The sequence below is a fragment of the Atractosteus spatula genome (genome assembly GCF_055471065.1).
Source record: "Atractosteus spatula isolate fAtrSpa1 chromosome 26 unlocalized genomic scaffold, fAtrSpa1.hap1 SUPER_26_unloc_1, whole genome shotgun sequence".
Classification (NCBI taxonomy): Eukaryota; Metazoa; Chordata; class Actinopteri; order Semionotiformes; family Lepisosteidae; genus Atractosteus; species Atractosteus spatula.
This window is the reverse complement of record NW_028296644.1, coordinates 918,231-990,319: the sequence shown is the minus strand read 5'-3', so window position 1 is coordinate 990,319 and position 72,089 is coordinate 918,231. Positions and strand designations below refer to the sequence as shown.

At 40.3% G+C, this 72,089-nt stretch overlaps 1 protein-coding gene and 1 non-coding gene across 2 annotated transcripts; both read right to left on the bottom strand.

Annotated features, from left to right (window-relative positions):
• Positions 1-26,402: 26,402 nt before the first annotated feature.
• On the bottom strand, positions 26,403-48,512 carry LOC148810307 (uncharacterized). Its single transcript, XM_088909065.1, has 3 exons — positions 48,488-48,512; positions 41,295-42,401; positions 26,403-26,500 (listed from the first exon to the last, which is right to left on the bottom strand). The coding sequence occupies exons 1-3, from the start codon at positions 48,510-48,512 to the stop codon at positions 26,403-26,405; spliced, it is 1,230 nt and encodes a 409-aa protein (XP_088765191.1).
• On the bottom strand, positions 28,139-28,280 carry LOC148810308 (U4 spliceosomal RNA). Its single transcript, XR_016086750.1, has one exon. It is a non-coding gene; the product is annotated as a U4 spliceosomal RNA (small nuclear RNA).
• Positions 48,513-72,089: the final 23,577 nt, after the last annotated feature.

Here is a 72,089-nt window from a genome sequence, read left to right as displayed (position 1 = left end):
TTTTGGACCCTTACCGTGAAGTTCAGGACTGGTGTGGGCCTTAATTGCGCCCGGAGTTCTGAAGGTCAGAACTGGTTTGGGCCTTAATTGCGCCCGGAGTTCTGAGGCTCAGAATCGGTGTGGGCCTTAATTGCGCCCGGGGTTCTAGAGCAAGTGGTGCATTAAATGCACGTAGTTCAGGACTGGTGTGGGCCTTAATTGCGCCCGAAGTTCTGAAGGTCAGAACTGGTGTGGGCCTTAATTGCGCCCGGAGTTCTGTGGCTCGGGATCGGTGTGGGCCTTAATTGCGCCCGGGGTTCTGGAGCTGAGTGGTGCATTAAATGCACGTATAATCCAGGATTGGTGTGGGCCTTAATTGCGCCCAGGGTCCTGAGATTAGCTACGCCTTGATCGTGCACGGATTGGCGTGGAGTGGTTTTTTGTTTTAAAGGAAACAGGAGTAGAAGAGATATATATGTATGTATGTTTTTGGTGTTTTCCTTGTTTGTGAAATACATATACGCACGCACGCACGACACTAACATAAACACACCTCATAATAAAAGAGCAAAGCATTAAGTAGCAGGATTTAAAGGACGGTGAGACCCGAGAATCGCCCTGATTGAGCTCAGTGTGTAAGTCCACCCCGGGGCAAAAGCAGCGATGCTGCCGTTCTGGGGATGGTGAATTACTGATCAAGAAAGGGGGTTTTCGAGGTCTTGTTTCTTACCTGTGAACAGTGCGGTGTAAGTCCTCTCTAAAGTCTCGGAGAGGCATTTAGATCTGGAGGTAAGAGACGCCCTTAGCTGAATGAGTGCAGTAATGCACAGATTTTTCCAAGTGAAAACATCCCCCTACTGAATGAGCTGTTACCTCACACACGACAAAAGTAAAAGAGACCGAACATGTGTGCTAACTGATGGTTTGAGAAAGTGGTGGAAGGGTCCGTTTATATATCGGAAAAGCGTAAGTTGACGGAAAAGAAGGAGAAAAATATGGGAAAAGCTGAGTTTGTCAGAAGGAGTTTGGGGCGAAGACGCCTGTAAAGAAAGCATATGCGTATTGATTGGCAAAAGCACAAGCATGAAGCTCCCACCCTGGTGCACGGCCGGCACCAGTGGTGGCAGATACATGAAAAAAAAAAAGAAAGAAATTGGGATGGGACTTCTTAAAAGTGTGTTTACGGGGAAAACAAAAACCCGGAAGAAAAGATACTTTACCCGCCTCGAAAGATTATAAACAAAAGCGAAAGAGGCAGTGCAGGAGAATCGGAAACTAAAAGAAGAATTAGTTCCTGGTCGCACTGCACTAGTTAATGTGTTATATCCTGCTCTCCCATAGGGGAACAGACAGGCAGGAAATGAAAATAATTGGGATCAATTCCCACAATGACCATATGGAGACGGGGGGTCTGAGTGGGATGACACCTGGTACGAGTGTGATAGAGACGGAACAGGAACTCCCTTCTTAAACAGAGGGCCTGATGTAGCGGGGGCTGGCGCTGGTGATGACAGCGTCACTCTAACTGTCTCGCACCCCGTCAAGGGGGTCTGCACTCGCACCTACCTTCCCCGATTCCCCCATACTATCAAATCCAAAACCGGAAGATATTGACCGGTGGGGTAAAGTACCGCACCCGAAATTAGGAACGCAGCGAACCTGGAGTGCGCTTCAGGAATTAAAATGATTCATGTAGAAGTGAAACAAGAATACAACACATTGTAGTACGAAGAGAAAAATATATTCTCGATGTGTATGTGTGTTTTATGAATTTGTGTGCCGGCATGTATGTGTGTAACTGTGAGTTTTGGTATACTAAATGACGGTGTGAGTGTGTTTAGCCAGCGGGACTGGCTAGAGACGTAACTAAAGAGACTTGACGAAAATCAACTTAAGGAGATTGGAAAATATAAGAGCGTCTGAAACGTATAAGTACAGTACAGGTGGACGTAAAAGTAGTTAGATAAACAGTTTTTGTATTTTTATACAATTAGTTGCAATAGTGGAAACAATTTGGATTTATTCGAATGCCTCGAAACCAGACATGCTGAAACGCTGTAGGTTTAGAATCGAGACTGGGGAGAATAACGTCTTGTGAGAAGATCTGTTTACCTAACGATTAGATCCTGTAAATCCCTTGTAGCCTCCCTAAGTTTGGATACAAATGTACTGTTAATGGAGTGTTGGTTTCTCTGTTAGGGGATACTGGAGCACTACTGTCATGCTTGTTTCACTCCTCTGTTCAACAGTGTGCTATAGAGTAATGTATATGGGGAGACGGCAGGAAGCCACAGGAGTATTGGGGTAGCAAGTTTTACTTGCTGAGTACCAGATTTTAACATTCACGTGCACTTATCACACGAATGTGGGTGGTTTTATCCCAGATCTATTGGGTTGGAATATTATGCATTACAAAGAATGACTATCCAGAACAGGGTATCACGTGGCTTCAACTGACTGTGATCACTCAGTATGTTGATGGTATTCTGAGTGCTTCCCCTGATGAGGAAACCCACAAGTCTGAGTTGCTTCAGCTTTAGAGTGTCTAATAGAAGCAGTTATGATAAGGCCCTTTTGTGTCTAGCATTGTGAAATTTTAACAGGGCCTGGGTGCAATGTTTTTACGGGGTGCACAACTCTTAACAGATCTGCTTAAGGGGGGAGTGCAGTACAAGGACAAGATTGCCTTGGTTCCAGCAGCAAAAGCCGCCTGTAATAATTTGAAACAAGCTCTCTTACAGGTGCTGAGACTGGGGTTTCCTCAGATGGATCAACCATTCTTTGTATGTAAGTGTGGAAAAAGGGTTCTGGGCAGCTGTGCTGACGCAGGAGCATGGGGGTAGGCACTATTATACCATTAGATGCTGTAGCCAAAAGGTGGGGGACCGTGAAAATTTAAGAAAATATAATACTGTTTACTGATGGGTCCTCTCTGATGCATGAGGGAGAACAGAGATCAGGCTGAGCCGTTACAACAGAATTCGAGGTGCTAACAATCGGAAAAATGCCCCTCCACTGCCTCAGCACAGCAAGCCAGTTAAGAGCACTGATGGAAGATTGTAAAAAGAAAGATGTTAAAGGGTTACTGTATATGTACAGATGCAGCCATTCAAAGTGCGCGTTACAGACACGTACCGCAGGTGACGTCGCTCAGTATGACGCAAGATGACGCGCGGCACCGCAGTACGTGATTGGTTGACCGACAGGGGCACTCGTGGTCCGTTGGTCTGTCGTAGAAAGACTTACAGTAAACGTCTTTGCTGTGCCCGTTGTAGATATTGAATTTTACCACTGAAGGGAAATCTTAGTAGCTGAGCATAAAAAGAATAGGAGCATACTGTAACGCGTGTGAAAGCCATAAACGATATTAATTTTGGAACATAAACATACAGTATATAGCTGGTCTTGGTACTTTAAAGAAAAAAATACACACCAGTATTCCATTTCTCCCTAAACATTGTAAGCTTCGAAGTCTTTAACGTGATACCGGAGTCAACAAGCATACTTTTAGAATTTGATTAAAAGGGAATATAATATGGAATCGCGTATCTCAAGAATTTAATAACGGTATGATTATATCCGTGTACTGCGGCAGGGCTGTGTAGGGCTGTTTCGGCTGCCTGCTCATGTGAGCTGTCTTGTAGCCTACTGGTCTAGGTGCGTGACTACCAACGGGCAGGTTGTGTGTTCAAATCCAGCGGGTGCTGGACCTTCCAGTTTTATTTATTTATTTTTTAATCGCGTAACATAAACATATTACCGTATGCAAACTGTACTGTATACAGTATGTATATATATATTTAATGTCTTAACTGTGCCCGTTTAATTGAATTTAAAAAAATTATTTAACACGAACATTAAGCTGTTTACATCTTCCGCCTGAGAACAGTCACCCGTTGCTACCCAATGGCTGACACCATCTGACACCCCTCTGATTGGAGAAAAAAGACGTGCTGGTTTGCTATACATACTGTACCAGGAAGAGGATTTCTTTCTATTCAAAACGTGTATTTTAAAAGTTTAAGAAGTAAAAACCTTACAGCGTACACAGATTTCTAAACTGATCAGGATCGTTATCTTTGTCTTATGCATAATAATATTCACCGCTCTGTCCAGCAAATTAATAATAAACTTTATTTTATATAGCGTTTTAAACGAATAAGTAATTAGATTGCTCATAAACCTAATCACTTGCTTTTTCTTTTTATTTAGGCTCAGATTTCAACTATAGATCGTATTATTAATAACCATAATAACAACCAACCAACAAAAACAACCATATAAACATAATACCAACCAAAAACATAGATAACAACCACAATACAAAATCAAATATATCAAACCATTTTACTCTCGCAAAGTCCTCCAATTATCATAATCCCGCCCCTTATGCAAAACAAAACCTTCCTCCCATCCCAGTTTATCCTGTTTATCATAAACAAAATCCACCTCAATTTTCAACATAAAGCATTACACAAAATCAATACCTCAACACTCCATACTCAACAACGATAATTCACAAACAGCCAGAACATGTAACTACACATTCCCAAACAGACCTAATTTCCATAGCCCCGCCCCTTATGCAAAACCAACATCCCTCCCCTGTTCTCTCTCTCCCCTGGCGGTTGTAATTGTTTTTATTTTCAAATAAATTTTAGCAAAGTCATGTATTTTAAAAATCTTAGGATTTTTATATTTATGTCTTTATTTAGTGGTTTCATTAGTGACAAAGGCTAAACTTTCTTGGAAAAATGTCTTTTATGTAAACCATGTTTGCTATTAATTCATTCAGGGCTAAAATATGTTCATTGTATTCTAATGAAAGAAGGGTTCCTTTCGCCGTAGTCGGGAGCCTAGTCTTTAACTAGTAAGTACTGTACTTACTGGGTTTTTGAGGGTGGGGGGAGTGTCTTTCGCTGGAAATCTCGCCTCCTACTTTGAAAATACCCGTGAAACCGGTTCAATTCGTCACAGCCAGCACTCCTGCAGAGAGGGGGGTTGTACTTGCAGTGTATGCAGTATACGCGTTATGCTCTTCGTTAATGTCTAAGCCGGAACATATCATTATATCTCATTTTGTATTTCTTAAAAAAAAATCGTTTTCCCAGCCTAACAGTATTGTTTTTAACCTGTAAATTTGCTGGACAGAGAGGTGAACATTATTACACAGAAGACAAAGATAGTGATTTACGTTGCATTGTGTATCGTGCTGCTTTAATACAGTTTTAAATAATTGAAAGTCTAAACAGTATCAGCTTTATTTATGGGTTTTGAATAAAGGTGATTTAAACGCGATTTAAATCAATATAAATGTTTATATTGTAACGCATAGGTGACTATTCATTGTTATTAAAATGACTTAAATTCGATCATGTTGTGATATTTAGAAATATACATTTGTTTGGTGCGAGTGAAGTTTTATTTAATCTCTGAGCCATACTGATTCTTCTGGAAGCCAGTTTCCGCCAGGGAGTAAAAAAAAAACACACTATGGTATTCTCTCCAATGCAGTGCAGTTAAAAACATACCTCTGATGCTGCTCCTAAATGAATATCGTTTATGACCATCAGAAGCTTTATGCTCCTTTTCTTTTTTCCAGTGGATTGAACAGGGAGAGGCATTTCATGATGTACTTTTCACTGATGAAACAACAGTGGCTCTGGAACAGTTTTCAACCATGTCGTTTTATAAAAAGGGGAGATATGTACACGTTACTGAAGCTAAAAGTTTAGCCTTTGTCACTAATGTAACCATTAAATAAAGACATATAGAAATCCCTACGTTACAGACTGTATATGGCTGGTATTGGTAGTTTAAAGAAAAAATACACACCAGTATTCCACTTTCTCCCTAAACATTTTAAGCATCAGAGTCTTACATGTGGTTATTTATTGCATAATTTAATTTTGAAAGCCACTGAGACATCAGGTACTACTGTTGTATTTATGAAAAAGAAACAAAACAAAAAACATACTAACAACTGTGCCATCCTACTCCTTAGTTAATACATTTTATTATTCATAAACAGTTAACATTGTTAGCAAAATATTTTGAATTATATTTAACCCTATTTTTTCTTTAGTTTTGTATTTAACTTATTATATGATAGTCAGACTTAATGTATATTTGAACAATGAAATGAAAATATATTTTTACAAGATTTTACATTAAGCACTTAAAATTAATATGGTTAATAAAAGTAAACTGTAACATGCTGTAACAAGATCGGTTAAACTGCGAAGAAAATGCTTTCAGAGAAAATGTTTCAGGTGTGAAGAACATAGATCTCTAATGCAATTTCAACCAAACCTGTTCCCACACACCCTGCCCCCACTACCATTAGAATATACACAAACATTTTAGCGTTTCATTCTGAGCAGAAGACCCTCACACCTGAAGAGTGCTGGCTGTGACGAATTAAACCGGTTTTACAGGTTTCAATCACAGACCATGTGACATGGGACTCAGTAAACTAACAGCGCCACTGGATTTGATAATACCTAACCAAAATCCGCAATATGGAAACAGAACCTGTGTGATTGTTGATAGATGATGTACTCGTAACATTTTTTCAAGACGAACTACAACATTTAAAAAATGACTTGTATGTACTTGATATCTCTAATCAATCCACGGGTCCCAGCACAAAACGAAAGTAAAATGCATACCGTTTCGCGCTTCTTATTAGTTGCTCAAAAGTAATTTGACCGTATGAAATGCATAATATAAACCTAGAAACATATACGTGAGCAGTACTTAAGCACTGTAGTATCGGTGTTAAGACATACCTCTCAAATACTGTAAATCAAGTTAAAAATATCTCAAGACCGATTCTGGTCGTAATGAAACCATGTTTCGTGTATGTTTTCTTTTTCATCTTGAAATAACTCATTTCTAAATACCTTTTTCACTGTTAACATCTTGCAGCAACTTTGCGAACAAAATATACACTCTGACAGTTCATCCTGCTACCAACATTAAATAAAACAAATCTTAAGATTTCTATATTTATGTCTTTATTTAGTGGTTTCATCAGTGACAAAGGCTAAACTTTCTTGGAAAAATGTATTTTATGTGTTGCAGAAAAAACTGACTTGCTTTAACAAAATATGTTTACAAATCCTTTCACCTGGCATTTTCGTAGTTAGAAATTATGGAACGCTCTGTTAAAAGCAAGGGAGTTTTTATGTCCGTTGCAGTTCTTTTGCAACATGAATATAATTATATCGTTATTAATTTCTTGAGATACGCGATTCCATATTATATTCCCTTTTAATCAAATTCTAAAAGTATGCTTGTTGACTCCGGTATCACGTTAGTTAAAGACTTCGAAGCTTACAATGTTTAGGGAGAAATGGAATACTGGTGTGTATGTTTTCTTTAAAGTACCGAGACCAGCCATATACTGTATGTTTATGTTAAGGTTTCCCTTCAGTGGTAAAATTAGATATGAATATTCAATACTTAAACGGGCACAGTTAAGACATTAAATATACATATACATATTGTATACAGTACAGTTTGCATACGGTAATATGTTTATGTTACGCGATTAAAAAATAAATAAATAAAACTGGAAGGTCCAACACCAGCTGGATTTGAACACACAATCTGCCCGTTGGTAGTCACGCACCTAGACCAGTAGGCTACAAGACAGCTCGCATGAGTAGGCAGGCGAAACAGCCCTACACAGCCCTGCCGCAGTACACGGATATAATCATACCGTTATTAAATTCTTGAGATACGCGATTCCATATTATATTCCCTTTTAATCAAATTCTAAAAGTATGCTTGTTGACTCCGGTATCACGTTAGTTAAAGACTTCGAAGCTTACAATGTTTAGGGAGAAATGGAATACCGGTGTGTATTTTTCCTTGTGATATTTTAAGCTCTAGTTGAATGATAGGTGTCGCATTTTAAATCATTTTCGTAGTTAGAACTTATGAAACGCCCTGTTAAAAGCAAGGAAGTTTTTATGCCCGTTGAAGTAAAACAAAATGCCTGACAAAGTATGGCTTGGACAGATTCCAAGTGCTTGTACAAATGTGCTAAAGAAATTATACTTTGAGTATACAGCTTGTCCAAAGTCATCCATTATTAATACTATTAGTAATATCTTCGGTAAAGGCTTTGATGCATAAATATTTCTGATAAAGGTAGGTTGTGTACTTTTGTCCAACTGAGCAATCTTGCTTTCATAAAATATACCAACATTTTAATGACTGAAGATTAACATGCTGTAATACACTGTTCAAAATTAAAGGCTCAAATGCTGTACATGAGAGGTTAAGCTCCCCCTGGCGGTTTTACAAGGTGACGCCGGATAGTTTCCGGCAGAGCGTCAAATGACGCGCGATTAACCACGTGACACTGCGTGACACCGCGTTATACCGCGACACGCCCACCGGGGTATGCCGCAAAATAACTCACCCATTTTGAATGGCTGCATCTGTATATAATGTATGTATTTGTTGCATGTAGGCCACAATTCTGGATGGCTATGGAGAAATAGGATTCTCTCACAACGGCAGGGACTCCAGTTAAGAATACTGGTCTTGTCTCTGAACTGATTTGTAGTTTTACAGCTGCCGACAGAAGCAGCTTGAGTAAGGTGTAAATAACACAATAAATAAAGAATTCCAGTAACTCAAGGTAACAACCATGCAGATGCAGATGCCAGACGAGCGGCACTGGGAGAGCGGGAGTCTGAGACCCCTGTGAAACCTCTATTGGGGAAAAGGGAGAATTCAGGTTGAGGCCTTCAATAGATGTTTAATAGTGGTTAGAACACATGTGTAAAGGGGTTGTATGATGATGGGATGTGGGCTGGCACATACCCAAGTGTATGACAAAGATGATCCCGTGGTACGGACTGCCCTGCCCCTTGGATACTGATCTAGGGGCATACTACACTGGGAAGGTGTGTCAGGCTGTAATTGCCTCACTAGGGGTAAGTTGGAAGTCACATTGCCCCCATCACCCACAGTCTGAAAGACCAACTAAGGAAATATCAACTGAAGGAACACTGTGGGTAGATGCCCTGTGCGGTTTGCGGGCTGGAGCAAACGGAACTGTGAGACTGAGCCCATTTGAGATCATCACGGGCAGCCAAAGAAACTCCCTGGAGGCCAAGTGTGGCTAACGCACTGATGAATTTACTAACTCTCTATTAAAGTGTTGTAGGTTTGTTAACTGAAGCGGTGCACAGGGCTCGTGAACAGGTGCCGGATGCTTGGGGACCTCCAGTAGAGGGGAGACACGACCGGATGCCTGGCGAGTGGGTGTAGGTGAAGAAGAGATACCCTGCCAGACGCTGCAATCCTGCTGGGAGGGACCATATCAAGTGCCACCAACTACTGACTGTGCCATCTGAGTGACAGGATGAGATCGCTGGATCCGCGCATCGCACTTTCACCGACCCATGGCACCAGAGACTGAGTGAACAGAAAGAAGGATGTTGTTACCATTTCTGTGTCTGATGCTTCCTAAGACCAACAGTGTGCTTGTTAGGCCTGAGGAGCATTACTGGGAATATGGCATCAATACATTCCGGGTGTTGGCATATCTATTCAGCCAAAAAAATTATAATCGGAGTTGGGTCAATATTGCTGTTCCAAGATCCTGACGATAGATCTCCACATGACTGAGGTCTGCGTTTGGGTCCTGGGGTAGGATTTTATGTATTTGTAGGATTAGGATTGTTTTATGTGTATAATTGTAACTATCACTTGTACAAAAACATCAATAACATCTTGTTGTAACCGTGGAACGCACAATGTCATGGTAATGCATGCCCGTACATCTAAAAAGGAAAGATCTGCCCTGACATTGTATGTGTAAAAATAGGCAGTCCTGACGTATGCCATATTTTATAAGCGGGGAATGAAGTAAGAGACAAGATGTTAAAAGGGTTAATAACTTAAGTCAGTTCTGCCTGAAAATTAGACTTCTAAGCAACAGGGGTTTATGGCAGGAAAGTGGGTTAACTGATAAGGATTCCAGATGCGAGCAAGGAACCCCCTGGGGGCATAATCTTAAACTGACCATTTGGCCAAATACCATGACCCCCCCCCCCCCCCCTTACCATAACATCGAATGACGTCTGAAGCAGCAAGCAAGGACTATATAACCTAAAAGTTTGTACCGGCACAGCGAACAATACTTTGGTTTTGTTGTTTCTTGCGGGAAACAAGACTTCGGCTTTATTGTTCCTTGCATGCAATAAACTCATCTGTTTTACTTCATCTCGGGATCAAGAACCTTATTCTTTCTGTTACAACACACCTTTGGGAGCTTGTTCCCTATCAAAAGAAAACATCTTAAATCAGCCTGCATGAATAGTTTCTCTGTAGCTGCACCACAGAGATGAACAGAGAAATGGGGCCTTTTGGGAAGGCTCAGCAACACTTAATTCTGTCTTATTAACAAGCATTGCCGCTACACTACATCAAGCTGCATCTGAAACGGAAACAGGAAGCTTCAGGGTTTCCAGAGTGGTGTACTGATGTCGCGAAACAACAAAGATATATCAGCGAATATTATGAAAAAGAGGGTGTCCGACTGGACCCTGGCAACATTAAAAAGAATCCGGCCAAAAGGCAGCTTTCAAAAATTGCCTTGAGCTGTTTGTGGGGCAAGTATGGGCAAAGAGACAATTTACCACAGACCACCATTGTGAGAAACCCCAATGAATTGTTCAGGTACTTATTTGCGCCTTATCACGAGGTGTCAGCCTGCGAGTTTATCGATGAAAACACAGCCTGTGTTACGTGGAAACACACTAAAGACCACTGTACAGGCCATTCAAACACTAACATTTTCATCACTAGCTTTACAACCACCTATGCCCGCTTGGAGTTATACAAGCTGCTAAATGCTTTGCAAGGCCACTGTCTGTACCACGACACAGATTCTGTTACCTTTGTGAGCCAGGAGGGTGAGTGGAATCCGGAACTGGGTGACTACTTGGGTGAGCTGACCAGCGAAATCAATGCAGGACAACACATCACCGAGTTCGTATCAACAGGGCCCAAGTCGTATGGGTACAAGCTAACCGGTGGGAAAGCCTGTTTAAAGGTGAAAGGTATTACGCTCAATGTGAACAATTGTGAAAAATTTAACTTTGAGAGTCTGCGGGACTTGGTTTTTGACTATGGCGTTAACCCTTATGCTGAGTGCCGGGAACATTTCTATTCAACAGCCGATGATCGTGCGTGTTAAAAAGGATTGGCGCATTGAGACCCACACTTTAAAGAAAACCCAGAAGGTGGTGTACGACAAGCGGGTGCTGCAAGAAAATTTTACATCGTTGCCCTATGGATATTAACACGATGGATGTCCCGTTAAAACACCCTTTTTCATGCATTTTGTCCAGACCCTCGAATTGCGGTAAAAGTTATTTTATAAAACAACTCTTGGAGAACGGCGATACCATTATGACTCGTAAACCCGAAAACATAGTCTGGTGTTACAGCTGCTGGCAACCTCTATACGCTGAGTTGCTTGTGAAATTTCCATACATTCAGTTTATAGAAGGGCTACCAAAGTCGTTTTCCGACAACCAGCTACTGCCACTTGATAGAGTAAATTTGCTTATAGTTGATGATTTGATGGAGTCTGCGTGTGAAAATAATGAAATAGAAAAAGCTTTTACCAAATACGTACATCACCGAAAGCATCATGTATATCATCCAAAATGTGTTTTGTCAAGGCCGGAAAAGTAGAACCATAGTGTTAAATACAAAGTACATGGTGCTGTTTAAAAACCCTAGAGATAAACTACAGATTACAACCCTGTCCCGGCAAATGTACCCCGGTAAAGCTGAATTTTTTTTAGAAGTGTTCGATGACACTACTAAAAAACCTTTCGGTTACTTGTTGGTGGATTTAAATGCCGACACCCTAGATGACTATCACTTGCGAACAGGTCTTTTCCCCCCAGATGTACCCACGGCTTATGTATTTAAAAAATCTAAATGTCGGTGATCTCGCAACCATAGACTCAGTCGAAAAAACACGTTCGGACCGTTGTCATGTCTTCACGCGTTCGGAGAAACCTGACTCTCTTACATTTTCTGGTAAAAGCCACCCCCGATCAGCGGAAAGCTATTCTCTGTGGGCTTCAAATGATCTTGTACAGGCCATAGCTGAAATCGCCTTGAATACCTTGAAAGGGAACATACCGTTATCTGCTCAGCAGTTTGGGACCCTGAAGAGAAGGGGTAAGCTTTTAAAGACTCTGAGTCGAAAGGGTCTTTCTTTTAAAAGAAAGAGACTCTTGGTGAACCAGTCCGGCGGTTTTATTGGGACCCTGTTGAGTATTGCAGTACCATTGATTACAGGGCTTCTACAACATCAATAATAGAGCACGCTGAAAAAATGTACCTGGTACCTCAGAAACAGCTCGATGGACTCCGAGAGTGGTCCGGCATCTAAAGCGATGTAAGAAAAATAACAACACGCCGGTTGGATGATGAAATGAGAGACATTCTTCAGAACTCACATCTGGCCGAATATGAAAAAGTGAAATTGTACAGTCAGGTGTTACAACGGTATTTGACATAAGTGCGCCAGGAGACTTCCGAAAAGGGGACTTTAACTGTTGTACTACCGGAAAATGCACCCGCCGAGCTATCACGCGCGTTACCACAACAGCCGTCATCGAGCGACGCTGACTTTGGGTATATTTTGGACAGCGTGTCTCAGCGGTTCCAGAGAAATGCAGAGATATTGTTAAAGGCTATGGGCCGCAATGAACCGATAATAGCCTGGCATGAAAAAGGAGAATTTGTGTACAAGGGGGCACCCGTTGAGGGCTCTCATGTGATTGATCTTGTCAGGGCTTTCACGCAGCAGCAAGCAGTTGCGGCCGGAAAGAAGCCAAAAGGTTGGGATGTGTTCATGGAGGCTATGGCCGAAATCAATGTACCGGGCACCTTGCTAGCCAACGTTGGTAATCGAGAGCTACTTGAAAAACTCAAGTCTGCCCTGCTGGGGTGTGCTGCGTCTGTCAAAACTTTAAAACATCCAGTAGCGATGTCGACACCCGACCCGGTCTCTAAGATAACCGCAGAAAGGAGACGATCATTAATACCTAGACCCACATGGTTGTCTTTGTAACATTTTTTCTCTCATCTGAGGGTCTGTGTGTTTGTGATAAATGACTTGAAATGTATATTAAAAAGCGTGAGCAATATAGTTATGTTAAAAATGCTTGTAATAAAATGGCTTGGATGTAATGTGTATTAAAAAAAGCTTGAGCAATATAACCACGAATGTATAATAAAAATATTGTATTGATTTTAATTCATATTTTGTGTTCTTTTTTAAATAATAACCACACAGACAATGAAATGGTTCGATTTCATTTTAGACGGTCGATTAACATTTATGAAATGTTTTAAATTGGCGTAAGCACCCACATAATTGAACATTCGTATTTTCAAATGGCTTAAAAGGGTACAGGGGTCTCCGTCTCACACGTCGTCGGTTTCTCAGAAACATTTCAACCATGCGGTCATTCTGGATTGCATTCGTAGAATAAAGTTCTAAAATGTTTCTAAAAGATAAGCCTTTACATCTATGGTATAGAAAAAAGACGCAATGTAGTCCGCAGGTCACTGCAAAACAATCTTGCAATTGTCTGTTGTTGTAAAATATGGAATTAGCATTTCTGTTTAAGAAATCAATAATGTTCTTGGGAAAGAAAAGGCTTTGGGTGAAAATCCATAGGAGTCGAAAAATTCTGCTCCGTCGTCATCGGGTAGGTAAATAGCCAGCCAGTGTTCGCCGGGGTGGTCGTGTGGGTGACTATTAACTATTTAACTCAGAGGGCGCTGCGCCAGTCTCTCGATCAGTAGTGCATCACTGGGGAACACGCCTAGAAAACTGTCTCGGGTGTAGCGGTCTTGGGTTAGAATGTCTTCCAGCTGTTTGATGTTCATCTTTATGTGTAGGTTGTGTGGCCTCCCGCGTTTTTTAGCTGAAGTCGTAAATGACTTGGCGTCTCATATCAAGCTCTATCACGTTGTCAAACAGCGCGTACACAACCATGTTAACTGTAGTGGGTAGTAGTAGCGCGAAGCGTATTTCAGCTCTCAGATTACCCGTTTTGATATGTGAATCACTTATAAGTGTGCACTCGTCATCGGTGCTGAGGTTGAAAGCGAACAATGTGTAACAGTGCACATACTACTCGCGGTCCACGAGAAGTGGTTTGTCTTTAAGACGGTTCCCGGATGTTTCCACCAGATTAAAATATTCATGGACGCAATGTCCATTCTGGAAGTCTGGTTGAAGCGGTTTATTGGGGATTTGTTCAGCGTAGAGAGCCAGAAAGTTAACGTTGTAGTGTTTAAAATGGAAGGGGTTTTGTGTAAAACTGCCGCTGAATGCTCCGTTGTCCACAAACCCCAAAATTACCACTTTGGGTAACTGCGCGAGAAAGAGGTTTTCTTGGCTACACACACGACTCCCTGCAGGCAAACTGAAGACTTTCATCTGTACACGGTCTATAGGGTATTTAGCGTTGGCCGTCAGGAGTGCTTCGGCGTGTCCCAGTCTGACCCCTGGTGACACTTTTCACAAACAAAGATGCCGAGAGTACGCTCAGTTTGTGTTCTCCAGCGTTGTTCATTAAGCAGAAAGCATCTCTGTTGCACGTGAGTTTTATTTTCAGGTCAACGCCATTCAGTAGTAGTTTGTCCTGAAAAAACAGGACTGCATGAATGTGACCCAGGAGCTCCAGTTTTCGGCTTTGCGTCGTGTACGATGCTCTTTTTCGGAACCCCTGATTGGGTCCATCCAAAATTGTGGACTCGTGTTGCCCGGCTGTGTCTTTGTAAAACAGCCCTGTTGAATACTGCGTCTTCAGCGTCTCTCCACTGTAGTTCAGGACAGACTCTATAAAGGCTCTGTAAGGATAACAGTTGTTGCTCTGGCTGATCAACTGGTCTCCTACGGTGATGTCAACCTGGCTGAAGATGGCAGTGATGGGGTAATTCACCAGACTCACACGGGCTGCCGCATCAATGTCCCGACCGTCTGCTTCCGTTATTTTACAGGTCAAATAGAGCAGCGTGTTGTTTAAATCTAAATAATCGTCTCCATTGCCTACGATGTAGAACTCCAGAGGTGCGTTTTTTGTTAGTTCCGTGAGGGGTGGAACTTCTATGTAAAAACTTTTCTCTATGCTTGTTTGGGTAGCGATTTTACACTTCCGACACTCGATTTGAAACCCAACATCCTCGCCAGATGGTTATGCACATGTACAACAATCTTTACCGACTGGCTAATGGGGTTGTATTTAAGATTTACAGTCGTTAACTTGGATTTTTCCACAGCCCATTTAATTTCATGCAAGAGCTGCTCGATGTTGCTGTAGTACCCTCTAGGTAAGGTACATGTCCATATAGTCTTGAGCTCTTCGCTGATGAACAGAAAAACTACGTCTTCATCAAACGCTCTTTGACAATGAAAATTTCATCTGTGAAGGTCTGTTCAGATCCCTTCTCAAACACTACCTTTATTTTGGACACCCACTCGCGTTAACCCACATTAAATGAAAACCTTGACGGTTTTCTCTTAAAGTGTTCGCCTTAGACCGTTCCCCACACATCAAGGGAGTTGTCGGCTGTAACAGAAGCCGGGGTTCGTTTAATAGTCGTGTGGTAACTATGGTTATAAGAGTAAATAAGATCTGATAGGAAGTTGATATATCGAAAGGTGTTTTTTGTGTGTCAGGTACCTCCACATTTTTGTTTTAATAGTTCTGTTAAACCTCTCGACCACGCTAGACTTCAGATCGCTAGCCGTAACGAAATGTTCAATATTCTCACGTTTGAGAAAATTTTGGAAGGTCCTGTTAAGAAATTCTTTACCCTCATCCGTTCGTAGCTTTTTAGGAGCATGCCCCTCTTGAAGTATATTTTGGAAGCCGCCTGTCACGGCCCCTCCAGACTTGGTTTTCAGAGGCACAGCCCAAGCATACTTAGACAACATGTCTATACATGTTAAGATGTAACGGAAACCGTCGTTGAACTCGCAGTGCTCTCTCATGTCCACCAAGTCGGCCTGCCATTGCCAATCCATTTCGGACACCAACGTCCTGTTTCGCTTAAAGCGTACGCGCGCTGGCTTGTGCAGCATATAAGCTGCCTGGCCTGACAACCACTCGGCCACCCGGCTGCAGCTGGTGCCGCTCACACCCCGGGATCTCGCGGCCCTCACCAGACTCCCTACACCGCTGTAACTCCCCGATCTCCTAGGGTTATAATAGAGAACGCTCAGCCCCGCGGAAGCCATGGTCCCATTCCAACCCCAACACACGCTTTCACACACTTATTTATAAATCGAGGGCTGCGGTGGCCGGGGCTTTTGGACCCTGAGGCTCAGGCCCGACCGGCCGGGGGAAGGCGGGACATCCGACCCTTAACTACACACCATTGGCTCCTGAAGGAGCGGGACATGCACCCATAACAACGCACTATTGGCTGGCAAGTGGGCGGGATATCCGCCAACCATGGACTCACAGTGGCTGAAAAAGGGGCCGAAAGGTGTCGCTTTATACTACTGTCCACAAACAGAAATGAAAAAAATAACCCTTTTGTAGATGAAGTGCACAAAAAAGCAGCCCCTGATAGTGTATAACACATCTATACTTTTGCGTAGACACACGTAACATATATATATATACTGTATATATATGAAACAGAAATAGAAACCGAAACAAGAATCACTTACTCACCTGAAGAACCTCTAGCATTTATCAATGGAAATAAAAACTGCTATAATACAATGCATGTTCAAACTCAAACCCTCAGCTGCTGTTCTTGTTTGTTTCGTGACAAATTGCAACTGAGCATCGCATGAGCAGTTACGTACCCTTATCTGTTAGAGAATTTCAAGTAAGGAGTTAGGTCAGAATGGGTAGGCTGCAAAAGAGCAAGTAAAGATGTATTCCAAGATAAAAAAAGGTTATGGCGGATTTCTTTTCAGTATGGACTAAACTTTTACGTGTTCCTTATATGCTATATATGTCTATATTAGCACAAATGTCGTTCTTAAAAACTAACATGAAATTGTCAGGAACATTCAGCTATATAAAAAGAAGAGACAGACAAAGCAATAATTCTATAACGTGACCTACACATTGACGCAATGATCGAACTAAGTGACATGTTGTGATTCAGATCCCCTGCAGTTCATGCTAATTAGAACAGCAGCAATGCTGAGTCCTCACCACCCTACTGAGCACAAATTCAGCTGCTGTCCAGTTCTGCATGTTTTTTCATTGCAATTGAGCTCAGAGCTGGAGATGATCTCCATACAGTACTGTGTAAACGAGCCCGCATTTGCGTGCTAATTTACGAGTTGTGGCAATTGTTTTTCTATAGTTCATTTACATGAAGGCAACCTGTTACCAAAGAGCCTGATAGGTTTAAAAGCTTCACGAGCCAGGCAGGACTCAAACCTACAATCGTCTGATCCGAAGTCAGACACGTTATCCATTACACCGCTGGCCCATGTAACGTAGTTGCACTCCACCACAGTGAGCTCTACACCGCTACTAGTAATACACTTCCCCATCTAAATTTTCAAAGCAAGGACCTAGTGTTTCCTACTATTTTTTATCAGGTTTAAAATATAATCTCCTTAAGAGAAAAAGTGTTGATGTGTTGTGCTGAAATTCCGATTGATTTTGAATTCAAAGAAAAAATGTTTACTTCCAAGACACCGTGAAATTGTCACATCTTGCAGGCAATAGGTTTATTCCATGTTGAAAAGAGAAGAAAGAAAACCGTGGAGCCTTCTTCAGGCCGAAACGTTGTGTTTCCTTTCTTCTCTTTTCAGCATGGAATAGACCTATTACTTGTTCCTTTGCAGCTTACACATGCTGACGAAGCTACCCAGCTGAACATCTTGCAGATCTCTCCTGTAGAAGTAAAGCAGGGCTTGCTGGGTGAGCTTTTGCTCCGGTCAATTAGGTCACGTGTCATGTTAAATCACTTCTTCTAAACACAACATTTGCTGGTGCTAGCTTTCCCCATGAAAAGAGACATTTCCCTTACATGACATATCATTTTATTTCTATCAATAAGTATAGAAATAAAACAAAAAAAAAGTGTCGCCAAAGAATGCACAGGTCTGTCGCCTTGGGGAGGTGTCAAGGGCATTGAGCTCCTTGGTCATGAAAAGTGTCAGATAAAAGGCATTTCTCATCATTTCTCTTGGCGTCAGTGCTGCTATTAAATGGGATGGAGGCAACGGGCTCAGAGAACAGGTTAAGTGCACACCGAATGCAGATGTGTCCAAGTGTCTGTAAAAGGTGGTGCTCCGCTGGCACTGTGCCCTAGTTGCTTAAAGTGCCTGCCTAGCAAACAGGCTATCCTGGGTCTGAATACCAGCAGTGCCTTTCTCCCTGTCTTGCTGTGCCGAATGTATCATTTCAGACAAACACGCAGAACTTGGTTCAGTTTAATGCAAGAATTCATTTCCTTTCTGGAACAATTTGTTTTTGAAGAAATCCATCTAGCTTGTGAAAGATGAAATCCATTTCTTGATTGTCAGTGGAAAAATATTGCCGGCTGCAAGACGCGCAAGTGATTGTTTTCTTTGACCAAAAACCTACAAATGTAGGCAGCACTTCTTTCTGCCATTTTTCCGGAGTGGTTATTGATTGCTCCATCATTTCCCTCATTCTTTCCATCACTAGATTGAAAAAAAAAACAGAAACAGGCCGACAGGACGACAATCAAATTGCAAAAACGAATCAAAGCACTCGATAGATTATTTGAATATACAAGTAGCTACGAGCAACTTTGTCCTGGCTTGCATGAATATCGGAAAATGTTAAAAAGAAAAACATGGTGGCTTTTTCATATTCCTTATTTTCTTTTTAGTTCTTTGGCTCTTCGGTCCATTGTCCTTCTGCCTGGCTCTTGACCTGTGACTGTCTGAACGCACACAGTAGACTTTCAGGATTTGTCCTGAGCCTCTGTGAAAGACCCACCCACCCCCATAAATAAGTGCTCTAGAAACACATGAATGCAAAACTAAACCACAGATTAAAGAGGAGCTCCAACTCAGTGCCATACTAATGTGAACGAAGTAATACTAAGATATGTTCTTATGGATTTGTCTTACCTTGAGATATGTAATTGGATTTCAGGATTAACTTCCACATTCAATGTACTGGTGTTCTTTGCCTGGTCAGTACCTGGATGGGAGACCTCCTGCGAAAAATGAAGCTTGCTGCTTGAAGTGGTGTTAAGAGACTCTTAGGATCTTCCAGAGGTGTCTGTCTAACAGCACTAGTTGCCTTAGAGCTTGCTCAAACATTGCTCAAGAGTATACCTTTCACAAATGCTCAAAGATGAATGATGGGGGTGCATGCTTTAAGGAGCCTTCCAACTGTAGGGACTGATTAGAGACGATCCGTAGCGTGTGTACGTTTCCATATACACCCCGTGTCGCAACGGTAGGACGGAGTCAAATACTGCCTCGACTCGTAACAGCATTATATTAAACAGCAGGACTTGAGGGTTGTCTTGTTTGAATTTTCAACGCATTCGTAAGAGCGGAGGTCAAGGGCCGTTTCTGGATCTACTGTAAAATGCTCTTCAAAGTGCAGTGACTGAAATCCTCATCCACATTTCTCCATTGTTGATTTCTTTCTGTCTAAGAAAGTTCTATTTTCATGTCTGAACGGGGAGACTTTATCATTCCAACTTGAAGCCACCCTTAAGTACTCGGAGGTGTGTCTGTATGCTTGCACATATGGTGAAAAGGTTTCTGAAATGGAGAGCGAACTTGAAAAAACTGCCACCGCCGCTGCTTCACACTCCCTGTTCGATTATAGCAAGAATGCAGCTAACTCCACACTTGCTGTAATTGTGGCCGAATGGTTAAGGCAATGGACTTGACATCCCTTAGTGTCTTCCTGTGCAGGTTCAAAAATTGTTGACTATGGTGTCCTTTGCATGTGGTTGTGTGTGTCTATGAGTGAAAAAGGACCAGTGCTGTTTTGTTTTTGCTGGGACCTTTAACACTGTAAATCGCCTGGACCCGCTGCCTTAGAAATCAATTCTTCAGCGCCCACGAACGACGTTTTTTCAGCTGGACGCAGATAACGATGCTTTTTCTGCAACAACATTTCCAGCTGAATTTTCTTGGCAGCTCCGTACTGAACCTGTTCTCCATGTTCTCCAAAAACACCTCTGTCTGAGAAGCTGAAATATACGCTCTATACCTTGATGTCCCATATTGTCATGTACACTCTCAAGCACCTGGTTTCTCAGACATGCTGTTAAGAGCAACTGAAAACACTCACTATGTCTCGCATCCTCTATCACCCAATACAACAATCCCTCTCTCTGACTCAATTCCACTGTTTCAGTAATACCTGGACTGGTTTTGGCAGACTTCTCCGTTCTTTAAAGCTTGGTTTTCTCTTTCTATCTCAAAACGTTTTAAACACACTCAGCACCGGGTCTTGATTCTGAAACATCAGCAACTCATCCTTACTATAACCAGGGAGAGTGGGAGTATTCCCCTGAACCCCATCATTCCCTGGACATGTTCCTGTGTCAAGAGCTCTAATCTGTCTAACCTTACAACTGGTCAGTCCAGCGGTCACGAGATCTATGTCAAGGACTGTTCCTCTTGACATGCTATTACAAATAGCCACACAAATGCCACTAACTGAGCAACCCATTTATGCTCAGTGTCCCCAAGCCTAGCAGTCTGAAGGTGACACAGTGGGTTATTATAAGTCACAACCATAAACCGGGAACCTAGTAAATAGCCACGAAATTTTTCACCCACTTCCCATTTGAGAGCTAGAAGTTTGAGTTTCATGCTGCTATAATTCTTATGCTGCTTGTCTGCTTGCATAAGAAATCACTTGTTTTCAATCACCTTGATATTGATAGAGGACAGATCCTAGGCCATGACTGATCGCATCTGTTTCTAAAATGAATGGCTTCGTGAAATCAGCAAATCCAAGGACTGGTACACTGGTAAGCTTTTCTTTTAACGTTTCAAATGCACTCTGAATTCCACCATGAGGTAAGCATCTGATTGGCTTTTGATATCCTTCCCACCTTCAAGCAATCATTGACCAAATCATGGAGTGGGCCTACAATCTTGGAAAACCTCTCTATATACCTTCTGTAATAGCCACAGAAACCAAGGAAAGATCTTAGTTCCTTCAAGGTAGAGGGCACAGGCCACTTCTCTACAGCTGAAATCTTATCAGGAACAGTTCCTACCCCCTCAGCCGAAATCTGGTGTCCTAAAAATTTAACTTCCTGTTTCAGGAAATTACATTTTTCCAATTTCACTTTAAGACCCGTTTCATTAAGGCATTTTAAGACCATTTCCAACCTCTCCAGATGTTCCTCAAATGTCTTAGAATCAACATGAAGGTCATCTAAATAAACCAACACAATCTGAAAAATCAAATCATTCATAGTTGCCTGCATTAATCTCTGAAACGTTGTTGGCCCATTAGAGACTCCCATTGGCATTCTAATGTATTAGTCACAGTCTCCTCCTTGCAGAGTTTAGAGGCTTAGATAGAATATAACAATAATGATGGCACAGCCACAATTGCAAAGATGTGCAATGGTGTTTATTACGAGGAACTGTGTTCCCAAAGTCCACACCCAAAAAAAAAAACAAAGTGAAAACCACAAACTAACCAGGAAAAAAGAAAAAGAAAACAACACAAAGCTATAGTACAATAATATATACATTAATTACTATACAAAAAAAATAATAGATTGTTGTAGGCAGATCCTATTGTACCCCCACAATCCACCTTCTCCTATCTCCCCCCTTCTAGGTTAAACTCCTCCTCCTAGAATATTCCACTATAAAGCAAAAAATAATTTTATAAAATAATAATCAGAATTCTAAAATACACATTTCTTCATTAAGTACACAATTTAACAATGAACATATTATCACCAAAAATAAAATATCATACTCCATTTATGTACATAACTGTTATTTAAGAAAATACTACCCCCTTTTAATGGTACCTTCGTTCAAATCAACCCACGCATGCGCAATCCTGAAACAGGCACTACAAAGACACTACTAAGCCAGCCCCTGTTGCCATGCCAAAGTTTGGGTCCTACAGATTTGCGGAAGAAACCATTTTGCCGGTGAGAAATCCTAACAGCTTATTTATTTGAAATACACGAGTTAATCACTGATTTGGTTCATTTCACTTCTAAAACAAAGGAAAACAGGTGTTTGGTTTGAGTTAATGATTAATTTTGATAATACCAGAACAAGCTTACTTTACTCTGTGTGTGCACCCACAGAGCAAGCAAAGCTATCCCGGTAATTCCAGACTAGTTTGTTTATATTGGAAACCAGTGTTATTGCCTTTGTTTAGATAGTGAAATGTTTAGGTATGTGTGTGTATTTGTTCATGTGGATACCTCACGAGTGCCAGGTGATCTGGAAACAGAGTCTCCAGTCACAGAATTCAAATATCCCAAAAGGTGTTGTAAAGGCAGTCTTATGCCAGTCTTGCTCATCTACTGCTACCTGATGGTAACCACTGGCCAGATCAATAGTCGAGAAATATTTTGCACCCTGCAATGCATCAAAACTTTCATCAATGCGAGGTAAAGGGAATGCATCTCTTCTTGTTTTCTGATTTAATTTCCAGTTGTCTAAACACATGCGGATATCACCATCTGCTTTCTTCACTATGACAACAGGAGAAGCATATGAGCTACTACTCTCCTGTATGACCCCTTTTTTCAAGAGCTTCGAGATGAGATGTGCTCCCTAACTTCCCTGTATTGCGTCAGAGGAATACGACGACAGGACTGTGTCACTGGAACATCATCCACTAGATGGATTTCATGCTTAACCTTATCCGTATACCCCAAATCTTCCTCCTCCAGGACAAAGATGCCTACATACCTAGATAGTAATGCATGTAACTCTGCCTGCTGTTCTGCAGAGCCTTCAATATCTAACTGGTCTAACACTGATGTAGCGGCAAGGCTTGTTAATAAGACAGAATTAAGCGTTGGTATGCTGTCCTAAAGGAGGCCCCATCTCATCCTCCATCTCTGTGGTGCAGCCACAGAGAAAGTATTCATGCAGGCTGATTTAGGATGTTTTCTTTTGATAAGGAACAAGCTCCCAGACAGGGATGCACTTAGCTAAGTCTGGCTATCATGATCAATGGTCATCCATTGGCGCCTATCTGTCTAGGGAGTGCCAGATGGACATCTGGACTGCATTCCTAAGTGTCAGGAGTAAGTGACTCATATCTCATCGTGATCAACCAATCAGGGACTGGTAGGGCTGAGTAACCCACGTGGGACTCTGATGCCCATGGAACTTTCAGCCAATCCAGTTCCAGGGCAGGACGGCCCAGGAGCAGAAGGCTCCCAAGGGCAGGACATTCTCGCAGCGCGCCTCCTGACCATCCTGAGACTCAGCCCGGACAACCACGGAACGGCCAGTGTGTCCGAGTGCCAGAACTTTCCTTTGTTCTAAGAGTCGAGAGCGGGGGTTGCCAGAGAGTAACCAGAGGATCCACCCGAGGTTAGCACCAGCAGCAGGCCTCGTGAACAGGTCGGAACTGTGGACAGCTGAATCACTATTCAGAACTAGCTCTTCATCAGGAACGAACCGGTCCTCTTCCTGACTTGCTGGGACCCACAGTCATCTTTTCTCCTGTGCACAAACTGTGCTAGTTAAAGCCAACACTAACTAGCCAGCCAGTGAGCATCTGCAGCGCACCGTCGCAAACCGCACAGCACAGCCAGAGAGCGCGGATTGGACAGCAACAGCCTGCAACTGTTTCTTTGAGCCCGCAGGAGATCTGAATCCCCAGAGATTGGATGAGTATTCAACTTCAATGCATTACAGCTCGAGAATTCAATTGTTATCCCAACCAGTTGATATCAATTTAATTCCTAAGAGTTATGTACTTGTTTTGAGTATCTAATGTAGAAGTTATAACCAAGTTCATTTATGAAACGGTCTTAATGAATGATATACTGAACGTATGTCCTCTTGATACAGTATGTGTAACACTTCGTAACTGACTGAATATATACCTTTTGTATTCTGATAACCCTCTCGATAAGATCTGTTAGTTTTATATGCATATTCTATGTATTAATAAATGTATCCTCGTGTATTAGTACCTGCGTGTGTGCGTTGTTTGAGTTATGTCGCATGGTTGGATTCTAAAGCCATCAAAAGAATCAACTTTGTGATTTACTGCTACAATTAATAATTGTCTCAGTAAATGCCCAAACCCTACAGAACTGGTGCCTTCAGAGAGCCACTACATTTACATTTTGGCTATGGCAACGTTACATATTTGGCGTCCCTGAACGGCTATGAAACATTACACTGACAACACACTGGGAAAACACTGTGCATCTTTCACATCCACTGTCACTTGTTCTACATCAGCAGACACCCGTTGGAACTTCATTTTACAACCTAATGCACTACTGATGCTGTCCACTATTGACAAGACACCCATCCGTATTCCAGGAGGAAGCCACACATCCTCTGCAGAGAGGTTAACTACCTGTAATGGCGAGATATGTTTATGACCCTCTATCAAAGTGGGAACAACAGGGAGGCCTCCTGGCAGTGGTATGTTTAATGGCTCAAGTAACATCTGCATGTTCTTCTCTGATGGTCTTGGACTACCTGTTACCATGAGGGTGGCCACTGACCATGCAGGCACATGAATAGTACCTTTACCAGCTACCCTAACAACAGCCTTCTTCCCCACATTACCTGTCTGAATTTTCTGAAATACCTGTCCCCAATCAGAGTCCAATTTCCCCCCCAACACTGTATCAAATTCAGAATGGACCAACTGTTTACACCAATTTATTATATTCATACCAATTATTCCTGGAACAGACTTCTGATTATTGTGGGGATCCTTTACCACTAAGAACCCACAGTCAGGGATTGTCAAGCTTAATGCTTCCATGTTTAACTCCAAATATCCCAAATATAGAATTTCTAATCCATTGGCTGCAGTTAACCTAAGCCAGCCAGCATTTTTGAACATATCCTCATCCTCCCCACACAAATTCTTTCTGAAAAACTCCTCTGTTACAGTGCTTACTTGACTTCCAGTATCCAACAAACAGGGAGAAACTTCTGCTATCCTTATGTCAAACACTGGACAAACCCCAATAGCACGTTCCATTACTTGATCTCGAGATAGCTTCACTTTGTTTTTCACTTTGCTTGCCCCTCGATTGTCCGACTCACCACAACCAAGGGCTCTCATTTCCCTGCTGACTAGGAGCAGCTGACCCCTCCCCATTTTCAGTCCGCCTCACTGGACAATTTCGTGCTACATGTCCTTCCGTCTGACATTTAAAACATATAGGCTTTCCATCATCTGTGAACTTCATCTGAATGCTTTGTTTACCTCTAACCCCACTAGGCCTCATTCTTTGGACGGCAAGATCTTTTACCGCTTGAGATAGCTCTCTAATGGCTTTCCCTTGCTCTGCTACCATTTTCAGGACATCCTCCACCGTGACTGACTTTGTTTCATTTGCGTTTACCAAAGTACATTGTGCCCCCTCTGCAAACTTATCAGGCCCCTTGCTCGTTGTTTTAGAGGCCTTTACATTCAACGAGCTCTCCTCCATACTCCACATATATGCTTGCTCACGCACTTCTATCAGGGTAGATTCTGGTTTGTCCCTCACATATTTCCGGAGCTCTCTCCTAAGTACAGCATCTTTGAACTGATCTCTAAGCATCTCTCTCTTTGGACACAACCCCAAGAGCTTGTTTCAAGATCACACTCCAAGCTTGAGACAGAGCATGTGAAAAATCACGCTCTCACCCTCCTTTTGCTTTTGGCCATAGAAATCATTCAGCAACTGAGAAGTACTGCGCTTATCTCCAAATGCATCTCTGAGATAGCCAAATATATCACTGAGTTGATCCGTTTCATCTACACCACGCAGGCGAACCTCTTCTAAGGCTGGACCTCTCAGAAGAGACATAACAAAATCAAACTTATCAACGGGTGACTGGTTACGAACACGCAATACCCGCTCAACTTCTTTAATGAAGTTATCAACTGACCTGCCATATTTTTTATAATCACCACTAAATGGAGAAATATGACGTTCCCTAGGGACATAGACATAAGATCTTGAGGATGTATTACTCCAAGCAGCAATATTTGCCATAGCTTCTTCATGCTTCCTATTCAACTCCTTAAGCTGAGTTTGCACATCTGTCTCATTAAGAGTTTCCTCCTCTGAGAGAGAACAGTCATCTGCTTCTCGTGACATTGTATAGTGCACTATTTGCCTGTAGAACTCAAACTCAGTGACTGGCTACAGAAAGTGATAAATAGCATTAAAGTCTCTGCCAACGTGCACTAGAACAGTCCAGAATGCTTGTTCTGCTGGCGATCCTCTCCTGGGTCTCTGATCTGGAAGTCCAGGATGGTCACCTTGGTCCCCTTCCCACACCTCTCTGCACAGACCGGACACCCGCAGTGCAGCTCTTCACCACTACCGTATGTTTTTCTTTATTTTACCTTATACTGCATCCAAAGTTTCATCCAAATGCTCAGCATACCCCACTTCTGGTACCAAAATGTGTAGCCCGGCAAAGAACACACCGTACTACAATGAATTTAAATGGGGATTTTTTTGGGGGGGATCTGCATGAAATCATAAAAATGAGGGATTGTATTATTTTCTGTTACAGAACTTAGATTTGAGGCAGTACAACCTTTAACCCAAAAGCTTCACATAGATATACATGGAGATATACACACACACCAAGTGCTACTAAAATAACAAAGACTAAGAAAAAATACGGTAGTGGCAATTTCGCTAAGGAAAGAAATACTACATTATATTAGAAATACTACTACATTAGTATGATGCCACACTCTTCATTGGTCCTTCATTACATCACAGAAATATAAAAAAAACTACTCTTTGATCTCGCCTAATCCAAGATGCACAGAATATCACAGTCTTCTTTTAACACACTCTGAACAAGTTAAAGAGAATAAGGTCATTCTCAAAGAACAAAACAAATCTTTTCCTCTACAAACAATGGTTAAAGAAATGCAAATATCTAACAAAAATGTATAACCATTCAACGTTGTGAACATTATTCCCGCAAACTCACCCACACAGCACTGAAACCTCATGGGGGTCGGGATCACTTCATCCCTAAACATCCACCAATTTTCTCTAACTAATATGTCACCCTCCACTCATATATCAGCAATATACGTTTCTTTCAAGGATTACCAAACTTCATTTTCGATAGCTACACAATCAACTGAATTCTGAACACTTACCTCTGTATTTACATCACGCGTAGCCACACAACACACACAACTTTACAATGTCTACTCCCACAATTACTGGTGCACTGACGTCACTCATATGTGCATTTCTTAAAACGACAGCTACCAATTTCATTGTCAGATTTCAAATATCCCCTCCATAACCACCTGGTTACATCTGTTACATTGAAGGAGTGCTTCTCGCAGCTTGAAATCGGACCCTTGATAGCTGGAGAAATCAATGAATTCCGCATGCTTTAAAACACGGCTATACACACACAGAGAACAAGCACGACAGTGCTGATGAGTTTTCCCCAGAAGAAACACAGTTCCCTTTTCAAAGCCATTTGATAAAGCCCACCCACTGAAAACTAGCAGATCGTGCAAAGTTATGTTCAACTTTGTAACGAGTGTAAGCACAGGAAGCAGAATCAATTCCTATTTTCAACCTGTCGAGTGAGGTATGCCTTGTGAACGCTGCACTAAATCCCACAATCTCTTTCAAACTTGGACAACGAATGTCTTATGGAGCGCAGCAAGCACAGACGTTTAAAAAGCTCCACTTGTGCCGACGATGCAGCAGAACATTAACGTTTCACAGACAAAAGCCGCACGCCGCTACGGGCAAGATTAAATCAAACCGACTGCACACGATGTTTGCACTGACTCAAAAGTGATGTCGACAGACGCTGTTCCCTGCATAAAGCTCAAAGAGCTAAAGAGCATTTCTGGTGAGAGGAAACAAACACATTTCATCCTGCTATAATGGCACCGTGACAACATGTGTCTTGAAACACCTTGCTCAGTCTCTCACAAGACTGTCAAACATTGCTTTCACCAATTGTATTGCAAATCAGCGGAAGCGAGGTATTGGGAAACGTTTTCAACTAGAAATAATCATGCATCGACTAAACCTCACAGGCTAAGACACTGCCACTGCGCAAAGCTGACGGTTGCCAGGCAACCTCTGGGATCCTGTGGAAATCGTTAGCAATCATCTCATGGCATGCTGTAGCGCTTCATATTTGTTTTCCTCTTATAGCTTAAGGTTTTGAAGAAATTGACGACAGACCAGGTCTCCTTTGGAAACAAAGGGCCTTGTGACAGAACCGTTGCTCATTTTCAGCAGCAGAAATTCAACCCTGATAATACAAGATGCCAGAGTAATGACGAGGGGTGTGCCGCACCCACTACATACACTACAGCTGAAAGGGGGCGGGCACGTACAGTTTACATTCAAGTCACAAGTACTGTTCTCGGATGCTGCATAAACAACTCCTTACATCCTGAAAGCATTGCAGCACGTTTGTGTCCTACTTCCCGTAGCTGCAGGACGACTGACACGACTGGACAAACATAATCTGTGACGTTTAGTGTGACATAGTCTTGCAGGCATTGTGCTGTCTCACTGCAGTACTATACTGCTGTGGTTTATGACTCTCTGGGGAAACAGTCCATCCAGCCATGGAACTCATATGAACGTCGAGCTACAGTAACTATCAATATCATGATTTATTCGTGATAAGTGGAATCAGCACAAGTCCTGGAGACAGCTTCAGATATCGTGAGCATTTGTCACACTAAGGTGAACCCTATGGGCAAGGAATGTTCCTGCCTCGTGCACGACTACGCCACCTAGCAATACAAATGGGGTGCTATGTCCCCTCTACATTACCACAGGTTCTGTTTATCTCCCAGAATCACCAATGCACACACAGACCAGTGGCAAGCATTTGTATTGTATAAGTGCCCTTTTTATTTTCCAACTACATCCACATTCACTATCACCCAAAAACACAATGAAAACAGCATTCGCAGCAGCAAAGGTCCTTCCCAGGGTCATAATGAATGCAAAGGGGCAGCAGTCTTTCTTGTAAAATACAGAAGAGAGGCCACTCAAACGTTTCTACTTTGTACCTACCTAGTCTCTGATGGCCCACATGAAGGAGAGTGGTACCACCAGTTTCCCCAGTCTCTGTTCAGGTAACAATAGAAATCCTCTGCGGGCTGTATTACATTCCCCTCAGTTTGAATCGGCTAGCTGTGCCAGTTTCCTTGTTCCTCGCCTTCAGGTGTTAAAAGTCTCTGTACAGTCCTCTGTTCCAATGCCAATGTCTCCCATGGTCATCAGTTACTGAGCCAGTAGTTCTTTGCCTCCAGGTTTTAGAAGTCTCTGCACAGTACCTCCATGGTCTCGCACTCTGCAGCTTCCCTTGTACTGCCTGTGTCATCTCCAGGGTCCAGTGGGAATCGGGAATTCTTCCCCTTAGCCAATCCCACTCAGGGGGTTTTCCACTGTCCCAGTCAAAATCAGGTTTGCCCAGTATTTTCCCAGGAGGAAGCTTGTGTTGTTTGAGGGGTGTGTGAGTGCCAAGCTAGGTGTTATGGTCCCTTATCACCTGATCACTCTCCAGCTCTCCCTCCTCCTCCCTTGGTCTGGATAAAACTGGCTCAGCTCCAAGTATCGATACCTAATTTCTTCCTGAACGACTTGGGTGTTTCTGTTGTTACTGACTGTTCCTACTAGACTGTATTCATTAGAATAACTGCAGTCGCCACCCTTGAGTGAGAGGAAATCAACATAACCTAATCAATCTCAGCCTGCTACTGCCTCAATGGCCCGCATCCTGCGACACTTGTTTTACTGTAGTTTTAAAACTTGAACAAAGATGTGCCACATACAAACAACGCAATGCTGTATACTTTTAAAGCCACTACAGTATAGCTTGAGGGAAACACATTTATTTGGACTGCATCAAAGCTTAACTCGTTCAGAGCGCCCGACATTACAAACTCAGAGTTAAAAGGAACATGTCAAAATATTTCAAAATAATCACAAGTGAACGAATTGAGAGATGCGATAATAAAAGAGAAATCATAACAATATCTTCGAGTTGTTTTATGCTAATCATGCAATCCAACTGAAAGAAGGACACTTAAATCAACATGAGAAGACTTTGTATATATAAATCAGTTAAAAACAGTTTTTATGCACGAAAAACAGGTGGTTTTTCTTCCGTGCAATCAGCTTAGAGTCTTTGTGTAAGCTGTAAGTTCTGTTTACTTCTTAAACATTTTAAACACTTTAATTTTGAAAACGCAATACGCATTCCGTACAGAAATAAAATCATGTTTTCTACAGGTATTAAGCAGATTAGCAGGTTGCTTACAAAATAGAGCATCGTCCACTAACCGTAAAGACCCTTCTACAGCTTCTATTTTTTAAAAACATTTAGAAAAAATTCATCTTTACAGATACCACAGACTATTTTAGATTGTTTTTTCTGAATGTCACACTTAATTCAATATTTTATTTACATCTAAATAAAAAAGTCAGGCATTAGTATAAACGATTAGTAATCAATAATATTAAAATTTGAAATGTAATAACATTGCACTTCTTCCACATCTTGTGTAAAGATTAATTTACAAGAATGTTTTCAAAGATACGTTAAATGTAACTATCACAAAATAAGTAAAATATAAAGTAAAAAAATGGAGGTAAAAAATAATTTGAAATTAAGACAGGATACACTTTTTTCTGCGTCTCTTCCTACTCTCTCTCACCCATTTTGATTCGGACACAGAGTGATTAAAAATTGGAGGGAATGTTTCGTGCCAGTCAGTGCATTATTATCACATTTCAAATCCTATCGAAACAATCATGACGTTCTCATCCAGTCAAAAGTTTGATGTTTTTTTTATTTTGAAACCATGATCTTGACATGCAGGTGTGAAGTAGAGTTAACAGTTTCAGATTTAAAAGGTTATTAATAATATCTTCCCTGTCACATTAACATTGGAATGTTCGTACAAGTGTACAAAGAGGAGATACACAATGTGTCTCCTCTATAACTCTTCAGTTTACAGAGAAATTCCACCAGAACCTCACAACATTGTCCGATAATACTCTTCTTGTGTCTAATTTTTAGTTAAGCAGGATTTGAGCTACAGACCATAAAAAACAAGATTAACTTTTTTCTGTCTCTTTCTCACCCGCTGGAATTCGGGTGTTAATAAAACGTGATTAAAAAGAAAGTGAAATACAGTAATACATATATGTAGATCCTTAAATTAATATCATTATTAATTTCTTTACGTGATAATATGGATATGTGATTCCATATTATATTTCCTAATAATTAAATTCTGAAAAGTATGAGTTAATGCGATATAGAAGATATTATTTATAATAAATTATCTTGGGCGGTCTGTAAACTGAAAATGTATAGAGGAGACACGTTGTGTATCACCTCTTTTTACACTTGGAAGAACATTCCAATGTTAATGCGACACTTAATATATTATTAATAACATTTTAAATCTGAAGTTCTTAACTCTACTTCACACCTGCATGTCAAGATCATGGTTTCAAAATAAAAAAAACATCAAACCTTAGATTGGATGAGAACGTCAAGATTGTTTCGCAAGGATGTGGAACATGACAATTTGTTACAGTTACCATCAGGAGTAAAATGCCAATTTCCCACTGCATTCTGGGGAATGTTGTTTTGACAAGAAACCTCCATCTATCTCTCTCTCACAGTTCATCATGCATGAATGAGTCAAATTAAAATTAAAACGTGTTAACAAAGAAAGTGGAATACAGTAATACTACTAGCTATATGTCATTTATTAATAACAATGGATAATTTCAAGCTGCTACTACTGTCGTTATTACTGATAATAAATATTATTGACACTATATTGAATTTGTTGGTATTTCTTAATATTCAACGTTCAAAGTTAAGTGAGTTAAGTGATTACCATTTTCCATGAATACTTGCTCTCATTATCGCAGTAAAAGAAACCCATACTTTTAAGAATTTAATTATTTGGGAATATAATATGGAATCACGTATCTAAAGAACTTAATAAAAATATTAATTTAAAGATCTAATTGTACGTATTTCCTAAACATTCTTCCTAAACATTTTTTAAAATCAAAGTCTACGTGGTTATTTTAGAAATGTTTTTACATACTCCTTTCGACTATATTAAGTTTATATTCTTTTTAAAAAGTTATAATGTTTTAACCTTTTCTGTAAATATGCATGTATTCGCAGTAAGCAAAAGCATACTTTTAGAATTTGATTAATATCACAAAACTACTGTGTACTACTGTGATAATTTGAGCTACAGTACATGAAAATAATTATATTATTATTAATTTCTTTAGATAAACGATTCCATATTATATTCCCTATTAATCAAATTCTGCAGGCTTGAATCTAACATGTATCAATTGACAAATGATAGAGATTCGAAGAGAGATAATTCAGACCAGCACTATTTCAAGTTTAATATATACGCAATGTTGTCAGCAATAGTATAAATGTAAGTGTTATGCAATTTCTGTGGCTACATGTGTTGCACTTCATTATTTAAACTCAAGCTTTATTGTCCCCTAGGGGAAATTTGTTTTATGGCAGTCAAACACAACACAACACAATGACAAATACACATCATCAAAAGGGAAGAGAATACAGCAGTGTTACAGGACAGAAGAAACAAAAGACAAGCCAGTTACTTTATATTATTTAAGAATGTAATTGCAGTGGGAATTAAAGATTTCCTGAGTCTGTTGGTTTTACACCTGGGGGCACAGAGGCGTCTCCCAGATGGGAGAAGTGTGAATTCGCAATAGAGGGGGTGACACATACACTCCCGGATTCTTTTGGTTTTCTTAGTCACCCTCTGTCTGTAAAGGACGCTTACATTGATTTGATTATTCCCGATTATTTTGCCACTTATATTCTCTAATTTACCCAGCCTATTACAATTACCGGTACTTATGTTGCCAAACCAACAAGTGAAGCAGTATGTTGAGACACTTTAATGAATGATTTGTAGAAAAGTGTAAGGATAGTTTTATCTACCTTAAAGTATCTGAGTTTTCTAAGAAAGAAGAGTCTCTGTTGACCTTTTTTACAGATAGTGTCACAACATTTGTCCCATTTTAGGTTTTTGTCAATGACCAGTCCCAAGTACTTATAGTCATCGACAATTTCAACAGACTGACCATCAATTGTAGTGGGTTGAGGGGGTGTGGTATTTTTCCTAAAATCAATAACCAGTTCCTTTGTTTTTGAAACCTTTAATTTTAGGGAAAACTTGTTTCACCAGTTAGTAAAATCATTAAGAATGGGCCCATGATGGTATTCTGTGTCCTTAAATAAACTGACCAGGGCTGTGTCATCAGCAAACTTAATGAGATGTCTATCTGTGTGTTTGCTTATGCAATCATAAGTGTACGAAATGTACAGCAGAGGGGACAAGACACAGCCCTGTGGTGATCCAATTGATGTGTAGCAGATGTCACATAAGCACTTCCCCAATTTGACCTGTTCAGACCTGTTAGTCAGGAAGTCTAGCACTCACCTTATCGAGTTCTCATTCAGATTGAAGTACAGATGCAGCCATTCAAAACGAGCGCGGTACGCTGTGGTACAATGCAGTGGGCGTGTCGCATTAAACGCGTCATAACACGTCTTTCGCGTCATACCGCACTTTACCAATGCAAATTAGATTATGTTAATAGTATCCGGAATCACCTTGTAAAAACTCCTGATAGAGCTAATAAAGAAGACATTACTAATAGTATTTATAATGAATGACCTTGGATATACTGTAAACTCAAAGTATTACTCTGGTCCACTGAATCTCCGATTCACCATGCTCTTAAACTATATTAATTTAGGAACATAAACATATTATGTAAACTGTATATTGCTGGCATTGGTATTTTAAGGAAAAAATACACACCAGTATTCCATTTCTCCCTAAACATTTTAAGCATCAAAGTCTTACATGTGGTTATTTTGGAAACATTTTTACGTGCTCCTTCTGACCAAATTAACTGTACATTTATATACTTTGTGAGAAAAGTGATAGTTTCTGCGAATACGCTCGTTATCGGAGTAAACAAAAGCATACTTTTAGAATTTGATTAATAGGGAATACAATATGGAATCGCGTATCTAAATAAATTAATAATGATATAATTATGTTCATGTACTGTAGCACAAACAGTAGTATAAGACTTTCTATTGATATGTGTATGGCTGTTTCAGTTCTTGACATGTCACTGCATCTGTGGTGGGATGGCTTAAATTAACCCTGAGGTCGGGTGCTCAAATCCAGTTATTGCCATAAGTTTCCTTTTAACAAATAAACATTTCTTTGAAAAACTAAAATAGCAAATAATATGGACACTCTATTGACATTCTTATATTTCTAAATATCACATGTTTGTACTGTATGTACACAGCGGTACTGCAGGGTGCAGGGCGCAAACTCACGAGACCCCGAAAGCCCTACATGAATGTAGTGCATTCGCCTAGTGCTGTGGGTGAAGAGCGCCCACCGAGGGGCAGGATGGGAGTGGTAGTGGTCAGGGCAGGGATTAGGAAAGCCGCTGACCCACTGCAAAATGGGCATACAGTCTGGAGAGATCACCCGTTTTCGTGTAAACTGCTCCCTGCTCCCTGCTCCCTGTGTCAGTCTTCACAGCCAAAAAGTTGCGTTTTCTCTCTTCTCTTTTCAGCATGGAATAAACCTATTACTTGTTCCTTTGCAGACTACATTACTTCTTAGTTAAACATTTGAAACACTTTAATTTTTTAAACTTAGCACACATTCCGTACAGAAATAAAATAATGTTTTCTACAGTTGTAAAGCAGATTAGCAGGTTACTGACAAAATAGTGCACCATCCACCTCTGTCCAGTGATATAACTTTAATATAAACAAGATCTAATACCTGGTGCAATTTTTACAAAAAAAAATGTTTTTTTAATTAATCGAATCCCAGGTGTGAGATCATAAAGCCAGAATTACGTACTATGCTTACATCTGCGAAACACCTGATCATCTACTCTAAAGATTTCAGTCCTTTGTGTATATTCTAATCACAGCGGGGGCAGGGGACGGGTTAAGGCTGCAATTGAATGAGTGATCTGTATTCTTCATACCTGAAACACTGTTTTCTCCGAAAGCGTTTTCTTGCCTGTTTAGCTGATCTTTTTCTGCCTGCGCATGCTTACACAGCTCCCTGGGTGAATTATCATACATGACTGAGAAAGCTTTAGAGAACTTAACATTTTTCTTATTAACAAATTGTAAAATTGACATTTACATTGGCGTTATTAATTTTTCAGTTAAGTGTATGGAGGAGTGTCAGCTGCAAACGATTTGTTTTAAATTGAGGCAAATGAAAATTAAGGATGTTAAAGTGCTAGAGGTGTAAAAAATACAAAAATGCACATGAGCAAAAAGTTTTAGAAATGGATCAGGTGAAAGGATTTGTAAATATATTTTGTTAAAGCAAGTCAGTTTTTTGCAACAGATAAAACACATTTTTCCAAGAAAGTTTAGCCTTCGTCACTAACGAAACCACTTAATAAAGACATAAACTTAGAAATCGAAAGATTTTATTAATTCAATGTTGGTAGCAGGATGAACTGTCTGGTTGAGCTAAGTGTATATTTTGTCGCTGAGTTGCTGCAAGATGTTGATTAACAGGGAATATGGAATCGCGTATCTAAAGAACATGCTTGCCAGCGCTGTGATGTCACCACCTTTTCCTCTGTATAGCTAGTCAAATAATAGGCAGTGAAAACATTTGTCTGTCTGTCCGTGGGGGGAAGGGGGACTGTCTTTCATTGGAAGGTACGCCTATTCTACTCTGAGAATGCAGGGGGGAGGAAAAGTGCCCGTGGTCTTTTCACTGATAAAGTTGTGTTAACAAAAACTACAGTATGCTTAAGAGTTTAACTCAAAGCGGGTATAAAACACATTCAGATCATTGGCAAGCTGTTGCTCATCCATACCATTTAAATTGCTGCCGGGGATCCTAATCCTAATCCTATTTTTATACATTTTCTAATTACATTCTTCTCTACAAGGGTAAAGATTTTAGCTGAATTTATTCTTGTTCAGTTAGATCATGAAAATCATTTTATTTTCTGGTTCTTTTTTGTCTTTTTTGTCTCTTTTATCTTCCCCTCATCTGATGAGTGATGTAAGTTGCTGCACTCCTTTTTCTTGCTGCTGGTAGCATCGCTTTTATGCCGTTGTTTATAAACTAACCTGTCTCTTATCTTTTGCGTATAGATCTTGCTCTGACTATAGAAAATATAACTTGACATTTTTTTCTCTATTCATTACTCCAAATGCCATATTTTATTGTTTTAGTGCTCCAGTTTATAATTTGCATGTAGTTGTATGTTATGATTGCGTCTCATGTGGTGTCTCTCAGCTAGTGGTTGCCCAGGGAAACCGGCACATTCTCACAAGGGCTGACAGTTTTCCAAGGCTTGCCTCATAAATCAGATCCCCTTCAGGTGATAAATGACCAATTATTCTATTCTTTACTCAATTTCTCTATATATTTAAAGCTGGAGCCCAGCTTCAGTGGTGCTTTGTCATTGATTTTTTCACCCACTTTTAGTTTTATGCCTGCATTTTATTCCCCTCCATTCCATTTTTATTTTTCCACCATCCTGTCTCTTCTCGCCTGCTCTCCGGTTCCCCATGCAGATGCCTCAGCAGCCTGTCCAGGTGGCCGTCTCTCCCTGGATCCCGGTCAGTCTGCACCCAATTGGTGGTTCTTGACGCCTGGATTCCACTCAGAAGTCAAATTCCCCTTCACCTTCGGTGCTCGGCAACAGAACCCTGCTCCAAGACGGAAATACCCGGGCATCCTCCTTTTCTTCCTGGGAGCCTGGCATGATTCCTTTACATAACCGAGGCTGCTGACCACCAATCCCTTGCTGCTGAGGAAGTCTGCTCAGGCTCCGGTCCAGATTACTCCAGTTCCAGGATTCACTTGTCACCGCAGAGCTCTCCCCGTGCAGCCCTACAGCTCTGCTCCAGCTCTGACTGCTCGGTGTCTCCTGGCCTCCACTCCTGGGAATACCGGGTTTTTACCTGCTGACCTCCTTCTCCGGCGGTTCCTTTCCTAATCCAGGTTCCCAGAGCTCTCTCTGTGCCACCCCCTCACCTTTGCCCATGGCCCAGTCTTGTTCCTGTTAAGTCCTGTCCCTTTCACCTGTTCTTTACTCTGGCCACCCTTCCAGGTGGCATCTCTGGTCCAGGGCTCTTTTCTTTTCCAACAGAGAGCATTTCCCTGTTAGCCTGGTCTCCATGAGGATTCCTGCTCCTGGGCTCTGACTAGGACTGCTCCCTGCAGCTGTGCTGACTCAGGGCTCTGAGCTGAGAGGGATCTCCTGCTTTCGCTGATGTCTCCCCCAGTGGGTCCAGAGGGGACCCCCACGGGTGTGCAGCTTGAATTACCAGCTCAGTGAGAGCCTTACTCTCATTAAAGCCCCTGGGGCAAAGCACAGCTGCACCCTGAGGAGACTCCCTTTCCTGGACTGCACATCGCCTGTGGGTTTTGCTGTGGTTTTGAGGAGGGATGTGAGAACAGATTTTGAGAACCAAAGGGCGGAGCTGCGGTAAAAATGTAGTATAGCAGTTATGAATTTCTCCTATAAAGCTGTGTTCTGCTATCTGAATGCACTGCTGGGACAATTTACTGCTGTAGCGGCAAGGCTTATTAAAAATACAGGAATTAAGTTTGCTGCTCCCTTGCCAGTCTCTCTCTCCCTCATTTAAGTGGTGCTGGATTCAGAGAGGCCATTCAATTTGGTTCACATTTAAGGTGTTTTTCTAGCTGATAGAGCTTCCTGATAAGGAACTGCTCCCAAAGCTGAGACTCACCAGCCACCCTAATAAATGGTCATCTCTGGCGCCTTACTGTCTGGGAGATTCCAAGGGAGAGTCGCATCCCAAGGTTTACAACCCTAAGGTCAGAGTGCATTGTTACTCATCCTCCACCTTGATCAGCCAATCAGGAACTAGTAGGGCAGGCTAACCCCACGTGGGTCTCGAATACCTGCGAAACTCTCAACCAATGAACGACCCAGAAGGGGCTCCTCCAGGACAGGAGGTCGCCATGCGTAACCAAAGGATCCACCCGAAGTTAGCCCAGCAGCAAGCCTCATGAACCCATCGTGAACGCTCGCCTGATCAACGAGTGAACTGCGGTCGGAACTGTGGACAGCTGAATCTCAGGATTCAGGACTAGCGCTACATTGGGAACGAACCGGTCTTCTTCCTGTCTAAAGAGTGTGACTTGCTTGGACCAGCAGTCACTTTCCATGTGCACAAACTCTGCTAGTAAGCCAGAACTAACTAGCCAGTCTTCAGAGAGCCCACTGCTAGCGCGCCGCAGCAGAAATCTCTCCCTCCTTCTCCTACACCTTCAGCCTAACCAGCACTGCCTGGCACCGAGCCAGAGGACTTAGAAACAGAACTGTTCCTTTGTGTCCGTGGGAGATCTGAATCCACACAGATTGGATGAGTATTCAACATTCTACATTACAGTTAGAGAATTCAATTGTTACCTCAACCAATGTTGATATCAATTTAATTCCTATGAGTGATGTAGTTGCCTTTGAGTATCTAGTGTAGAAGTTGTAACCAAAGTTCATTTACGAAACGGTATAAATGAATGGTATACTGAATGTATGTCCCTCTTGGTTTGTAACTCTTCGTGATTGAATATATACCTTTTGTATTCTGCTAACCCTCACTATTAGATCTGTTATGTTTATATGCACATTTTATGTATTAATAAATGTATTTTCGTGTATTAGTATCCGTGTGTGTGCGTTGCTGAGTTATCCCGCAAGGTCGGTTTTCTAATAGCCATTAAAGAATCATTTTGTGACTTACTGCTACAATGAATAATTGTCCCAGTAAATGCACAATACCCCTATACTGCTAATAATAACCTTATTTTCTATTTAATAGCCTTCCTTTATTTGAGACTTGGCAAAATAGGAGCATGCCATTTATTTTTTCATTAAAACGTGATTGGAAGTGTAGTGTCAGACAAATACTCTGCTTGTACATCATTCAGGAGCAGGTGTGTTTAATTGCATTATAAAGCTACATGATAGGTGTGCAGCTGATGGGTTTTGTACACATCCTGTAATGCAATCAAACTGATCAAACTGAAAAGGAAACTCAACTTGAGTAAATATGAGAGTCCATTAAATACATACAGTGCACCCCACAAACGGCAGTATCGTGAAGTCTAGTTAGAGGGATTTTCATTCTGAACTTGGATAATTTCATATAAAATGTGACGGGTGTTTTTTTTTTAGAAAGGAGGATCATACAAGGGCTGTGATCATGTCATCATTCTCACTTTGACTTTGGTATATTCTGTGGCTGGAGAAAATACAATGAAAGTCAAAGCACATTCTGCAAACCTCAAGCAGATATTGAGAATCTTAAAAAGAAAACCTCAATCAGAGCCACAGCAGAGCAGAACAGATCAGACAAGCCAGCTGTAGAGCTCCGTCACTCAAGAGATTCTGCTCCTCCTGTCACACATAAAACTATACAACTGTCACGCCCGACATCCCTCCCCTAGAGGGCACCACTACTCCTGTCATCCGTCCTTCGGACGAGACGTAAAACCGACTCTCTGTGCTCCTTAAAAATCCCAGGGCATTTCTCGAAAAGAGTAGGGGTGTAACCCCAGAGTCCTGGTCAAATTTCCCATTGGCCCTTGCCAATCATGTCCTCCTAATATTCCCCATCTATGAATTGGCTTCATTACACTGCTCTCCTCCCCACTGTTAGCTGAAGTGTGGTGAGTGTTCTGGTGCACTATGGCTGCCGCCACATCATCCAGGTGGATGCTGCACATTGGTGGTGGTGGAGGGGAGTCCCCATTACCTGTAAAGCGCTTTGAGTGGAGTGTCCAGAAAAGCGCTATATAGGTGTAAGCAATTATTATTGTTATCATTAGTCCCGCGATTGTTGCTGTGTTCCCAGGTGTACCCTGTTATGTCTACTGCTATTTAAAGATTAGCACCTCCAGTCCTCGGGGCTCAACATTAGGGTAAGGATGTCGCGAGGCCCGCCTAGCACCAGGATACCCTACGTCCGTCTCCTGAGGGCATAGGCCTCATCCCCGATACCTCCCACTTTCTGAGTCGGGGGTCCAGAGGAACTCGCCCCGTCATCCTAGGACCTCCATGTTTTGCGTGTGTTCATGTTTTCCCTCTTCCCGGGGATTTTAACCTTGTCGCATCGGAGGATGGATTTATTGTTGATGGACTCATGGACGGTGCCCCGACCTGCCTTCGGACCTGCTTGGATTTGGATGCCATTCTTTGTCTCCCCCGCTCACAGTCTCACGGACTGTCACTATTATTTTGTGCACTATTAAACCCCTGTCTGTTTTTCCATACCACGCTTGCTGTTTTTTCCAGCTCTTACCGCATCGTATAGAGTCTACTACAAGACCTGATGGACTACAGACCATGTCCATAACAACAACAAGAGGAAAATAACAGGCGAAGAGATTCTACAGTAAAAAACACTGTAAATACATATACAACTGAGTTTCAAATTATTTTAGAATAAGCAGGGGTTAATCCCACATTTGTGTTGTGAAAGTACTCAGTTTTAAAGACTGAACCACTGGTTAATATTTATAGGCGAAAAGGTAAACATTTTTAGATGTTCATGAGTAACTGCTGGCAATTTAAATGAAAAAAACAATTTGAAATATATCTTTCCAAAATGGATGTATATATTTTTTTCATAAATCCTTAACTATTTTTAAAGTCTCACTGCTGTGTAAACAAATTCAATGGTTGAATTTAGAGAATACTGAAGATTGAACTTGCATGAACAATAGTTTGTGTAACAATTTACAAATGCTAATTTGATTATGCAGGTTTAAGCTGAGGGTGTTGTAAATCTAAAACCTGCACAGACACAGACAACTGTGAGTTTTGCTAAAAGGTTAAAAACTGAAGACACTCATTTAATTTATGATCTAGCCATGTCACAATAGATTAGAAAGGAGACAGAGTGATTTAATGTTTTTTTAATTAGTAAATCATTGTACAGCTCCTGTACATTAATAATTAATAACCTTCTGTGTATTGGCTTACCGTCTCTCCTGTGTGAACAAGCTGGTGGGTTCTTAAACTGCTTGCCTGACTAAAACTCTTCCCACACTGACTGCAGGTGAAGGGTTTCTCTCCTGTGTGAACAAGCTGGTGTCTTTTTAAGAGGGTTGACTTATTAAATGTCTTCCCACATTTACTGCAGCTAAATGGTTTGTCTTCTGTGTGAACAAGCTGGTGTCTTTTTAAGGGGCTTAACCCATTAAAGCTCTTCCCACACTGACTGCAGCTAAAGGGTTTCTCTCCTGTGTGAACAAGCTGGTGGGTTTTTAATTTGCTTGCCAAACTAAAACTCTTCCCACACTGACTACATTTAAATGGTTTATCTCCTGTGTGAATAAGCTGGTGTCTTTCTAGATTACTTGCCTGACTAAAACTCTTCCCACACTGACTGCAGCTGAAAGGTTTCTCTCCTGTGTGAATAAGCTGGTGAGTTTTTAAATGGTTTGAGCGACTGAAACACTTCCCACATAGAGTACAACTGAATGTTCTCTCCCCCTTGTGAGTGCACTGGTGACTTTTTATTTGACTTGACTGCACCGACAGTCTCTGTATTTCTGCAGAAGAAAGCCTAATTATTATCAAGTCCTCTGGGCCTCCCTGTTGTTCCTCCCTGTACTGACTCTCCTCTGTAAGCTGTAACTCAGTACTGTTCTCTTCATTAGGTACATCAGTCTGCTGCTCTGCAGGGTCAATCAACTGGGGCTCCATGTCATGCCCTATGACTTTAAACTCATCCAGTTCTTTTTTGACCAAATGTACAGAGATGCAGTCCAGTTCATTACAGCTTTGTCTAATATTTTTAGTGTCCAGATTATTAAAACTGTCTCTTACATCATCAGATACCAAGAGTCCAGATGTCTCACTCCCAGGCTTTGTCTTTATCATATGCACAGAACCCAGATCCTCCACACTCTGTCTGCTCTCTGTGTGCTGCTCATTGAGTTTCTCTTTCCTTTCTGCAGCAGTGAGCTCTGTCTCCTGCATTAGACTGAAGCTCCATTCCTCCTCACTGTGCTGCTGTTCAAGAGCAGCCCTTTCCTCAGCATCAGGGAGAGCACTGGCCTCTGAGCCTGAAAACACAGGACAAGAGAACAAGACCTTTAACATGGACTGAGAGTAGAATTCAAAAGCAAATAACAGCACAGAGAAAGTAGGACATAACTTTAAGATGCAGGGAATTATACCATTTAGACGGAGAAGTAAAGAGTACTAAAGACAGCCCAAAATTCACTTTTTACTTTAACAGACAGACAAAAATGTACACTGAAAAATAACACTCAGGATTAACAACTTTTCTTCACATAAAGTGGGTATAGAAAGTCACCACTCCCTTTCAAACTTAGTGCCTTTTGTTGTATGACACTCTGAAAATAAAAAGTAACCCACATTCGCCAAGTGAAAATAAAATTCTAAAACATTCTGAAAATTAATTAATATTCCAACAGTAAAATTCTTTATTTGGATAGGTGAACACCCGCCTTACAACTGCATTTATAAACTTGCTCATGTTTAACCAATCACCTTACAGATCACACAACAAACTAATTGGCTCCCACCTGTGATCAATTGTGGTGATTTTGATTAGTTCAGAATAAAAGCATTTCAAAGCTAAGAATTGACTAAGGGAGGAAAGGTGCTTTCAAAAGAACTTTTTGATAAAGCTGTAGAAAGGCACAAGCCAGGACATGGGTATAAAAAGATTTCAAAGGCTTTAAGTATCCCATGGAGCACAGTCAAGACCATCATTAGGAAGTGGAAGACTTATGGCATCACCCAGACTTTAACTAGATCAGGCCATCCCTCCAAACTGAATTACCGAGCAAGAAGGAGACTGATCAGAGAGGCTACCAAGAGGCTGATGGCAACTTTGAAGGAGCTACAGGCATTTATGTCAAAGACTGGTCATTGGTGTGCATGTGACAACAATATCACAAAAGCTCCACAAATCTGGCCTGTATAGAAGGAAGGCAAGAAAAAAGCCACTCCTTAAAAATGTCACATCAAGTATCATTTATGTTTTGCTAAAAAGCACCTTAAAGATTCTGTGGCCAAATGAGACCAAAATCGAACCCTTTGGCCGCAATGCAAAATGGTATGTCTGAAAAAAAAAAACACAATACATCTTACCATCCAAAGATCACCATTCCTACAGTAAAGCACGGTGGTGGCAGCATGCTGTTATGGGGGTGTTTCTGTTCAGCTGGGACTGGGGCAGTTGTCAGGATAGAAGGGAAGATGGATGGTGCAAATTACAGGCAGATTCTTGAAGAAAACCTGGAGCCTTCAGCCAGGAAGTTGAAAATGGGAAGATGGTTCACCTTTCAACATGACCCAAAGCACACCGCCGATGCAACCATACAGTGGCTGAAGGACAGGAAGGTGAATGTCCTTGAGTGGCCTTGTCAGAGCCCCCACCTAAATCCCATTGAAAATCATCAAAATTCTAGGGGACTTTAAAATACACATCGATTCAAGGTCTTCCAGTCTGGCTAAAGACTTCCTTTCTATATTGGGATGCTTTGATCTTACTCAGTTTGTCTGTACCCCTACACATAACAAAGGACACACCTAGATTTAATTATTGCAAATGACTTTTTTGTCTCCCACTGCTCTTCCCTTGATCTAGGCCTCTCTGACCACTTAGCCATTCTCTTCAATCTGGAATTAGTTGTTTCTAACACCTCCCCCCCATGCTCTGTAAACTTCCACAACTGGCGATCAATTGATTACCCAAGGTTTACAAACTCTGTTCTGTCTTCCTTATCTTGTTTCTCTTCCTCTGACTCTCTAGAGGACAAAATACAGTTACTTGACAGTGCTCTTTTATCTACCCTCGACACCTTTGCTCCTTTAAAAACTCGAACTATCTCCTTCTCTCGCCCTGCCCCCTGGTACAATGACCAGCTGCGATCCATGAAGGCAGCCTCTCGCAAACTTCAGCGTAGGTGGCATCTTTCTGGCCTAAATGTACATTATCAGACTTGGAGAGATTACTTATCTGAATACAAGGTTACTATAGTCTGCTAGATCCACCTACTTCTCTCACATCATTGAAAATCACCAAAACAACCCCAGACATCTTTTCTTGACCATCAACAGACTGCTCAAGCCAAACTGCCCCACCACATTACCTGCCTCATCACAACTTTGCAACACATTCTTAGATTTCTTTAGTTCTGATTGACAAAATCCGGCATCACATTCTCTCCACTACGCATATTATTTCCATACCTCCTCCCTCCTCATCCAACTTCTCTGGTTCCCTTCTCTCCAGCTTCTCTCTTCTTGACTCAGCATCCCTCAATAAACTAGTTACACGCATGAAACCCACCACATCTATTTTAGATCCCATTCCAACCACTTTATTTCAGTCCTGTTTCTCTTCTCTCTGTCCCATTGTCCTCAATATTATACATGAATCCATGAGTACTGGCATTGTACCAATGGTCCTCAAAACTGCTGCCATTACCCCCGTACCAAAAAAGCCGAGCATCTCTCGACAATCTTAACAATTTTCGCCCCATCTCCAACTTACCCTTTCTTGGTAAAATTCTAGAATGTGCTGTCACACTTCAGTTACATAACCACCTCATGACAAACAACCTTTTCGAACCCCTCCAACCTGGCTTCCATCAACTTCACAGCACAGAAACTGCCCTGGTCAACGTCACCAACGATCTTCTAATAGCTTCTGATTCTGGTTCTCTTTCGATACTTATCCTTCCTGATCACAGTGCTGCTTTGACACTGTTGACCATAACATCTTACTTTCTCATCTTGAGACTGTGTTTGGAGTTTCTGACACTGCTCTCAAATGGTTCAAATCTTGCCTCACTGATCGCTGTCACTTTGTCTCTACTTAATGGGTACAGGTCTGAAATTGGTCTTGTTAAGTCTGGTGTTCTTCAGGGCTCAATACTGAGCCCCTTGCTCTTCAGCATTTACATGTTCCCACTTGGTCAGCTTTTAAGATCACATGGCCTCAGATTTCATTTTTATGCTGACGATACTCAAATATACATCCATATCAAACCTGACACTGATGTGGCTGTCTCTATTCTATCTAATTGCAACTCTGAATTGATAGATGAATTGATAGAATTGATCAATAGAATTGACTACTGTAATGCTCTACTCGCTGGGGTATCTAAATCTACTCTGAACAAACTGCAGTATGTCCTAAATTCAGCAATCAGAATCCTGACCAGGTCTAGTGCAAGTGTTCGCATTACTCCTATCCTGGAGTGCCCAACAGGCACTGGCTTCCGGTTAAATTCCGTGTAGACTTTAAAATCCTCATGCTCACCTGTAAGGCTCTGCATGGCTTGGCACCTCAGTACCTGTCTGAACTATTATCGCCCTACTCCCCACCTCGCAACCCTTGCTCTTCTAATTCTGCTCTCCTTACTGTCCCCCAAGCCCATCTACATTGTATGGGTGACCGGGCCTTCTCCTGTTATGCCCCCAAGCTCTGGAACTCTCTCCCCAAGGATATCAGAGAGTCACCTTCTCTAAACTCCTTCAAATCCAGACTCAAAACCCTCTTCTTCAGAAAAGCCTTTACTTAACTGGTTCCATTCTTCACCCCTCTGCTTTTCTTAGTACCACCATCCATGTCTCCTCAGTATATTGTAATTGTGTTTAATCTTGTGTATTCTTTTTATTTATTGTTGTTGTCATCTTGTAAAGCGCTTTGAGAAGCCACTTTTAAAGGCGCTATACAAAATAAAGTTTATTATTATTTAGAATGACTTGCAGATAACAGTCCATCAACAGTCACCACACAGTGCAAAGTTGGTAGAGATGTATCCCAACAGACTCAAGGCTGAAAGTCAAGCAAAAAGGTGATTCCATCAAGTATTAACTCAGGGGGTGTTCTCTTATTCAACCCAGTTATTGTACTTTTTATTTTCAGAAATTTTGCTTTCTATTTTCACTTGGATGTTGCAAGGTACAAACTGTAAATAAGTCTGATTTTATTTGTCTTCTTTTTGGCAACAAAAGGTGAACATTTTGAAAGGGGGTAGTGACTTTCTATACCCATTGTACATAAAGCACTGTTAAAATCACATACCTCTACTCACAACAGCAATTATCATCAATGACCAGCAAAGTGTTTTAATAACCATGTCCAAGTTCAAACGTGAAAACTGCATCATATTAACTCAAGACCCAAACAAAAACAAAGATCAAAACTCACAAATGATCTGAACCTGATTCACTGCAAATACAGTGAATTTAACTGAGATGTCTGTCTCTCTAGAAGGCTAATATACATTTTGCTGTGTGCTTAATCCAAAGAGGTCAGAAAGAGAACACTGGACACTTCAGTGTTTGTAGTCATCTCATCAATAAGGACAGACAACACTGGACAGACAGTGCAGCACAAAAACACCAAGAGGCAATCCTGGGAAAACTGTTCCTTCCCAATCCACAGACACAGAGGTTCCTGGAGGTTCCAGGGATTTTATAGCTCCCAGACAGACCAGTACACAGCATTGGAGACACCCCGATATTCACTTCATCCTGCAAGCAACAGTCGTATGGCAGGGTACACCCTGGATGGGAAGCCAGTCTATCACTAGGCACACAGACACACTCACCTGGAGGAAACCTATGTGAACACGGAGAGAACATGCAAAACCCAGAGAGCACCCCAGACCTGGGATTAAACCCAGGGCTCCAACTCTTGAAGCAGCGATGCTGAGCCCTGTGCCACCATGACACTCATAATGATGAATGTTGTTAATAATATTATTACAGTGATTTTAGGCTGTGCGTGTGAGTCTGTGGCTGCTCTGCAATGGACTGACATCCCATCCAGGGTGTATCCTGCCTTGTACCAGCTGCCTGCTGAGATAGGCTCTAGCTCTCCCGAGACCCTGTACTGGATAAAGGGACTGGAACAGTGCAGAGTTCAGACTGGCAGAGTGCAGTGCAGTGCTAGACAGGAGCAAGTCTCCTTCCTGACCAGCAGGTAACTGGTCAGATCCTGATAACAGGAAGTGGTCTATAAACAGCAGCAACACTGGCAAAGACACTAATCTAATTAAACTATTGTGGTTTGCTATTGGTTATATGTCTATACAATTGATTTCAGCCATTTTTGGAGAAGCACAATTTTTTATTTAGTCAAGAATTAGACTTTTCCCTGTCTAGCACTGCACTGTGGAAATTTGGTAAGAGGGGGTGATCTAAAAACAGCAATAACACTTGCATGGATGCAAACATTACTGAAGAACAGTACTTTTATATTCACTGTGGTAACCTATATCACATTGTATTGTTAGAAATGTAACTTTACGTTTTCTGTTTTTTTTAACTATTTTAACGGAGCTTTTATTTTGAAAAGTAAGATTAACGGGAAGCCCATTTCCGTTGCTTAAAGTTGCTTAACACTGCTAAAAATGGGCCAGCATCTGTTTGATCGAGAAGCGAAAAATCGAGAAGATTTTTAGCTCAGCTGCTGGTGTGTTATAGAGAAGGACTAGTTAAAAGCTCATATTCAGAAATTACAATTTTCAATATGCCAAAATCCCACGACTTTACATGTTAAAACTAATACCTCATTCACAAGTTCACTGTTACGTGGTTATGCTAAGAAAAAATAAATAAATTGATAACACTATATATTTATGATAATTACACCATTTAACCTACTATAACAGTTAACGACAAAATATGTAAAATTTGTGAAATGTAGCGCAGCCTGCAAATATCTGTGGACGCTCGACCTTTTAAATCTTGTTTAACAATTCATGGTTTACAGCCAGGAATAATATTTCCAGATTTTTCTTTGCTTTAGTAAAACTTAAAGCGCTGGAAAAACGTTTGGAGGAGATGATGTTAACATTAAGGAGGAAGCTCCAGCGATTAAAAAACACTAAACAACTGAGATCGCGTTTCTATAGCGAGGGTCTAAACATTGTACTAATATGAGTCAGTTTGAACGTTATGTCCACCCGTTACTGTATTACAGATGTTTTCAGCACCATAACCGGACAACGGGAGTTCAGTTTCCAGTAGAAAATCCCGTTACTATATCACGCAAATCTTTCCCACTACACTCTGCATCTCTGTACTATATTCTCACCAGTGAGGAAGTTAAAGACACTGTTTTTAAACACACTGACTTCATACAACTCACTACACTGACCTGACAGCTCCAGTTTCGTGTCCATTTCTGCTTTTATTTCTGCAGTGACTTCACAGGGAAGCGTGTGTCCAACATGATCTGTCTGCGCCTGATCTCCTCCTGTTCCCGACTCCTTCTCCCACAACTGCAATCTCCACTTCAGGCTCTCGTTTTCCTTCTTCAGTTGCGCCATTTCACTCCCGACACTGTCTTCCACACACTGGGTGATTTTAAACACGGCCCGTCTCACCAGAATCCGGGAGATGCTGCGCAGTTTGTCTTGAAAATTGTGCTCAGAGTCAGACATCTTGTTTCGGAAAATTTCTGACACATCATACACGATCGATTTTAGCAAAACCTCCATGAAAGAGTGAAGCTCGGTTTGCAGAATTAACAGGCAATTCGCCATCTTCTTGCTGATCTGCAGACTCTGTACAGATTTACAGCAAAACAGGATCACGCTTTCAACAGTTGAAAATTATTTTTTTGAGCTTAACTCTCAGCTCAGCAGTCACTGGTGATTAAACTGCTAGCACAACTGGTCTATAATCATATTATTAATATAATATTAACTTTAGCTTCCTTAGGGGGTGCCCGCCTGGACTCAGAGGGAATCTTGCTGGCACAATACCGTCGCTCAGCTCACCTTGTTCAGTTTAGGGACTTTGACTCGCCCTAGGTGGAAAGCGCCCTGGTTTAGAGACCCGCCCCGAGCTCAGAGGAACCACGTCTTGTCTTGGTTTCGAAACCAAGCTCAGAGGAATTGTGTCTTGTCTCGGTTTAGGGATTTTTACTCTGAATCTCACAGAGACGTGTCCTTACTCTTTTCCCTATAAATGATTCTTTATATTCTCCGTTTCCGGTCCTTCCCTTACGGCAACCTAATTGGGTGGTAACATAAAAAATATACTCACCCTGTGTGCCGTCTGGGATTTACCGGAGACCTGGAGAATCCTTGCCGACTATGCCAAATTGTTGTGGGAAATCCTTCATCCAAGGAGCAGGACACAGTCTTTGTGGATTCAGTTGTTTTATTGAGCTCAATAATGACATCAACGCGCGTTGGGTCTGCCCCGCAGGGCAGACAAACCGCAAGGGTTTCCCAGCTCTTATATACAGTACGATCTCAGGAAGATGTTTTGTTTCACCACTTCATGTGTAGTCGTCTTGCCCTATGATATGTAGCATGAGTTGACCGGTTGGTCCTGTCTCAACTCCTGTCCTTTGATGTGTAGCTGTCCTTTGATATGTAACATGAGTTGACCTGCTAAGTCCTGTCCCAAGTCTTGTCCTTTGATGTGTAGCTATAATTGTTGGAGCTACTTAAGATATGTTAAAACAGCCGACATATTACACAATGCACCTGAACCAACACTGTAGTGTTGAATACAGATAAATTATATATATATATTTTCCATCTATAATATATATGTGTTTTTCTACTTCAGAAAGATTTAATGTCTTTACTGTGCACGTTTTGATCTGCTTAGTATTGAATATTTATATGGAATTTTACAACTAAAAGGACATTTTAGTAGCTGAGCATAAAAAGAAGAGGAGCATAATGCATCTGAAGGTCATAAACGATATTAATTTAGGAACATAAACATATTACTGTATGTAAACTGTACTGTATATGGCTGGTCTTGGTAGTTTAAAGAAAAAATATACACCAATCTTCCATTTCTCCCTAAACATTTTAAGCATCAAAGTTTTATGAAACAGTCCCCAAATATGCGATTGCTGTATAGAATGAATTTTAATTAAAAAAATGTAATTAACACGAAAATTAAGCTGTTTCCTTTTTTCCGCCTGAGAATATAGTCCCTCGTTGCTATGCAATGCAGAAACATAGCCACAAGTAACTAGCAAAGAGAGGACATTAGCTAGCCAATATGATAAAGACTTTTTTGTTTATTTCTTTAGCACATTTATTTGAACATTTCTATCGATTGTACAAGCACTTGGAAACTGTCCAATCCCTAGTTCATCAGGCATTTTCATTTACGCTCTGGGCATGCTCCCACTGGCGCTGGTCTATGTCTTCTAGAATATAACACCGGCGATTTGTTGTTAAAATTGGGTTTCCAATAATGCCGCAGCAAACTCTTGTTTTTATGTCCATTATAACAGACATAATCTCCCTTGCTTTTAACCGAGCATTTCATAATTTCTAAGAATGAAAATGATTTAAACTACAGATGCAGCCATTCAAAACAAGCGGGCGATACCGCATTATTTTGTGGTGCGCATGACGCAGCCTACTGCGAGTTACCGTAAATTCTTGTATAGTACCTCATAATACCACGTGGTACCGCAAGTAAAATAATAGTATCCGGAATTTCCGCAAAGTGGAGCTAATAAAGCTCAACCTCTCATGTTTGAGCTGTCGCCATCAAAGTCTTTAACGCAGATATTACTAATAGTATTAATAATGAATGACCTTGGACAAGCTGTAAACTCAAAGTATTGCCCTGGTCCACATTCTTTTTTTCATTGACTGTCTTTGTAAAAGTAACACCACAGCATTTTGCAATCACGCATTTGTTTCCAATCATGCAAAGTACAGTAGTTTTTGAGAATCTCTGATTCACCATGCCTTTCACATACTCATAAAAGAGATTGATTTAGGAACATAAACATATTACTGTATGCAAACTGTACTGTATACAGTATGTATATGTATATTTAATGTCTTTACTGTGCCCGTTTAAGCATTGAATATTTATATGGAATTTTACCACTGAAGGGAAATCTTAGAGGAGCATACTGTAACGCATGTGAAGGCCATAAACGATATTAATTTTGGAATATAAAAATACAGTATATGGCTGGTCTCGGTACTTTAAAGAAAAAATACACACCAGTATTCTATTTCTCCCTAAACATTTTAAGCATCGAAGTCTTTAACTAACGTGATACCGGAGTCAACAAGCATACTTTTAGAATTTGATTAAAAGGGAATATAATATGGAATCGCGTATCTAAAGAAATTAATAACAATATAATTAACGATATAAGATATTAATAACGGGGGCGGTGTAGCAGTCGGCTCTGGCTTTCCCCATCTATACCAATGCACTGCAAGTACAACCCCCCTCTCTGTGGGAGTGCTGGCTGTGACGAATTAAACCGGTTTCACAGGTATTTTCAAAGTAGAAGGGGGCGAGATTTCCAGCAAAAGACACCTCCCCCCCTCCAAAACCCAGTAAGTACAGTACTTACTAGTTAAGAAAGCTAGGCTCCTCAATGAAATCGCTTTAACATGCTAATGCGTGTAACAGTCCGGGCGTGGCAAGCTTCTATTGTCTCCTGACTACGGCGAAAGGAACCCTTCTTTCATTGGAAGACAATGAACATATTCTACCTGTACATGAGAATATAATGCTGGCGCGTGGGTGCGGTGGGGTGCTGTACCAGCTGTAAAAAAAAAGTTGTTTTTTTTAAAAGTCAATTGAGTGTCCATAATATTGCAGTAAGTGAAAAGACCACGGGCATTCTTCCTCCCCCTACATTCTCAGAGTAGAATAGAATTTATTATTAGCACAATTTATTACATTGCTAAATTTAATATTATTGATTACTAATAGTTTATGCTAACACCTAGCTTTCTTAACGCGAGAAGTTTTACTGTAAGCAAAAAAAAGGGGTTTTTGGAGGTGTTCTGACAACACTGTCAACTGTTCTGACAACAATTGATTTAAAGACGTTCTGTCAAAGTGCAATGAAATACAAAATTGTTGTTGTTATTGTTGTTTTTATCCTGTAAAGTGCTTTATATATTATTTATATATTTTATATATAAAATAAAGTTTATTATTATTACTATTATTAATTTGCTGGACAGAGGTGAACATTATTATGCAGAAGACAAAGATAATGATTAACGTTGCATTGTCAGATTGTGAATCAATAAAGACATTTAATTAAACACGGGTTTGAGATTTAAATGGAAATGGGAGTGACGGGAACTCTTAATCTCTTAGTATCGACACTTGTTCAATTGTGGTTCTTTTGGTTTCACGGAGGGCTTCTCAGATACTGTAGTTGGGCATTCAGGTCAATTGCCAGGCAAAAGGATTAGTGAATATATTTTGTTAAAGCAAGTCAGTTTGTTGCGACACATAAAAGACATATTGTGGCATTATTATATATACTGTAGGGAGGACACAGTGACTCAGACACCCGTTGAATGAAAAAGGGCACTTTAATTTTCTGTACAGCTGGTACAGCACCCAGACAAACACAAATGCATTTTTAATAAAATGGTTTTATTCATTAATAATCTGACTCACATAACTCACATTCCCAAATGCCCCCCACCCCGCTCAACAATCCTAGGAAGAACACGAAACAGCCTGTTAATAAAACTGTTGCAATTTTGTTCTGTCAGTTCTTCCTTCCAGAACTTGTAAATCGCATTGATCAGTTCTTGCTTTGTGCTGGGTTTAGCAGTTTTCCGAATATAGTCTTTCAGTGAATGCCATATCATCTCTATTGGATTTAAATCTGGGGATTTAGCTGGAGTTTTCACGCAGTTAACTCTATAAGCCTCGCCCTTGCTGCTGTGTGTTTCGGATCATTGTCTTGAAAGAAACGATGCCTTGATCCAAAGTGGTCCCTGATATATGGGGTGGCATGCTGTTTGACCACGACTTCCTTGAAGAATTCACAATCCATAATTCCTTCGAAAATAAGAAGTGGTCCTGGGCCTCTTCTAGATATACCCCCCCAGACGTGAACCTTCAGTGGATGTTTGGGCTTTGGCTTGTTCACATATTTCCCCTTTTTACAAAATGACATGTTTGAAAACTGTTCCAGAGCCACTGTTGTTTCATCAGTGAAAAATACATCATGAAATGCCTCTCCCTGTTCAATCCATTGAAGCACTCGTTTGAGCCTTTCCTCTTTGTTTTTTACCCTTATCATAGGGCATGTGTTGGTTTTTTTATATCTCCATCCAAGCCCTCTGTGCACTCTTCTTATCGATGTCGGACTCACGCTCGCACCGAGGTCAGTCCACAGCCGTCTTTGAACTCATCATTTTCATCAGTCAGTCTGTCGATGGCTCGCACAATAGGACTTGAAAAAAAAGAGATCAACAGTTAGTTAGTTATAAAAATAATGTGTTTATTTGTATTTACATGTAATAAAAGCATTTTTAGAAAGTTATTTACCTTTGAATCGACCTTGGTTTAGATTCTCTTTGCCTCCTCTGTCCTTTATAATGTCATCTCACTGTGCTTTCACAAACAAAGATGTCCATGGAAGCCAAATGCTGTACAATGTTTCGTGTTGACTTCCTGTTTCTTTTCATCTTTATTATTTGGTGTGAGAGAGTCTTCATGATTTTGGCCATAGTCCATCTCCTTACCAAAGCTATACAGTAGTGCAGCTAGTTGTCTGTACCGACATACAGTATGGTACAGATAAACATGTACTATACTGATGACCTAATACCTGGGAAAGACACTCCCATCTTCTTTAAAACACAATATGCCAGGAAATGTGTTAGACGCATTAGCAAGTTAAAGCAATTCCGTTGAAAAGCCAGGCGTAATAATTGTTTCCTTCCTTGATTTTCTGATCACTCACTGTTCGGATACTCTTCTCACCTGCCCTGCCCTTTGTTCTCCTGTGATTTGCTGTTTATTCCTACTGCCATCCACTCCTGCCCTCACACCTAAAGAAAACTATTTTACATTTCTTTATGCAGTTCATAGTGCAATTAACCTTTGCTAGTATCTTTGCAGCCAATGCACACTGACAGTTCTACCACTCGAATATTATTTTGCTTATTATTCACAATTTTATTCTATAAAACTGCAAGTGAACAACATAATTGACACACTCAATGAATAAAAACAATATAGAAATCAATACAATAATAGATAATTACTGATCAGATAATACAAGATCAGTCAGACTATATTCAGAAAACTGCTAAACCCAGGACAAAGCAAGAACTGATCAATGCGATTTACAAGTTCTTGGAGGAAGAACTGACAGAACAAAATTACAACAATTCTATTAACAGGCTGTTTCGTGTTCTTCCTAGGATTGTTGAGTGGGGTGGGGGGCATTCGGGAATGTGAGTTATGTGAGTCAGATTGTGAATGAATAAAAGCATTTTTATTAAAAAATGCGTTTGCGTTTGTCTGGGTGCTGTACCAGCTGTACAGAAAATTAAAGTCCCCTTTTTCATTCAACGGGTGTCTGAGTCACTGTGTCCTCCCTACAGTATATATAATAATGCCAATAAATGTCTTTTATGTGTCGCAACAAACTGACTTGCTTTAACAAAATATATTCACTAATCCTTTTGCCTGGCAATTGACCTGAATGCCCAACTACAGTATCTGAGAAGCCCTCTGTGAAACCAAAAGAACCACAATTGAACGAGTGTCAATACTAAGAGATTAAGAGTACCCGTCACTCCCATTTCCATTTAAATCGCAAACCCGTGTTTAATTAAATGTCTTTATTGATTCACAATCTGACAATGCAACATAAATCGTTATCTTTGTCTTCTGCATAATAATGTTCACCTCTCTGTCCAGCAAATTAATAATAGTAATAATAATAAACTTTATTTTATATAGCGCCTTTAAAGGTGGCTTCTCAAAGCACTTTACAGGATAAAAACAACAATAACAACAACAATATAATATTTCATTGCACTTTGACAGATCGTCTTTAAATCAATTTTTGTCAAAATATCCCCGCCTCCAAACAAGAACAAAATTGCAACAATTTTATTAACGGGCTGTTTCAGTAATTTAAAGTATATATTTAAAGTAATAATTTAACAATATATGTAAATGTTTTAAGATATGTTTATGTTTTGAATGTCTGTAGATTGTATCTTATTTTTAGTTTTTGTTTTGTTTCACGTTAATTTTATAGTATTATAAAATTAGAAAAATAATATTATTTATTATTATAATATTAGAAAATCATAGAGAAGACCCCCTTACCCCCATCTTGATTAAAATACTTTTATTTTTTCACAGTCTGGCAATGCCAGACAGAATTCACATTCACTGCAGCTAAATGGCCTTGCAGATCAGAAAATCAAAGAACAAAACAATTATTGTGCCCTGCTCCTCAATGTAATTGCTTTAACTTGCTAATGCGTTAGTGTAACAGTCCGGGTGTGGGAAGCTTCTAATGTCTCCCGACTTCGGCGAAAGGAACCCATCTTTCATTGGAAGACAATGAACACATTCTACCCGTACATGAGAATATAATATAAATACACCAAGGGATTGGGTTGATTTCCCATCACAAAAAAATCAGCGAGTCTGCACTACAGCGACCACAGTATGGAGACAAAGACCTTTTACGGGAAGAGACAAGGTGCTTCTGCCGCCCCAGCTTGCAAAGTGTGAAGGGTAAGCAACTACAACAGGCTTCATCTTAAATACGTGATTATAGCGCATATTACAAGGTATCATTGCGGTATTGAATTATACATTCTATTATAAATATTTCTTCACAGCCTGTTCTTCAGGAGAACACCGGACAGGCGAAACGATCTTCGAAGACTACCAGGACAATAAAAAAGAAAGCGATAAGACGGATGAAAAGAAAAGTTTATTTTGACGTCTGTTCCGCAACTGATGAATACTACTGTGTGACTTTATTTCTTACATGGATTATGTTATTTTGCCACAGGCTGTGGGTCTCTGCTCTCGGCCACTGGCCAGGGTGCCAACCTGTAGAAGCGGCACCTATATGGAGACTTTTCGGCAGCAGCGGGAGCAGTACAACTCATTACTGGGGAGGATTGGGAGGTTAGAGACACTCCTGAAGATGCAGAAGCCGGAGACAGTATGTTCCAGTAGTCAAACACTAGGGCAGCTGTCTCCGAACACACCTTCATCTCCTGATAAGCCTCTCCCCGCCGCGCAGGTTGCAATGCCTGGAGGAAGGTGTATCTCCAGACAACCCTCTGTCCCCCCCAGAGCACACACTGCCTCAGGACACTCCATCCTGCCCTCTATGCTCACCACTGCCCAGGACTTGGCTGATGCTGTCCCCGCTGTCTATCTCCCCTCAGGAAGCACCGTTTACACAGCGGAATTCACAGATGCCAGTGCAACATACAATTCTCCCCGATATCCAACTGTTTCCCATCAGTCAAGAGAAGGAGCGGGGGTTGTACTTGCAGTGCATCGTTATAGATGGGAAAGCCAGAGCCAACTGCTACGCCGCCCTCGTGTTTCAAAATCTTGTGACATTTGAAATTAAGTGGGGATGGACCACATCAGTAAATTTCGATGGGTCCAGAGACAAAAGTGCCTTGCCTTGCAATCTCCGGGAAACCATTAGTAGCATGGTGAATCGGAGATTCTCAACACTTACTTTTTGCGATTGGAAAAGAATTCGTGAACGGATCAACGTAATGCTTCGAAGAAGGAGGCGCTCTTTTCCTCTAGTTTAACAGTCTGTCCAGAAACAAAATATTCCTCTTAAAAAAGAGTGTGGCGTTACTTTTTGTCAATGAAAAAGTGTGTGTTTCTCTCTCTCTGCTGGTGCGCGGGCACGGTGGGGTCCTGTACCAGCTGTACAGAAAATTACAGTGTTCTTTTTCATTCGACGAGTGTCTGAGTCACTGTGTCCGTCCTACTGTACTGTATATACGTATATTATAAACGCCCCTTAAGCTGGGCAATCGAATTTTTAAATTAAAAAAAAATAAAAATGAGATGTAATGATGTGTTCCTGCTTAACTTAGAAATTGCATGACTTTAAAAGCGATAAAAACAGGTTTCGATAGTTAATGACCACTTTTGGTGCACGAAAAACAATCCAGGCACAGAAAGGTTAAAAAGAAAGTCAAACAGGCAGGGGGGAGGGCAGGTTGTGAATCTGTTACCCGTCCTGGATGAACCGGTTAGAAGATAGGTGGATTTACACCTGTGAAAGGCGTTCCAATTTTAATGCGATACAGAAGACATCATTCATAAAAAATGATCTTGTACGGTCTGTAAACTGAAAATGTATGAAGGAGACACGTTGTGTATCGCCTCTTTTTACACTTGGAAGAACATTCCAGTGTTAAGCTATTAACTTTCAGAATAGCTTTCTCACCATCTAGATTTATTTTTCATACCATCGTGAAACAAAGCAGGGGCATATTGTACTGTACTTCCTCTTGGGATCAAACTTGTAAAGATTCAATTGTTTTTTTTAAATACATTTTAGAAAAGTGTAATCTATACTAAAACACTGTATTTATTTAATACCACTTGATAGCTACATTAATAGAGATAATAATTCAAGTTGATACTGTTTAGACTTTTAATTATTTTAAACTGTATTACAGCATTGTACACATGCTTAAAAGAGAAGAGAGAAAATGCAATGTTTTGTCTTTGAAGTCTTCTTCAGGTGTGAGGGTTAGCTCAAAATGAAATGCTAAAATGCAATGTAGGCCCTAAACGGGTTCAACTATGATTTGGGCTTACTTGCCCTCACACTTGAAGAAAGATTCACAGACGAAACATTGCAGTATTGTATTGCAGTAAATGTTTATATTGTAACGCATACAGCCCCCATTGCTTGTGAGAGCCGGCTTACCAGCGCAGTGACGTCACTGCCCTTCTCTGTGTCTAGCAGGGACCGCAGCCGCTGGGCTAACAGGAGATTCCCCTTTGGCTCATGGGAGAGTCCCCTTTGGCTCGAAAGGGTGGGTCCTTGTTGAATGATGCTGGAGGCCTGGGTTTGAGTCCCTGACAGTGGGGGGCTGACCTGATGTGGCAGTGGTGAGGGTGCCCACATGAACCCTGTAGTGCTACAATATCATTATATCTATTTTTTAATTTATTTTTTTTAAATTAAAAAAATAGTTTGTCCAGCCTATGAGGGGGGGGTCTGCTCTCATTGACAGCTGACACTCCTCCATACACTCAAGTGAAAAATTAATAACACCAATGTAAACGTTGTATTTACAATTTGTTGATAATAAAAATGTTAAGTTCTCTAAAACTTTCTCAGTCAAGTAAGATAATTTACCTAGGGAGCTGTGTAAGCATGCATAGGCAGCAAAAGATCAGCTAAACTGGGAAGATGCGACACTGAAGATATTATTAATAACCTACTGGAGCAATTCAGAGGGAAAGACGGTGACTATTCGTTGTTATTAAAAATGACTTAGATTCGAACATGTTGTGATATTTAGAAATAAAAAAAAGTCAATTAATTGTCCATAATATTGCTATTTTAGTTTTTCAAAGAAATGTCTGTTAAAAGAAAACTTGTGGCACTAGCTGGATTTGAACAGCCAACCTCTCACTTATAAGTCAGGCACTTAGACCATCACACCACTAACATGGTCGCATGCCAAGTGGTGAAACACCCATACACATATCAATAGACTCTGTATGTGTACAGTATATACTACTGTTTGTGTTACAGTACATGAATATAATTATATCGTTATTAATTTCTTTAGATATGCGATTCCATATTATATTCCCTATTAATCAAATTCTAAAAGTATGCTTTTGTTTACTCCGATAACGAGCGTATTCGCAGAAAAGCTTAAAACTATCACTTTTCTCTCAAAGTACTGTATACTGTATAAACGTACAGTAACATGGTCAGAAGGAGCAAGGAGCATGTAAAAACGTTTCTGAAATAACCACATGTAAGACTTTGATGCTTAAAATGTTTAGGGAGAAATGGAATACCGGTGTGTATTTTTTCTGTAAAATACCAAGACCAGCCATATACAATTTACATAATATGTTTATGTTCCTAAATGAATATCTTTTATGAGCATGTGAAAGGCATGGTGAATCGGAGGTTCTCAAGAATTACTTTGCATGATTGGAAACAAATGCGTGATTGGATCAACGAAATGCTGTGGTGTTGCTTTTTGTCAATGAAAAAATAAAGTATTTTCATTTACAGACGGTCAATGAAAAAATAAAGTATTTTCGTTTACAAAGACGGTTACAAAGAATGTGGACCAGGGTAATACTTTGAGTTTACAGCTTGTTCAAGGTCATTCGAGTCCTTGCTGTTGGTATGATATTATATTCTCTCTGTGGTGTAGAAAATACTCACTACTAGTATTCTAGGTGACAGATATGTCATAATTTGACTGCCTACATCTGATTAATAGGATCCATCTCTGGCATACTTTCTTGTTTTTAGTTTATAATGTATAATCTTGGTTATTTTTAATGCCAAAATAATTATAATATTATTTCCAGATAAACCAACTTCAGAGAGTAGGTGGCAGTGATGTTAGAGTGTGTTCACAGTGTTGTCAAGGTATTGCTTATTGATTTTTAAAATGTTTTTTTTACTTTAGATTTACATTACATTTTTACTTTGATCAAGTTAAAACATCCACAAAATTTAGCTCATAGATACCTATGTGTTAACCACTGAATTTGCAAGGTGTAAAACTGCAAAATTGTCTTTTAAAATATAAGGATTACAGTAGTACATTCAATCCAAAATAATTGAGTAAATAAACATTGAGTGGAAACTCGCTTGAAAAATGTCTAAGATTTGGTTTTCAGACTTAAGACAAATGAACTGATGATGGAATTCAACTTCGCTGGCACAAACTGGAAAGATCAACGACAAGAGGGGCCTGGGAGACACAAATCTTTATAGAGCAATTAAAGGTACTCTCCCAGTGGGCAGTGATTTGTCAAATATACTTATATATCACTGCAGAAATACGGCTATACGTTGCTGCGACGTATAATCAACGTTGAATTGCAACCCTAAAATTGATGACATTAATAAACGCATATATAACGTCGAAAACACATCTAACACAGTGCCTGAGGCTTTTTAGATATCGTGTGTGCCGCAACTAGGAGTAATCTGCATAGTGTACGAAGTAAATTATTTTCGCAGTAAGTAATTTATTTACACAGCTTTGCATACAGGGGTTTTGCGGAGGGGGTCTTGCCACCTGCCTGAAAAAAATAGTAAAATGTTTGAGTGCCTATAGATTTTCTGTTTTTATTTTTATAGAAAAGTTGATACCATTTCCTGGACACCCCGTCCCCCATCAGGGTGCGGTGCCCGGGGAAAAATCTGTAGGCTCTGTCACAGTCACTTTATATTCTAAGACTTAGCAAATACTGCAGAAAAGTGCAGTTAATATGTGAAAATGTGTTCGTTCCATTGAATGGTCATGTGTAATGTGTATGTCTGATAAGTTGATTAATGAAGATCCAGTAGTAAATATAGCTTCTAATATTATTTCTAATATAATATTTCCAGATAAACCAACTTTGGAGAGTAGATGGCAGTGATGTCAGAGTGTGTTCACAGTGTTGTCAAGGTATTGATTATTGATTTTTTAAATGTTTTTTTAATTTGATCAAGTTAAAATATCCACAAAATTTAGCTTATCGATACCTATGTGTTAACCACTGAATTTGAACAAGGTGTAAAACTGCAAATTGTCTTTTAAAATATAAGGATTACAGTAGTACATTCGATCCTAAATATTTGAATAAATAAACATTGAGTGGAAACTCGCTTGAATAATGTCTAAGCTCAGTGAGAATTTGGTTTTTAGACTTAAGACAAATGAACTGAAGATGGAATTCAACTTCGCTGGCACAAACCGGAAAGATCAACATCAAAAGAGGTGCCTGGGAGACACAAATCTTTCTAGAGCAATTAAAGGTACTCTTATTCTATGTTGTACTTTCAAACTTTGGGAACTTTTTAATTAGGATAGACTTTATTGCTCAATTACTATGATGCAAGCTAAACTTAATACATTGATTAAGCTTTGAGCTTAGTAAACTTTAATGGCTCTTTTTTGAGATTATATTCAAGAAGAGATTAATCATCATTTATCTGAGTACTAATATTCTAAAATTTTCCCCTAGCTGTGGTGCTGAAGTCCCACCCAACAGCAACAGAAAAAGAAATAAAGGAGCACACAATGCATATGCAAGGCAGGGGGCCTGGAAGTCTGGACACTGAAAATGATAAGTTGCTGGTTCTGTTACTAGGACAATTAGACAGGGCTTTGCAAGTGGTGAACAGTAAAAATCGTCTTAACTTCACATTGTAATAGTATTTTCTTGGAGATATAGAAGTTGTAAATTTTGAAACTTATATTTGAATCGAAATGTGTCTTTGAGTTAAATATTAGCATGTTCATGTAATTAGTTTGTGTTTGTCTTTACTTTATATATATTGCCATGTTAATAGGATTTGTAGCTGAAGTTTACTAGTTGTGTTTTTTATGATGATTAGCCATATGTTGATTACAATATTGTATATAATGTATAATTTGAACTAGATATTTTTCAGGTGTAAATGACTGTAATAAATTTCTAAACCAAATCATTGGCTTGATTTACTAGTTTCTACACCTATAAAATCTATATTTCATGTATAATAGACCTTTAACCATATATGTATAATAGTCCTTTAAATGTATCCGTATAATAAAACTCCAACAATATATGTATAATATATATCCATATAATAGAACTCCAACCATTTATGTATAATGAACATATAATCATAGATGTATAATTGACATATAACGATATACATATGTTAGAATTTCATTCTAGACGAATTACAGACCACTTTTATACGTCTAAGGTACAGATGCAGCCATTCAAAACAAGCAGGCGATACCGCATTATTTTGCGGTGCACTTTATGCACTCTACCGCGAGTTACCGTAAATTCTCATATAGTACCTCAAGAAAAATAATAGTATCCGGAATTTCCGCAAGGTGGAGCTAATAAAGCTTAACCTCTCATGTTTGAGCTGTCGCCATCAAAGTCTTTAACGAAGATATTACTAATAGTATTAATAATGAATGACATTGGACAAGCTGTAAACTTAAAGTATTGCCTTGGTCCACATTCTTTTTTTCATTGACCGTCTTTGTAAAAGTAACACCACAGCATTTCGCAATCATGCATTTGTTTTCAATCATGCAAAGTACAGTAATTTTTGAGAATCTCCGATTCACCATGCTTTTCACATGCTCATAAAAGAGATTGATTTAGGAACATAAACATATTACTGTATGCAAACTGTACTGTATACAGTATGTATATGTATATTTAATGTCTTTACTATGCCCGTTAAAGTATTGAATATTTATATGGAATTTTACCACTGAAGGGAAATCTTAGTAGCTGAGCATAAAAAGAATAGGAGCATACTGTAACGCATGTGAAGGCCATAAACGACATTAATTTTGGAATATAAACATACAGTATATGGCTGGTCTCGGTACTTTAAAGAAAAAATACACACCAGTATTCTATTTCTCCCTAAACATTTTAAGCATCGAAGTCTTTAACTAACGTGATACCGGAGTCAACAAGCATACTTTTAGAATTTGATTAAAAGGGAATATAATATGGAATCGCGTATCTAAAGAAACTAATTACGATATAATTATAATCATGTACCACAACACAAGAATAGTACACGCTGTACAATGTCTGTTGATACTGTTTCTGTAGGGCTTTTTCAACACACTTATGTGGCTTTGCCAGTGGTGCTGTGGGTTAGGTTCCTGACTTATACCTCACACGTTGGGTGTTTGAATCCAGCCAGAACCGTGACTTTTTTTTTTAACAAACATTTCTTTGAAAAAATAAAATAGGGTTAGTGTTAGTGTTACTGTCAAACTTTAAATCAACAATTGATTTAAGGACGATCTGTCAAAGTGCAATGAAATACAATATTGTTGTTGTTGTTATTGTTGTTTTTATCCTGTAAAGCGTTTTGAGAAGCTACCTTTAAAAGCGCTATATAAAAGCACTGATTCTTATGGAATGTGTTTTCTTTCTTCTTTTTTTCAGCATGGAATAAACCTATTACTTGATTCTTATGGATGCCCGGTTCCGCCGGGGATTAAAAAAAAAACCCCATGGAATCGCACATCTAAGGAAATAGCATTCTCTCCTCATGTTCAGCATTTGAGCTTTAAATTTAAACTGTGTATTACAGCATGTTAATCATCAGTCATTAAAAAGTTGGTATATTTTATGAAAGCAAGATTGCTCAGTTAGACAAAAGTACACAACCTACCTTTATCATAAATATTTTAATTATGCAGAAATATTTTATGCATCAAAGCCTTTACCGAAGATATTACTAATAGTATTAATAATGAATGACTTTGGACAAGCTGTAAACTCAAAGTATTACGCTGGTCCACATTCTTTCTAACCGTCATTTTAAACTAAAATACTTTTATTTTTTTCTTTGACAAACACCACAGCATTTCGTTGATCTAACTAACGAGGACAGGACATTAGCTAGCCAATACGATAAAGGAATTACTTTTTTTGCTGATTTCTTTAGCACATTTGTACAAGCACTTGGAATCTGTCCAAGCCCTACTTTGTCAGGCATTTTCTTTTACTGTAACGGACATAAAAACTCCCTTGCTTTTAACAGAGCGTTTCATAATTTCTAACTACGAAAATTATTTAAACTGCGACACTTATCATTCAACCAGAGCTCAAAATATCACAGGGATCCTCAAGATCACAGCAAAGACTGTTTTAAAAGATACTTGTATCAGATACATGAGAATCCAAGCTTTTTTATCTACAGTACTCTTTCTTTTCCGTATACCAGATATTATGGAACCACTTCAGAAGCCCGGCGCAGCACCGAGAAAGCGTCTGCATTTATAACTTAGTTTTTAAAATTAGTCAAGCAATATGAAGCATCTCTTTTTACTTTTAGGTTCCTTGATTATCATTAAGCACAGCTTTCTCACCACTTAGACTACTTTTTGTTACCATCCTTAGACAAAGCAGAAACTTGTTGTACTTTCTAATGACATACAAGTGGAAAGGTTACAGGGAATGAGAAGAGTGACAAACTAGTATACTTTAGATCTTTTTTTCTGAACCAGAGAAAATCTAATCATGTTTCTCTATAACAATAATAAAAAACTTTATTTTACATATCACCTTTAAAAGTGGCATCTCAAAGCAATACAATAGATGTAAAAACAGTTAAAAGGACCACATATTCCTGTTATTTTATCTTAAACATTTGAAATCCTCCCCTATGCAATAGTGACACTTCATCTTGGCTCCACCTAGGACACTCTTAAATCTTCCATCACTTCTCTCTTCTCCCGCAACACTCTCATCTGTCGGCAGTATGTGGTGTCTTTGCATTACAACCAATCTCACCATGGAAAGAAAGCAAAAGGTTTTGGCGAGAGAGGAGGAGATGGCCTGGCCCGCACGGGGATCAATCCCATGACTTTGGTGTTTTTAGTACCACACTCAAACCAACTGAGCTAACCAGCCTCGTGAGAGGTGTCATTACAACTTAGGTGTAATCTTGATGCATCTCAATCTTACGGAGCCCAAGTACATTAAGCCATACTGAGTCTACGTGAACAAGATCAGTAACGGGCTTAGTCAGGCCCAATCAACAGCCCTCAATCTGAGCTTTAACCTCTGCCTGTTACTCCTCACGATCAGTATTTCTGAAAGATTCTGAAAGGCTTTCTGAAAGCCGTTTTTTATTGTGGTTTTGCCCAGCAGGGAGTGTCTTGCCAGAGAAGAGAAATACAAGCGCTATACCCGACAGGCTGACACACTAACTACCGGCTCCAATAACCTTAACTAAAGCAAGAGAACCAGTTCCTGCTCGCGGAAAAGCTTTCATAATTAAAGAGCTCAAGCATTGGCTGGAGACGCTGTGTCTGAGCTCAGTGTTTATAAAAAAAAAGGACAGTCCTGTGCCTGTGGCTGTTAAGTTGCCGGTTCAAATTGCGCGGCTGGCAGAGGAATCCTACTCCGTTGGGCTCCAGGACCGCTGTGCAATGGCTGACCCTCTGCTTTGTTCCCAAGCTTCTCTCCCTGTCTGTGTGTCTCATGGAGAGCATGGGGTATGCGAAAAGACACATTCCTAATACAAGAAAGTGTGTATGGCCAATAAAGTGATGTTATTTTACATAGGACGGCACTCAGCGGCTGCAGGTGCGGATCATGCAGAACGCGCGTCTCCTCTCTCCCAACCCTTCCGCCTCGCCATACTGCCTTCATGGTCCACTGCGGAAAAAAAAAATCCCCTTTTCTACCTTCATACGTCCCTCTTAAACCACAGAAACACAGAAAACTCCGGGAAGTTTCTGAGTCAGCTCTGGGTCTCTCTGCTCGAGGTCAAAAGCAGGAACAGTAATCGCGCTGAAAGCAAGTAGTCATTCCTGTTCGTAGACAACAATGTGTACAAATACATTTCCTGAGTCATAAAACCTAATAAAATCCATGTAAGCCTCCCTGCACATACCAACCAGTCATGTTCAGGTACTTTTCTAATATATCTGAATAGGTCTACCACAGCTGTTACAGCAAAGAGACTTTTCCCGACTTTTTTTTTTGTACGTCTCGTTAAGTCTCACAAAACACAAACAACACTCACCGTAATCAGTACCGTGGATATTCCTGAATTTTACACCATTTTTTTAAATTAAATCATATGAATCCCAATCAGTAACCCATTGTAAGTATCTTCCCATTGACAATTCCTGAGCTTTATAACCATGTAGTATTTTTTTTACCTTTTTTTAATATTTATTATTGTTTTATTATTTATGCATTTTACAGAGTTTTTTTTTTACATATTCTGAGCATTTTATTGTAATTGTAAAATAGGACTATTGATACTCCTGGATTTTAAACCTGTATTTATTCCGACTTTAATCTCTCAACCAGAAGAGGAGGCGGGAGCTTATTTGATTTTAAATTGAATGATTTGTGGGGAAAATTTACATTAATTTCCTAGTATCTATCACCTGTGGGAAATGTGGCATTTCTTGTTGAATTGCAGACATTATTGGAAGGCCTTCAGACTGGTATAGTAGTGATGGGAGGAGATTTAATTTACATATTTATTAAATCAGACAGGAAAAGCATCAAATCTAAAATGGCAGAACCCTCTAGATTACTGGAACATTTTATGCGTATTGATAATCTACAACATGTTTGGTGGTTACTGTGTCCTGCTACACACCCTTTCATAATGTGCACAAATCTGTCCCACATCTTCTATTAGTTTGTAAGGAATATTCTGAAATCTTGGATTACAAGATCAAGGCAGAAAAAAAAGACAATTAGGAAGAAAGATACAATGTATTGAAAATTAAATATGTTTTAAAGGATGAAATGGGATTAAATGCCTAAAATGTCAGATAAACCCTCATCAAATACAATAAATATATTAAGATATATTACATTCTTAAATAATGTGAGGTATAATTTTCAGAGATGGAATAATCTATCTGTAATTTTTTTTTTAGAATAATATGGTTACCTAACTGTTTTTTTTCTTTTTTCAATGATCCCAGTAACTCTTCCAAAAACATTTTTCAGAGCAGCTTCTTCAGTTATCACTGATTTTATGTGGTCTTAATGATCTCATAGTTTAAGAATTGTAGAGGCAATGCTTGTTAATAAGACAAAATTAAGTGTTGCTTATCATCATCTTCAACTCCAGTGTCGGATGGTTGAGAAAAATGCCCTGACCCCCCATTCCCCATTGACCTTTATCGCCTGAAAAGGGGACCTACCTACATACTAGACTATCAGTAGGGCTGGCCATAACTCTCTCATCCACTGCAGCTGAAGCATGTGAGGCAGTAACGCTCTCATCCACTGCAGGTTAAGCCCTGTGAGTGAGATCCAATTCCCTACAGTTCCAGAAATTTGAGACGTCTGTCTGAGGAGAAGAAGAGACTTCTTTCTGTCTACCAATCAGGTCAGCCATGATTAACTAAAAAACAACAACAATTTGGTCATTGTATAATTATGCAAAGGAACAAGTAATAAGTTTATTCTATGCTGAAAAGACAAGAGAGAAAACTCAGTGTTTTGGCTGTGAAGCTTTCTTCAGGTGTATAATTATGTCCATGTTTTTTTCTACTTTCAGTTCATGCACCTATTAATCTTGTAAAGATGGGAAATGAACAGGGAACACCCGTGTGTGACTGGGATAGTACTCCTGATGCCCTGTGGCCCAATTGGATGGCTGACATCTCTGACAGCAAGTCTGTGGCTGAGCTCTCAATTCCTGGGACACATAACACCATGGCTTTCTATGGAGGCGCCTTGGTTGAATGTCAGAGATGGCCTCTCTCTCAGCAATATAAGGCTGGCATACGATGCGTTGACATTCGATGCCGACATATTGAAAACAATCTCACCATCCACCATGATGTAGTTTATCAGCCAGCAATTCTGGGGGATGTGTTTCGAGACACCGTTGCGTTCCTGAAAGAAAACACAGGAGAAGCGATTCTCATGCGCATAAAAAAGAATACGATGAAACAGGCTGCACTCACCCTTTAGACGAAACTCTGAAAAACAAAATTGAGGCATATGGCCAATCAAATTTCTGGGTGAAAAACCAAATCCCAACCCTTGGTGAAGCATGTGGAAAGATAGTTATTATACAAAACTATGCCTGTGCTTCTGTTGGCATTAACTATTGGTCATTAGATATTGCAGATGATTACCATGTTCCAACAATTTTTCACACCCCACAGAAGTGGTCAGGAGTGAAGGACCACCTAGAAAAGGCAAGGTATGGCAATCGCTCACAGATCTTTCTGACCTTTGCTTCAGGGTCGAGTGGTGGGGGATACCCTAATGCTGTTGCTGATAGAGTCAATCCTGGAGCTTTAAATGGATTTGGAGACTAAACAATTCGTTGGGGAATCATAGTCATGGACTTCCCAGCTTCAATACTCGTCCACAAGATAATTCAAAGCAATAAATAACTATTAGAACAAAGAAGTGCAAAAGTAATAAAGGAATCACTGCTGTCTGATCACCCTGTTTGTTTTTATGCTTTGCTCTAGATTTATAGACAATACAGTTGAAAATGCTGCAATACAGAAGTAAAGGCTTGTAAATCTGAGTTGAACTATCTATCTGATTTAGTTCTGGCTATGTTAACATAGATAAAGTAAAAAAGCACCCAATATCTACTTAATAATTGTTCTTAATAAGTGTTCTTGATAACAAGATTGCATCTGAAGAAAATCTATCTTTTAACAGAAAACCTTCTGAAACAGTGGTGTTCATACAAATTTGACCGTTCCTTGTGTTGTGGGAAATCCTTCATCCACGGAGCAGGACACAGTCTTTGTGGATTCAGTTGTTTTATTGAGCTCAATAATGACATCAACGCGCGTCAGGTCTGCCCCGCAGAACAGACAACACTGCAAGGGTTTCCCAGCTCTTATATACAGTATGATCTCAGGAAGATGTTTTGTTTCACTGCTTCATGTGTATTCGTCTTGCCCTTTTGATATGTAGCATGAGTTGACCAGTTAAGTCCTGTCCTTTGATGTGTAGCTGTCCTTTGATATGTAGCATGAGTTGACCAGTTAAGTCCTGTCCTTTGATGTGTAGCTGTCCTTTGATATGTAGCATGAGTTGACCAGTTTTTCCTGTCCCAAGTCCTGTCTTTTGATGTGTAGCTGTCTTTGTTGGAGCTGCTTAAGATATGCTAAGACAGCCGACACATTACACAATGTGCTTGATTTAATACAGTAGTGTCGAATACAGATAAATTATATATATATATTTTCCATCAATAATATATATATAAGTGTTTTATGTTCCACTTCACTTGTGTATGCACTTTGTGTTTGTTAGAGCCATTTTTTTAATTGTTTTTGCAATTAAAGATTAAAGACAGTTGTTGCATTCATCTTTGTCACTTCACTTAATTGTGCATTCTTGATTCTTGATTGTGGTGATCATACTGAAAAAGAAAGCATTGAGCAGGCATCTTGATTCTTGCATATGCAAGATGTTTAATTACTAAACTAGGTGTTATCATTGTTTGTGACAATGCTGTATGAATTATAATTACATGCATCATAATTATATACACTGACAATAATTAGCCCCTTGAAGCTGGTCTTTTAAGTGTACATGTATTTATCCAGAAGAAGTGTCAATGTACTCATGGCCAGATGAGTTAAAATCATTACTCTAACCTCTTAGGCTGCATCCTTGATATTTCAGGAAATGTATCAGGACCCAGGATCACCCTTGACATTGGATCTCATCTTCCCTCATCTCTCAGTGATAGACTTATTTCTTTTTGGAGCCTCTACATTTATTTACCAATTACATCTTTTCACACCTTTTCCCCAGGACACTCTTTCTCACCTGCTCTGACCACTGATCGTCCTGTTCTCTCCTGTTCGCCTGTTATCATCCTCTCTTTCCCACACACCTGAAGAAGGTTTAATCACTTTTCCTTTTCTGGCTGCGTGTGTTAATCGGAATTGAAAAGCAAACTGAATGAATTCCAATTCCATCAGTGAATGGTTCAAGTGTAAACACTCGTGTTCAGCTAGGAATGTTCAAGAACTTGAAGGTACAGAAAGTAGTCATATTCCTGATGATTAGCTTTTTAGGTTTCCCTTCATCTTTCTCGTCTGCTTCAGCCTCCAGAGGAGCCTGCAGCTTCTGTTCCTGCTGGAAAGCAGGCGCTTGCTCTGGGCATCTGGAACACATTTATACACTTTTAACATACCTAAAATGTGAATCATATATTGCAAACAAAGCTTTGAAAATAAACTAAAGAAGCATTTGAAGTTAATATCTCACCAAGCTGGTTTGTCTTCCAGTTTCCCAAGTACAAAACAACCCAAGGACTCCAACAGTCTCACAGCCAGTTTCATATTCGCCTCATTGAACACGATCTCAATGTAATCCATGATCTGCCCCTTCCTCAGGTGATTCAACATGTCCTTCCTGGCCTGGCGAGAGGCCATCCTGATCTCCTCTGGTGTGTCTCGCTTTATTCACACCCTCTTCAAGTGAAGAGGAAGCTTGTCAAAAGCCCCCATATTTTGCACACCAGAGTGTCACGACCACCAACCTGCCCAGACCAGCCCCCAAGAGAACTAATCAGTACCAGCAGCAGGGCGATAATTACAAACGCTGCCGAACGTGGTAACTCAACATCAGACGCCCTACCGTGTGGCAAGCTGCACTATTTAAGCCTCTCCAACCCGCGTATTGCTGCTTGGTATTGAGTAAACTCCTTGAGAGCTCTACCTAGTGTTTTCTATACCCTTTGACTACCTGGATTATCGATTACCCTTTCAGCCTTCAGTCTATGGATTTCGCCTTGCTACTCGGATTGTTTGCCACCTGTGTCTTTACTGGATTTCTACCTACCTTCCTCCCTTCGCCCACAATATTGCCTCATGACTTGGATTGTTTGCCACCTGGATTTGACCTGGTTTTCAACCTTCCTTTCTTCCTTTGATTACGAACTCGCTACTTGTTTCGGATTGTTTGTTGCCGTGCCTCCCTCCTACTCCTTCATCTGCACAGGATCCCTATCTCCTCTTCAGAGTATCCTTACACAGAGGGATCCTTGTGGAATCTCAGTCATGGGTTCCCACTATGGTATTAACAGGAGACACTGGGCACTGATTTGGGCCGAACTGGCCTGTCTCCCAGTAACTCAGCATTACTGTGGAAAACTGCACCTGCTCTCCAGCAGGATGGATTAGAGATGCCCACAGGGATTGGGCACAAAATTATTCTATGATGGCTACTAGAAAACCAACCTTGTGGGATAACTCAGCAATGCACACAAACGGATACTAATACATGACATAAAATGTGCATATAAACATAACAAATCTTAAGAGTGAGGGTTAGCAGAATACAAAATATATATATTCAATAACGAAGAGTTACAAACCAAGAGAGACATTCATTCAGTATACCATTCATTTATACCGTTTCGTTAATGAGCTTTAATTACAACTTCTACACTAGATACTCAAAGGCAAGTACATCACTCATAGGAGGTAAATTGATATCAACTGGGGTTGAGGTAACAATTGAATTCTCGAGCTGTAATGTATAATGTTGAATGAACTCATCCAATCTGTGTGGATTCAGATCTCCCGCGGACACAAAGGAACTGGGACAGGCTGTTCCTGCGTCCAATCGGAATCCTCTGGCTCGGTGCCAGGCAGTCCTGTTTCAGCGTGAAGTGGGAGAGAAGGAGGGAGAGATTCCTACTGCGGCGCACTGGCAGTGACTCTCTGAAGACCAGCTAGTTAGTCCTGGCTGAACTAGCAAGAGTTTGGGCACATGAAAAGTGACAGTGGGTCCAAGCAAGTCACACTCTTAAACGGGAAGAAGACCGACCGTAGTTCACTCATTGATCAGGCGAGCATTCTATGGTTACGTGCGGGCGACCTCCGGTCTCGACTCTTAGAACAAAGTAAAGTCTGGCCGTCACGTGATGAGTAAAATGTCCTGGAGGGGCACCTTCTGGGCCCTGTGCTGCCTCCTTTATCTGGAGGAATGGTCGTTCATTGGTTGAAAGTTTCGCGGGCATTCGAGACCCACATGGGGTTACCCTGCCCTACCAGTTCCTGATTGGCTGATAGAGGTGGAGGATGAGTAACAATGCTCCCTGACATTAGGGTTGTAAACAACCTAGGGAGACTCTACCAAGGAAACTCCCAGACAGTAAGGCACCAGAGATGACCATTTATTAGGGTGGCTGGAGAATCTCAGCCTTGGGAGTTGTTCCTTATCAGGAAACTCTATCAGATAGAAAAACACCTTAA

Excerpts from the sequence above, each read along its gene's own strand:
- LOC148810307 (XM_088909065.1), bottom strand. The coding sequence starts at position 48,512 with ATGGACACGAAACTGGAGCTGTCAG. Across the intron at positions 42,402-48,487 it reads CACGAAACTGGAGCTGTCAG|GCTCAGAGGCCAGTGCTCTC; the intron begins GTCAGTGTAGTG and ends CTGTGTTTTCAG. Across the intron at positions 26,501-41,294 it reads GGTAAGCCAATACACAGAAG|AGAGGTGTGGGAAGGGGACC; the intron begins GTTATTAATTAT and ends CGGTCTGTGCAG.